The sequence below is a fragment of the Sinohyriopsis cumingii genome, unplaced genomic scaffold (assembly GCF_028554795.1).
Source record: "Sinohyriopsis cumingii isolate HCF-2022 unplaced genomic scaffold, ASM2855479v2 utg000837l, whole genome shotgun sequence".
Taxonomy (NCBI): domain Eukaryota; kingdom Metazoa; phylum Mollusca; class Bivalvia; order Unionida; family Unionidae; genus Sinohyriopsis; species Sinohyriopsis cumingii.
This window is the reverse complement of record NW_028315936.1, coordinates 1,981,207-2,053,295: the sequence shown is the minus strand read 5'-3', so window position 1 is coordinate 2,053,295 and position 72,089 is coordinate 1,981,207. Positions and strand designations below refer to the sequence as shown.

General features: G+C 37.0%; 1 protein-coding gene across 3 annotated transcripts; it reads right to left on the bottom strand.

Moving 5' to 3' along the window:
• Positions 1-12,254: 12,254 nt before the first annotated feature.
• On the bottom strand, positions 12,255-62,691 carry LOC149773188 (baculoviral IAP repeat-containing protein 8-like). 3 transcript variants are annotated; one of them, XM_089946693.1, is made up of 5 exons: positions 62,432-62,691; positions 37,977-38,151; positions 27,877-27,990; positions 22,372-22,660; positions 12,255-20,078 (listed from the first exon to the last, which is right to left on the bottom strand). In XM_089946693.1, the coding sequence occupies exons 1-4, from the start codon at positions 62,480-62,482 to the stop codon at positions 22,398-22,400; spliced, it is 603 nt and encodes a 200-aa protein (XP_089802819.1). In that variant the 5' UTR covers positions 62,483-62,691; the 3' UTR covers positions 12,255-20,078; positions 22,372-22,397. The 3 variants fall into 3 exon arrangements, with proteins under 3 accessions (XP_089802819.1, XP_089802820.1, XP_089802821.1); XM_089946694.1 differs by having other exon boundaries at positions 22,391-22,660; XM_089946695.1 differs by having other exon boundaries at positions 27,877-27,987.
• Between the last annotated feature and the right edge of the window lie 9,398 nt (positions 62,692-72,089).

Below are 72,089 nucleotides of genomic sequence, written 5' to 3'. Positions count from 1 at the left end.
ACTCAGAAATCATAAGCCTGCTCAAATTGACCTACAGGCAGTGATTTATCATATTCCTTGTGTGATTGCGGTAAAATATAAAAGTAAGAAGTGCTTATTATATCTGGGAAAATGTAAAATTGTATCGTACTTTATTTAATTACAAAAACTAATAGCTGATTCTGTCCGACAAATGATGTATGCGGATAATTCATCATATATGACCTCTTATGTCACGTGTTTAGGCTCGAATAAACATTAACACAAGAAAGAGTGAAAACAACAAGCTTTGAAAAAAATACAATAATTTATGTCCCTGGAAAAATTTGGTACAAATGAAAAAAAATATGAACTTCCGGTTTTAAGAATCAAATCCAAAACTAATTCAAGAATAATCCAATAATAACATTTTAGTAGTCCTAATAACAAAATGTTCTACTGATTTCAAGTTCGAATCTCGAAGAATCCAAGATGGAAGACGATGACTTATGGTGCAGTCTGTAGTGTTAAAGTCTACAGTTCCTTGTAGAAACAAGAATTATCACTCCGGTTTTGGGAATTAAAAAAAAATGTCTTATAAGAACTGTCTTTCGTTAAGAATCTGACATGAACACATGTATTTTCCAGAAAAATAACAATTAATCCTTTTGAATCCAAGTAATTTGAAATAATTCCAAACAGCACAACATACAACTTCCAGTTTAACAACCCAGATTCTACTGGGAATAACTCTCCAAAGCAGATGTTATATCGTCTGCTAAACGTTAACAAGGGGTCACGTGATCATGTTCTGGAAGCTTATAGAAATTAGTACTTGTTAAAGGTCTCGTATACCCAGTGTGACCCTGACGAAAACCAATCATTTTGCTCTAAGAAATAACAAATAAAATAAATTGTTTGCATCTTAAACACGAAGTCCCATCATGACCTCGACAACAACAAATCATTTAAAATAAAGATATAGCTTGTTTACGTGGTTGCAACAAATTTTGAAACATGGTCAGGATTTAGATCAACACCTGGTGTTTATTAAACAAACAGTCACGGTCAAACAATTTTCAAAAGTATCATCTCTAGAGAATAAATTTAGATTACAATAATATGTAATAAAATAAATAAAAACTGACAAAAATTTAAATTGAAATAAATATATATTAAAAAAAGATACAATTTAATCAAATAGACATAACAAACATTTTGCTCTGATTTCCTGCAAATTATTGTCAGAATATCTTCTAAATTATGCTTCACCATTCAGTTCTACCTTATTAATATAGGGCGATAATATAAGTAAAGAACCAAGTTCTTGTCTCAAAATGTTAGTAATGTGTTTTAGTGGGACTGTTATTAAAAAATGTATTGCGTAATAGAATCCGTTTAAAATCATGGTAATTGTCAATCAGCTTAATAATTTGATTTTAATTTTGTTTCAGATAAAAAAGATGGAGTTCAATTCCAGTAGCTCGGGTAATCTAACATATCCACCGCTTGATGGAAAAAAGGATTCCCTGCTGTCCATGTACCGAGCTGTCTCGGGTCTGCTAATTGTTGCCGTGTTAGTTGGTTTCATTGGAAATCTTTTTGTTGCAATCACCATAGTCATGAACAAGCGGTTCCACGCGCCAATATATGTGTTTCTATCACAGGTGTCCATAGTTAATGCCATTTTCATGGTCGTTGTAGTCCCAGTCAACATTTATTCCTTGCTCTATACTCAATGGTCACCAAACTCAGTACTCTGCTACATTATGGTTTATGTGACCTACATTTTACAGTGTACCTCTGGCCTTTTCCTTTCACTTGTTTCTGCATATCGATGTGTACTTATCTGTTATAACAACATCTACAAACGATTCAAAGACAAATGGATCGTCATTGGATTTTGTGTGCTTATTTGGGTGGAAAGCATAGCGCTAATATTTGGATTTGGTACAAATGTTACATTTTCCCGAGATTTTATGAGTTGTATTCTTGTAGGAGAACTTGCTCAGACCATTTTTACCGTTTTCTTCTATTTTCCAATCATTCTGGTACCACTTGGTATGTATTTGAAGATCTTAGTATACGTTTGGAAAGCCAAACGCCAAATACAGCCTCATGGAGAGACCGCGTCTAGCCATTACTCAGCATCCAACAAATTAACCAGAATGACGCTTTTGGTCACGCTTAACCATTTCCTAACAGGAACTTTACCAGGGATCTTCTATATGATCGTACTGGATGATCATATAATTAGGAAGCAACTCCTTTTAATAGCTCTTCTCTGTACACGTCTGATGGCAGTATTTGATTTCTTCATCTGCTTCCTCAGTAATAGATCCATCCGGTCCTCACTCGTACATATGATTGCCAACATGAGGCTGAAAAAAACTAAACAAAACGCCAACATACAGCCCGTTGCAGCCAACTGATAAATATCATATTGTACACGCAAGACAATATTTGTACATGAAATTAAGTATCTATCCGCATAATGAAGTATATTATTGGTACCTAATCAGTCAATGACCAACTTCAGCATGCAGCTTAACTAAGTAGTAGATGATTTTAGGTCATGCAGTACACATCTGGAGGTTCCATTAACTCCCGTTATAGCATAAGACTTTAGGTTTTTTCAAAGCAAAATGTTTTGTTTTACTGTTTTATAATCAAAATAGAAACGCATCACTTCAATAAACTTGTATCGCAAGTAGTAAGAGAACGGAACAGCTAAAAATGTCATTATCTGAAAACCTTAGAGCATTATCAGTGTCTGGCAATGGACAGAAACATATGTGAATGATAAAGACGTGTTTGGCAACGCGTACTTACATGCAGTAACGCTTTGTAGTCATTTACACACACATGCAAATATATATATAGAGTTAATGTTTTGTTAGTATGTGCCTAGCTTTACGGTGATCTTCTATTGGATAATTTCCATCTCATTCCAAAATACAGAGTAACTCGTTAGATTCAAAGATGAATTTTGTTTATATTATATAATGGTATTTGAATGTTTCAAAGTTGTATTTAAGTTCATTTATTGCTCTAGGCAATGTTTTGATCAAATATTACTACTATATTGTTATATTTTTATAAGTGTGTTAATTTGCATGATTAAAGATTTTAGGGTCATTTACTAAATATCATATTGAATAGTTAATTGTGTTTATGTTTGTGGGTTTGTACTTTAAGATAAGGTATTTTGTTTGTTAAAAATGTTAATGCTACTTTTTACCTTGCAAGATGTAGAAGTACTATTGTTGACTAGTTGATGGTATTTGAATTTAGGTCATTGGATTCCCTGGGAAAACCAGGTCATCTAATTTCTGCTTGGTTAGCTGCGAAAAGGTGTGACCTTGTTGACACGTTGGAAATAATTAGAAATGAATATTTGATTCTTACATTGGTTCTAAAATTGTGTCATTGTTTTTATATCTTTACCGGATAAATAAGTATTTCTGTCTTAAACATCAGTCTTGGTAGAATCAAAATTCGTTGTGTTCAGTTATTTGAGAGGATTTCTTTATTTCAATTATTCACTGAAACTACACAGTGTTCGTAAACTTTAAGATTAACCATTTATTTTGCAATTGCCTAGAATTCATTTAAAGACACTTTGGATTATGTCATTGAGAGACATTAAAGATCTTATCACATCAAACTATCCCAGACTATTTGCGTATTAGCACAATAGATTCAACTTCATTCAGAACACTACTGGAACTCATTTGGAACACTACTGGTACTCATTTGGAACACTCGATACTCTTGGACTTGTGATAGAACGTTTAGTACTATTTGCAATTTCATTCGCCATACTGCAATTTTATTTTAGTTTTTCATTTTGTATTATTGGAACCCAAATCATGTGTTGAATTTTACAAAACCTGTTGTTTTCGCTCTTTTCTGTTATTTAGTTTAAGACAATAGCATCTTAACACTGTGTATTTATTTCAACTTATGGTGTGTTTGATAACTTACAGATTGTTGTGTTTATTCCTTTTTCTCATATATCGACATTCTTGTCAGGTAAATAAATGTTATATATTTGATGTTATTTTTTTCTTTTCTTCTCCTAATAGGTAATCGTTAGCAAAATCATACAGATAATTTAATATTTGTAAATCTGCTTCTAAATTACCACTTGTTGTATCACATCATTCCACTTCAATAAGTGTCATCGATTTTTAATTTTTTGTGTGCTGCTTGTTGAACGATCTGTAGTTTATCACAGGTACCAACTGGCACATTTACCATCGTTTAAGAATGATTAGTGCCCAGGTATATAACAACTGACCTCGAACTGGACCTAGTCTATTTTCCACCATTCATTATATTATTGTATAGGTTCTGACGACTAGATATACTTTATATATTCGATAAAAGACTATTTCCCTCATTAATACCAAACCCGATTATTAATACCAATTCTAATCTATTGTTAGTTAAAGAAGAATCATGAGGTAATTCTGGCGTGCCAATATGGTGAAAATTGCTAAAAAAAGAATAACATATTTTTTTAAAACTAAAGTCTTGAAGATCACCATGAGATTTGAATTTAAAATGTTCACTGGCATCTTTAACATATTAGTAAGTCTACTTCTAGTATTCCTTCACCTTTGACATGGAGATAACAAAATTGTATTGATGGTAATTTTGATTTGCTTTAGCTATTAAATACATCATTATACTGATACGAGTTAATGTGCTTTCTTAAAAACGGTCTTTCCGTTTCTTAATGTGTTTTTATGTCAAAAATGTATCATAACTTAAATCTTTTCAAGTCCATCTAACGAATCACCCATAAACATATAAATATGTACGAATCTAATTTTTCTTTTCACAAGAGTATCATTTTTCACATTTTCTAAAATCTATCAAATATAAAATCTTACATAAATGATATCCATTTCGCATCATGTTTGGTAGTTTGCTTGTACTTCTTTCCCAGGGGAATTTGTTGTTAATCCGTTGATAATTTTCAGATGGGCATCATAACTTGATAAATAGTGCATACAAGTAGTATGCAATGATGGTAAGTTAAATTGTTATGCAGGGGTTCAAAGTGCCCGTGTGCTGAAGACTCTGAATACCCTACTACAAAACAGCTTTAATATAGTTGTGGCTATTTTACCACACACACACACAAAAAATGAATTATCTTATCTATAAACACACACACACACACACACACACACACAGATGTGTAGCCATTTTTACCACAAAAAAAAAACAAAACAAACTTGAATCATCTTATTTATAAACACACACACACACACACACACACACACACACACACACACACAGATGTCTTTCTTCATGTCACGGTTGCCAAATTTAAATTTTATGATTCCGGCCTTTTGGTATTTTTATCATGAAACTTTCGTTAAAACTCGTTCATCAAAATTTTGTTTATAAGTTTCATATTCCTGTCCAAGGACAGTCAAATAATCTAGTCTAAAAAATGGGTCAGCTGATTGTGTAAGTGACAATAGTGAAGATGTGTGTGTGTGTGTGATTTGGATTTTTAACGTTGCAATAACGATTTCAGTCATTTTGCTACGATATCTGCGGTGTGGCAGTTTATAGTGATGTCTAGCACAGGGGCATCATGCCGCAGACATGTAGCATGATGTCCCACCCAGTCACATCATCCTGACACCAGGCCGACCAGTCCTAATACTAACCTCTTAATGTTGAGCGCAAAGCGAGGCAGCTGTTAGTGCCATTTTTATAAGTCTGCTGCTATTGGCTAATTCTGACGCTTTAACTTTACTGATTGACGAAGGGAATATGTAAATTTCAAAACTTCCCTTTATCTTTCCGCACATAATAGCTAATTGGCACTCTATGTATTTCTTTTTTTTTTTTGAAGCTTGTATCTCTCTTCATTGCCAACACTAATGTATTATAACGACAACAGTGTTTGTGCCTTTTAAACCAAAGTCACGTAATATCAAATAAAAATATTCATTTCATAAAAAGATTCTGGATACAGTAAAAGCGCTTGTTTATTTGCATGATTAGTACGTTTATCCGATATCCGACGTATGGCACTGTTATGAGGAATTCTTTAAGCAGTGGTGGAAATATTTACTCACAAGGATCATTGAGAAGGCATATATATATATATATACATATATATATATATATATATATATATATATATATATATATATATATATATATATATATATATATATATATATATATATATATATATATGTGTGTGTGTGTGTGTGTGTGTGTGTGTGTGTGTGTGTTAATTTTAGTTTCATCAAGAAGTAATGATCATTCCCTCTAGGAACAACGAGTCCTTTTAGTAATTTCACCCTTTTCCGATCCCTAGCAAGAGAAGCAAACCATACATGTCGCCCTATACACAACAAGATGCTGCATTTTTCTCCTCCCCAAAGACTAATGCAGTAATAGATATTACTACACTACAATGCACTAATAGGTATTACTACACTACAATGCACTAATAGGTATTACTACACTATAATGCACTAATAGGTATTACTACACTATAATGCACTAATAGGTATTACTACACTACAATGCACTAATAGGTATTACTACACTACAATGCACTAATAGGTATTACTACACTACAATGCACTAATAGGTATTACTACACTACAATGCACTAATAGGTATTACTACACTACAATGCACTAATAGGTATTACTACACTATAATGCACTAATAGGTATTACTACACTACAATGCACTAATAGGTATTACTACACTATAATGCACTAATAGGTATTACTACACTACAATGCACTAATAGGTATTACTACACTACAATGCACTAATAGGTATTACTACACTACAATGCACTAATAGGTATTACTACACTACAATGCACTAATAGGTATTACTACACTATAATGCACTAATAGGTATTACTACACTACAATGCACTAATAGGTATTACTACACTACAATGCACTAATAGGTATTACTACACTATAATGCACTAATAGGTATTACTACACTACAATGCACTAATAGGTATTACTACACTACAATGCACTAATAGGTATTACTACACTATAATGCACTAATAGGTATTACTACACTACAATGCACTAATAGGTATTACTACACTACAATGCACTAATAGGTATTACTACACTATAATGCACTAATAGGTATTACTACACTATAATGCACTAATAGGTATTACTACACTATAATGCACTAATAGGTATTACTACACTACAATGCACTAATAGGCATTACTACACTAACTAAGCTCAGATCAATTATACTTATGATCTTGTCAGTAATTCGGATGCAACAGTAGATTGTAGAAATGTCTCAGTTCATAATTTACCTATTAACGTAGTTATACCTAGAGGGGACTTAAAATTCAAGAAATGTCTGAGTTCAGAATTAATGTCACGTCAGACTAAGCAGTATTATAGTTATTGTGACAGTGCTTAAATAATTTTTTTTAAAAACACCCACAAAAAACCGAAAGCAAACTATTATCATCTTTCCAAGCATTCAAAGTCAAGCAATCAAATTTTGTTTGTATCCAAATACATTTTCAAAATAGTTTAGGAAGATCAACTGTTAGAAAGAAATTTAAATTTGACGTTTGCTGCCTTTTAAAGGGAAAAAGCATTCCATTCATATTCTTGAAAGCTGCGCCTAAAATTTGATTTATACCGGTTTTTTTTTCCACTAACATGCACAAAAAAAATGAATTATGAATGTAACTCGGATGCGTGATTATTGAAACGATGTATTGACCATGGATTTTGCCCATTCTAGTATTCAAGGTATTCGAACAGTAACTAAGTTCCTTATATATTTCACCTCCATAACGGTATACTGGCCGCCATGAATAGCCTGTTGCGTGCCGAAAATGGAGTAAAACCCACATATGAATAGCCTATTACGAGCCGAAAATGGAGTAAAACCCACATATGAATAGCCTATTGCGTGCCGAAAATGGAGTAAAATCCACACATGAATAGCCTATTGCGCGCCGAAAATGGAGTAAAACCCACACATGACAAGCCTATTGCGCGCCGAAAATGGAGTAAAACCCACACATGAATAGCCTATTGCGCGCCGAAAATGGAGTAAAACCCACATATGAATAGCCTATTGCGCGCCGAAAATGGAGTAAAACCCACACATGAATAGCCTATTGCGCGCCGAAAATGGAGTAAAACCCACACATGACAAGCCTATTGCGCGCCGAAAATGAAGTAAAACCCACACATGAATAGCCTATTGCGCGCCGAAAATGGAGCAAAACCCACATATGAAAGGCCTATTGCGCGCCGAAAATGGAGCAAAACCCACATATGAATAGCCTATTGCGCGCCGAAAATGGAGTAAAACCCACACATGAATAGCCTATTGCGCGCCGAAAATGGAGTAAAACCCACACATGAATAGCCTATTGCGCGCCGAAAATGGAGTAAAACCCACACATGAATAGCCTATTGCGTGCCGAAAATAGAGTAAAACCCACAAATGAATAGCCTATTGTGTGCCGAAAATATAGTAAAACCCACATATGAATAGCCTATTGCGTGCCGAAAATGGAGTAAAACTCACATATGAATAGCCTGTTACGTGCCGAAAATGAAGTAAAACCCACATATTTGTCTTATCAGTTTAATGTCATCCATTATTTAGATGCACCAAGATCACTGATACGCACAGCTTGGACACAGCATATCCAAAACGTCAGCCTAGCTTATGCAGTATTATTTGGAAACATTTGCATTCGAAAGAAATAGATGGAAAATATTTTGCAAATGACGGTAACTATCATTGCAACTCAAACGTTTGTTGACGAAATGGTAATAACTGTACCGCTGAAACAAATTTAATGCTCTTTGTAATGGTATATAAACAACTTCGTAGAGGATTCATAAACTGTTGCATCTGTATCATTGGCTGGTGCATGATATTCATATACTGTTGCATCTGTATCATTGGCTGGTGCATGATATTCATATACTGTTGCATCTGTATCATTGGCTGGTGCATGATATTCATATACTGTTGCATCTGTATCATTGGCTGGTGCATGATATTCATATACTGTTGCAGCTGTATCATTGGCTGGTGCATGATATTCATAAACTCTTGCAGCTGTATCATTGGCTGGTGCATGATATTCATAAACTCTTGCATCTGTATCATTGGCTGGTGCATGATATTCATAAACTCTTGCATCTGTATCATTGGCTGGTGCATGATATTCATATACTGTTGCATCTGTATCATTGGCTGGTGCATGATATTCATATACTGTTGCATCTGTATCATTGGCTGGTGCATGATATTCATAAACTGGTTCATCTGTATCATTGGCTGGTGCATGATATTCATAAACTGGTTCATCTGTATCATTGGCTGGTGCATGATATTCATAAACTGGTTCATCTGTATCATTGGCTGGTGCATGATATTCATAAACTGGTTCATCTGTATCATTGGCTGGTGCATGATATTCATAAACTGGTTCATCTGTATCATTGGCTGGTGCATGATATTCATAAACTGGTTCATCTGTATCATTGGCTGGTGCATGATATTCATAAACTGGTTCATCTGTATCATTGGCTGGTGCATGTTATTCATATACTGGTTCACAAGCATTTTTGGGATACTGTTGCAGCAAATATAAATACAATTGAAACGACATCAACGTTAAACATTTGCAACATTTAAAACTACCGTTACATACAAATATTGTTGTAGGGTATATGGAAAACGATGCAATGGTAAAACGTTTCAACAGGAAAATTTAATTACAATGGTACCTGCATATCATTGCAAATGTCGTTGCACTTTTCATCCCGTTTGTACATGATAACCATTATTTATAGAAGAAATTTCAACGGAAACAAAAGGTTTGTTTAGACCTTAATTCTGCTTTCTGTTTAATACAAGTATCTTTACTAATGTCAATAGCCCAAGAAAAATCCGGGGAAAAAAATCATTATTGTATTAGAAACTTAAACAGGCTACCATAACAGCTGATTAATCTAATAATTGTACTGATACCTTTGTAACGCCATTATTTAGTTATAAAAGATGTCCACTGTAAGTTGTAATTTTTGCAAACAAAATTATATGTAATTTAGGATGCTTCATCTAGAACGAAAAAGCAGAAGTGCGATGATGATGACGAAGACGGTGATGACATGCACAGCTAGGATGGCATCGAAAGAAACAGAACGACACCCAGAAGGAGGATTAAAAAAGGAATTTTTATTTCACTTTCAAAAACAGGAAAAGAAAGAACATGCCGTGTATCACTCCAGCGATCCTGATGTAAAGGTTATTTTCACATGTCCATGTCACCATGATCTAGGGCCGTAGCTGTGTACTTCACAAGAAGAAAGAGTGTAATGCATCTATTGAGAGTCCTTACATTGATGCCTAAACACCATCAGATGTATATGGAAAAGTACTAATATAATCTACTGCATGTATGGGATAGATATGTCCCACTCCAGTCATCATCATTGATTGGCAGGAAAGGCTTTAGCAAGTTTTCTGGACATGCCAATCATAAAACCTGAGCTTCAAAGAAAATGGGACAGTTAAAATATTAAACGTATAAAGTATCAGCTTGAAACTTTTGGATGTGACAAAAGCAACAAAAATTAAAAAGATTTTGCAATGTGACAAATTTAAGAACCGATTATTAAACTAACAGAAAGACTAAATGTCACAATCTTGGATTACTTCCCTTAGACCATAATCAACATGAAGCAATGGTATTAGTGAGCAGGAAAACTTTTACCTTTTTCAATTTTCTCCTTCTGCATCTAATCTTTTAAGCAACTGTTATACTTATTTATTTTTTGTTGTTTCTGTCTCATACACATACTTGCCTTTTTTTTTGTTCTTCTCTTTCTTTCTTACATGAATTCCTGGGGTTGGGGTAAGTGCATGTGTATGCATATGAACGGTACCATGAGCATCGAGTTTCTATACATGAAACTGTTAACATATCTGCCCATAACTTAAACCTTAAATGATCTTTTTATCTAAGCAATACATTTATTATTTTCGGAAACTTGTTTCCATGTAATTTATTTACCTACTTCTAATTACATTCTATACAGTTGTCCCTGTTACTTGACTTTATAATAACGGTCTCTCAGCAATCATCATGAAACTCATGTATGAGTTGATCACCTTCATGAAGAGATAACCTTAAAGAATGCGATGTTATTAATTTCTTTTAGGCAACCCCATCCCCATTCCATATATGTTTTACAGGATACACAGTATTTTAGAGTGGAGGGTATGTGATTGGGTGTGTTGCAGCACCTTTACCAGCCAGTCTAAGGGTGCTGCAATTCTATTTCACAATAAATTCTGAATATCAAATAGACAATTTGAAAAATGATAAAAATGGAAATATATTAATGTTTCATGTAATGATTAAACCACAACAGCAATGAATAATATATATCATTCCTACACCAATTTACTGGAATTTTTTTCCGAGATATGTACATTACAAAACATAAAATTGACATCAAGATGAAAAGTACTTTTGGCAGCAGATTTAATACTAGCTATATACTTTGACAAAGATGCGGGAAATTATGTTCATGTAAACATGCCTAAAGCTATTTATGTGGTGAAAGGTATGACACATAAATTAAATTTATTCATTATTTGGAAAGAGCTAAATATCATAAAAAAGATGAACATGGAGATGCAAAATCTCTTATGTAGGCAAAACTAGAGTCTCGATTTCAGGTAAACTGGTATGCGATCTTATTCAGGTAAACAGGTATGTGATCTTTATATAGGTAAACGTATGTGATCTTTATACAGGTAAACTGGTATGTGATCTTTATACAGGTAAACTGGTATGTGATCTTTAAACAGATCCTTTCCTTCTTTAATGCAGTAACATTTAAAACCAAGAACTGCTGAGCGAAATAAAATTGAAGACTTACTGGAAATGTAATACATTTTTATTAAGAAACTAAGAATGTTGTTTTGTCAAGGCAAGCAAATAGAAACTACCTACAATGCTCTTTTCCACAAAAAGAGAATTAGTACAAGTTATGTCCTTTTTGCTAAGAAACAAATTAATTTTTAATTTACTGTATGCCTGCACTGTTGTAAAAGTTACTCTGTATTCAGTTGTTCCAGTGGTTCAACAATCAGTGCATGCATCTTGTGCATTTCCGGTGGTTAACAATCAGTGCCTGCATCTTGTGCATTTTAACTTTACAGAGGTAGATCTAATATAAGGAATAAAACACAAAACAAAGCAATCAGAATTATAAATTTAATTTTGCTCTTTGTAGATAACAACATATATATCTTCATAAGAAAGTGTCAAACTTGGAATCATTTAAGAAAAAACAAATTAGAAAGATATACAGCCAATTAGAAGGTGATTGGGTAAAATTCAGTCATATACAGGAAGTATATAAATGTTTTTTATGCGTATATATATATATATATATATATATATATATATATATATATATATATATATTTTTATATATACACACACATGCAAAAAAACACACACACACACGCACATATATATATATATATATATATATATATATGCTTCAGTTAATTGCAGTGTTATCAAGATTCTCTTCTGATTAGAGAATTTTAATAAACATAAATTTGGCGCTTCTTTATCACAATATATTCTTCTAAATGCTATAAAGGAATATTCTATTCATGTTTAAAGTCAAGATAGATATTCAGTTATGGTGTGGAACAGAAAACCTCAAGAAACCAGAGTAAGGTTTTTAGAAAGAAACTATACATCAGTTTTGATGGATAAAAAAGGACTAGTCCAACTAACAGTTTCAAGAAGCAGACACTAAAACTTCATGTTTAAATATATCAATCCACAAAAAGAATTATTTTCGGCATTAGAAAACCACACCTAGATATTTTTTTTATTGGATCTTCTTTAAATTGTCATCCAATATTAAATCCTGTGATGGTCAGTTAGTACTACACAAAGTCAGCCATTTGTTTAAATTCTCTAGGATATATATCTGAATCTGAAACACTGTAAAGCATTTTTTCTGGCGTCAACAAATATTTCATTGGACATTCACCAATGATATTTCTTAATGGTAAAATTGTAATAAAATAATGACCTGTACACATACAACTATGCATAATACTATTTACTAATTACATACTCATGTAAGAGTGTGGTATTTACTAATTACATACTCATGTAGGAGTGTGGTATTTACTAATTACATACTCATGTAGGAGTGTGGTATTTACTAATTACATACTCATGTAGGAGTGTGGTATTTACTAATTACATACTCATGTAGGAGTGTGGTATTTACTAATTACATACTTATGTAGGAGTGTGGTATTTACTAATAACATACTCATGTAGGAGTGTGGTACAGAATGATATGAGTTTTGTGACTAATTACATACTCATGTAGGAGTGTGGTACAGAATGATACGAGTTTTGTGACAAATTTTCACACAAAACCAACAGCATTACAAAACAGATAGTTTAAGAAATTAGATGCACTAAACTGATGACCGTTACTAAACATAGCCTACTAATAATTAAGGTTAGTGTGGCATATACAACTAAACATAGCCTACTAATAATTAGGTCAGTGGGGCATATATAACTCAACATAGCCTACTAATAATTAAGGTTAGTGTGGCATATACAACTCAACATAGCCTTCTAATAATTAAGGCTAGTACAGCATATACAACTCAACATAGCCTTCTAATAATTATGGTCAGTGTGGCATATACAACTAAAAATAGCCTACTAATAATTAGGTCAGTGGGGCATATACAACTCAACATAGCCTACTAATATTTAACTTTGAGGGCAGGCAAAACTAACTGTTCCTGACATGGAAGGATACAAATCTGCAAATAGTCTGTCATGATAGGCTACTTGGTGTTCTGGTAGATAATAACCTATCATGGACTGAACATATCAAACATACCAGTAAAAAAGTCAATTCAAGTTTATGGCTTCTCAGTAGGATAAGACATTTTCTCCCTGAAAGGCACAGGAAACTATTTTATAACAGTTACATACAACCCTATTTGGACTACTGTAGTACAGTATGGGGTAATTCAAATGATAAAAACATAGCAAAGCTGGCACATCTTCAAAAAAGAGCATTTGGGCTAATATCAATCCAGAAAGAAAGCAAGGAAAGTTTAGCTGGTAGGTTAAAAATATTACCTATTAAAGACCGAATCTGTTTGAGAAAAGCCAAATTAATGTACAGGATATCTCAGAATAGTGCTCCTGAATATTTACAATCACTATTCCAGTATAGGCTACCTGGTAATACTCCCCACCTGCGATCCATGTCAACCAAACAGTATAAAATTCCCAAACCAAATAAGGAGTTATTTAAAAAAAGTTTCCAATACTCTGGAACTCTGCTCTGGAATAGTATTCCAGCTGAGATTAGAAATGCCCACTCTATTTCCTTCTTCCAAACCCAATATATCCAGTGGCTTCAGAAATGCAGCTTAAATAAATGAATTCCTTTGTATGAGGGCCTCAAGGTAGATTAGTTTTTAGCTAATTGTGTTACCCTCTTTAAATAAGGTCATTATTATTATTATTATTATAATATCACTGTCCAATAATCATTATCAATGTGTTCCTGACCTAAGCTCTGTTCTGACTCAGAAAGTATAACAGATGCAATGAAAACTAGAACAATTAGAACAATTATTTCAACACAGTGCCTTTGTACATTGTGGAGAAAGGTATTCTCCTCTGTCAACATTTTGACATCACTGAGCATTAATCAATTTCATTTTTTAATCTGCAACACACTGATTTCTCAAATAATAATTCAGCCAAACAAATGATGGAGGCAGATCTTGGAGGTATGGCAACTGAATTATCATACATTTTGACATCACTGAGCATTAATCAATTTCATTTTTTAATCTGCAACACATTGATTTCTTAAATAATAATTCAGCCAAACAAATGAGGGAGGCAGATCTTGGAGGTATGGCAACTGAATTATCATAAGTGTTACACCTCTAATTATGTAACAGCCAAAGAGCCAGCATGCTGGTTGGAAGAATACAAAATGTAGCAGAAACTATTTTAGCAGTAACCACTGACTAGTAAAAGAACTTTTTCCCCATTATTAATTTCATAATCTTCAAACTATGTAACTATGACAACAAAATATTTATTTGACCTTCATATCCTATATTTAATTTCCTACTGGCAATATAGCATTATGACTCTTGGTGCAAGGCTGTGTTATTATGTGTTATTGTGTTATTATGTACAGAACTTGGAATCCCCAATTTAGCAGCATGAGGCATAAGAAAATGCTGCAAAATAGGCTGAAAAAATTCTCTAATCAATGGTCCTTATGTCAAACTGATGCAGACATTATTTTTCTTTATTTTTTAAAATTAACAATAAGTTCAATAGGAAATGAATCAGTGGTCCTATCCCATAAGGGTTATGAGACAATGGTTTGATATCCCATCCACTGAAGATTTTGTTTAAAAGTACAGCAATAATAATAATGTGTGTGCCTGTTTATTGTACATAGATTAATTTTAAAGAAGAAAGCTATGTTTTAGCTACAAGTTTGAGGACCTAGAAAACACATTGTCTCCTGCCATATTACATCTGCACATACATAAAATATAACAGTACATTTTAATTGTCTCCAGCCATGCTACACCTGCACATACATAAAATATAACAGTACATTTTAATTGTCTCCAGCCATGCTACACCTGCACATACATAAAATATAACAGTACATTTTAATTGTCTCCAGCCATGCTACACCTGCACATACATAAAATATAACAGTACATTTTAATTGTCTCCAGCCATGCTACACCTGCACATATATAAAATATAACAGTACATTTTAATTGTCTCCAGCCATGCTACACCTGCACAAACAAAACTATAACAGTACCAGTTTAGGACAAATATGTTAAACATTAAAAATGTTACCAAACCATTCAAAAGAAAAGAAACTCTGGAATACGTAACAATAGCATTAATAGAATGCAGTGGACAATTGTGTGATTTCAGTGCAATAAATATTATTCGGTTTGAATGACCATGGCTTTTAATAGCATTTCAAATATTAGGAAGTAATTCATTATTAGAAATAAACCAAACTCTAAGGTGACAGGGACTCTTTTGAGGAAAATGTCCATCACACTGTTATTGCTATCATTATTGTTCTGATTTAGAAAAATCAACCTAAAGTAAAACTTTTATTAGAAATAAAACCTTTTTTAAACAAACAAATAAATGTAAAACTCAATATAAATTTATCGACACAAGCTGAGGGCTGTTCCATTTAAACATCAGCAAAGATGTTTACTCAGTATGAAAATGTTTCTGCTATGAAAACCCTAACCCTAACCCAAATCTGTTGATGAATATGAACTGGAAAGTTTCATAAGACAGTTATAATTGGGATAGCTTCTGCTGCCTTGCAACACAGACCAGACAAGCGAAGGCAGGTTTTAAAAAATATATGTAAAACTCAATACAAATCTATCGACACAAGCTGAGGGCTGTTCCATTTAAACATACATGGTACCCAGGGAAGGCTGGTTTTAAAAAATATATGCCAGGGAACTTTGATTTCATGGAGTTCATATTAAAATGGTAAGAAAACTTTAAATTGCATCTAGGGGTGAATACCCCACTTTGAAAGTGCCTTCTCTCGGTCCCATGTATTTTTTAATGTAACAGCCCTGACATGAGTTTAGTTAATATTACTCACTGATTTGCTTGTCTTGTATAAAATCTTTAGTTCTAAGTATAATAGTCCTCGTCAAATCATCTTGCATTTACAATTTTTGTACCATTCTGAAGATCACAATACATATTAAAATAATGAAAATAATGACTATTATTAATGATGGGTATAATTACTTTTGACAGTTCATCTTATTCATTATAAGATGACAAACAAGTAAAAAGCCATGAGAAAGAGATGGAAAAAAAAGCTGCATAAAAATTATCATATGTACAACTGTGTAATTGAAGCAAAAGTCGATACATTTAATTTCTAAGCATCACAGTATTTGTAGTTGTAGGAAAGGCCAGGCCTTTTAGTATCAATATACATATGAACAAGCAAAATAAACTATTAACCAAATGTTTTCAAATGTATATGCCCAGAAATTATCCACTGGTATAAATCTTTGTAGAAAAACAAAATAAAAATTATTTGACAAGCCATGTAATATTTACTAATTTGAAATTTAATCAAACTAATTATAAAAGGCATGAAAAATGTGCCATTTATCAGCAAAAATGTTTATTCAGTATGAAAATGTTTCTGCTACTAAAAGTGTTTCAAAATCTGTTGAGGAATATGAATTGGAAAGTTTCATAGACAGTTATCATTGGGATAGCTTCTGCTGCCTTGCTACACAAACCAGACAAGCTTGATGTAGTCACATATCCTGTCATCAGATTGGTAGAACAGTAAAAACTTTACATGGCCTTTTCATACTTAGGGTGACAACAGCTAATACAGTTTCTCAAATTTTGCATATAATTTTTTGGAACAAAAACCTCTATTTATATGAAGAAAAAAAGACTTTGAAAGTGTTTGATGGTTCTAATCACGATGTTATTGTTATCATGATTTGACCTGTTTAGAAAATACTATCAAGAGTAAACATTTGATCACAAATTAACAAAATAGAACTATCACAAATCATGAAAATTCCCAAATATTCTACTGAGACAAGTTTTCATTGGTTTATCATTGCCTTCTCATCTCATCTGACATATATGTTACCTTATGTCATCTTCTACAGAAAACTTTAGCAACTCATATGCATCTTATATGCTTAAGAAAAAAATCACTAATGCGTACATGCCAACCCCTGGCGAGGAAAAAGTGTAATCCAACTGGACAAAAAGAATAATCTAAGCAGAAAAAGAATAATCCACATATAACATGATACAAATTCAATAAGCATATGTACAAAATGATTTATTTATCACTCCGGACATTTAACATCAATTGCTACTTCAAGCGTTCATATATAACATTGAGCTTTAAAAAGCAACAGACTCATATTGCATTTCAAAACACTTTGCACCAGCTGAGACTATAAATGTTTTGCACACTAGTAGAGAACCAAGTGCTGGGTTACAGAGCCTGGATCTGAATTCAGTTTTACTTATGTTAGCAATACTGAACAATCCCTCAGTCAGTATTAGAATGGTAAAGAACTAATATTCCTTTCATAAGCTGACAAAGAAGAGGAAATTTATACAGTTATTGGGTCTTTTAGCTGGGAAATAAGATGAACAAAATCAGCTCTGTCTACATGATGTACCTTGGCAGGTACAGTGCCAATTTGATACTTCAGGAGTTCTCCTAATTTATCAGCAGCCTTTCCAGCAGCATGGTACATCATATGACAGAGACAACCTGATATGTACAATGATGGAGACATTTTTCAAAATATAGAAAGCAACTTCTTTATGAATTCCAATCACTGATGCAGTATCAGCTGAAAACCCCACACAGTTCTGCCAACTTATGTTTCTTCAAAGTATTATCAAGCAAAAAAAAAAGTTTTTCCAGTGGAATCTATTGTCAATTCTGGTAATGAAAGAAGAGCACTCTGACTTTGCCTTTTCCTTGTCAAAGTCTCTTACACAGACTGGGTACAACTTTTTATCATAATCACTACTCCTGTCTGTTCCAATACTAAACAGCCCAATTTTCAGGGCTTCTGCAATTTTAAGTGAAGAATCTTCTGCTAAACACCTAACAATATTAGATTATTTTGTTCTTACACATGCATATTTTCTGCAATTTTGGAATCAGGAAACATTGGTTTTTAACAAAGGACCAATGTAGTCTTCTACTGTTAGGGGTAATCTGTGTTCTATTAAGAACTCGGTAAACAACACCTGTACATTTATAAAATACTTGTCCACAATTTCGTTCTGCTGTCAAAAAGAAGTTACCTTAGTAATGAAGTTAGTAAAACAAGCTAATTCAAGGTTTCTTTGTTTTACCACCATGACCAATATTAAAATCCTTTCCACACAGCATGCAAGGGGCATGAAGCTGCCATTGAATGGAATGCTGTATTGTGAAATTCATGTATTCATCTCTGAATCGGTTTTTTGTCTTTTCCTAATCCATCTGTGAAATTATATGAAAAATAGTTTTGCTCTAACACGCACAATGACTAGAATAAATCTGACTTGACTTTTAGTGCCAAATACCTACAGAATGGTTCTGTGTCAGATATGAATTAGAACAAAGAATCTGCAAGCAAAGATTAAAAGTTAGAAAACCCATCTGTTCTCTCCTAACTAAGCCATACAGCTGCTATAAATAGAAACCAAGGTCAAAAGTTGAAAGTAGAAACCAGCATGTTTCTTGGAAATAGGGCAACTGCTATAAATAGAACAAAATACTGTTAGGAAAGTCATGAAAATCTTCGGACAAGCGTACTCTTATGTCATAATTACATAGAAGCCATCTTTTCTAGAATACAGTCTGTGGGATTAATGAGATATTAATAAAAATGAGAAAACAAACTTTTAATTTTCTGGGAGGGGGATATACCGAAAACGCGTAATCTGAATACAGTTATGCATAAGGCTTAATTTAGTGAAATAAAACATAATGATCATGCCAAAAGCGTAATGGTTGGCATGTATGCTAATGGTTTACAGCATAAAACCAAGTGAGAACAAGAAAAATTAATCTTATTGATACAGTTTGTAAGTAGCTTTTGGCATCAAAAGGTTTCTCTGATAATGAACAAATAAGGACAATAGCCACACTGGAGTGGTAAATTGAAACAAAAATTATTATTGACAATATGAAAAAGTAGCATTTCAATTATTCTGATTTCCAAATTTCTTTGATTTTTGACATCTACTCTTTTCCAATTTGTAGACATATAAACTCTGGTGTTCAATGCGGTGATGAAAGAATCTACACAGATGAGTTCAACAGATTGAAAGCTGCACTCCAATGTTATGAACTAGCTTGCTGTGTTCATTCAGTCTTTCTCCAGAGCAGGGCAATGTATTTACAGATTATGTACACACGTATACACTGTTTTGAAAGAAAAAGAAATAAAACAGAATAAATAAAGTTTCACAACCCTGTATTTAAGACAAAATCAAAATTGTAAAATGAAAGTCTACCCTTGGCATTGTTTAAAGCCCTAATTTCAATATGTTATTATGACTGTATCGAACTGGATGAAGCAGTTTAATGTAAAAGTTTAATTTAAAATAGCATCTGCTGAATGTAATATACTGTATTCCATCCATAACAAAAAGCTCCTATGTCTGTTCATTTGTTGGATTGAGAATTTCACAATTTTAATCAGAAAATGACAGAAACACTATATATACAGATAAAATATATTATGTCACTCAAACAACAATAAAACTGCAATATAATTTTATTATTTGCATGCTTAACTCTCTAATCAAATAAAAATAACATATACACGAAAAGTATAATCTTTTTAATTTTGTCATTTAATAATTGCTCACACAGAGAAGTACAAAAAGCATAGCATTTTTCTTAGACTGTATAAAATGTCTGTTTATAAAAAACTGAACATTAGGAATTGTGTCTGATTATACAGACATTACTTCGTTATTAATGCATAACCCATATAATTGCTCGAGGTTAATGATGGAAATTTGAAGGCAGTCAAAAGTTCATAATAGCAACTAAGAGATTTGTAAGTCAGTCTTTATATCTTCACACTTATCAGACATATCTAGGGAATATATACCACCTTAGGTGATGTTTAAAGTCCCCACCTCTCCAACAACGGCAACATTCAATGTTTTATCCTTCAGTATGTAGCTATAGGAAATTATTATCAACGTTGTTTGAATACTGTTCATATTACTGCACCATAAATTTACAATTTTCTCTTAATATCTCAATATCTTCCAACAATTTTTTGTGATTCTCTGAAGATTTCATTCATTACTCATATCAGTAAGTAAATAAAATTCTTAACAAGGAGCTATAAATAAACTCCTTGCTCCATCTTCTGTGTATCTTGCTTTAAATAAACTCCTTGCTCCATCTTCTGTGTATCTTGCTTTAAATAAACTCCTTGCTCCATCTTCTGTGTATCTTGCTTTAAATACACTCCTTGCTCCATCTTCTGTGTATCTTGCTTTAAATTTAATGTACTTTTATGGTCACATAATTACTATTTAAACCAAATGTATATGGTCCACTTCTCTGATTCCTATACTTATCTGCAATACAATACATAATTTACTTGCTGTGGATAACTTATCATAATGTACTGTGTACATTCAACAAGATGGAAAGTTAGCACTGAATTTATTTATTTATTCCTATTTTGAACAGCACTGGTCATAAAGTGCCTTCTATGTGGGATAAAATGTACACATGATGGAAAATTCCATGCAGTAATGAGATAAATACAAATATTTACATCATGTTGGTAAATCATAAAGTGTAAACCACTGTGACCTATTTTTGTAATACTAACAGAGATGCATCCAATCATCAAATATCATGGTTCTAATATAAGCAGTACAAATAAATTTCCTTTATAAACAACATTAGTCAATGAACCATGAAATATATGTCAAGAAACCTCTTATGCAATATGCACCCTTCACGATTCAAGGTAGGACTGAATATATATAACATGCCAAAAGTGTGTAGACATGAACCAAATGCAAGCTGATTCTAACAATCAAATGCCAGCTGTATTTAACAATCAAATCTCATTAAATCTGTTCGAGATATTCCTATAAAATTAGATGTTTGTATGCTCAACTATGACAGTGATAAGGCATTTGATTTCAATTGTCTATCTGTTGCCCTTGGATTTCATTTTGCAATCTGGTCAACGTGAGGCACTGTAATGGCAAATCAGTGTTTCATGGAAAATTAATAGCAGTTTTAGTTTCATTATTGGCAACAGTGGACAATTTTAAAACGGATCTGTGTCACTGAATGCAATTGCTTCAAGTATCATCCATTTCAGAATTGGTCTATATCATCGTTCATGGTACAGTTTGTGTTTTATTTTATGATGACAGCTTTAGCAGAATTCACGTTTGTGTAACTTGTTTTAAAAAAGTACTCTGATGCAATCTTGAACAAATATGAACAACATATACTGCAAGAAACTGACAACAACAATTATACTGAATGACATCAACGGATGATGGATTGCACAATGCAAATAAACAACAAAAGGCACAACACAATCATGGATAGCAATGCATGTCAATTGAAAAGAGAAAATGTTTAATTGGAGAGATATGATGGTGTCAAAATAGAAACATCAAAAATCGTATTAGGAACTTACAAATCCCAAATGACATTTACTAACCTTATGCAAAAATAATTACTTGCAACTCAATTAAAATATGCCTTTGCCGTAGCCTTCACAGCAGATCTGCAGATAGGGCATGTTTTTACTTTGGGGGCACAACTGCTACATGTCACCAAATGACCACAGGGTAGAAACACGACACAGATTATCTTGTCAAGGCAGATTTTACAAAGGGTGGCATCACGCAGCTCTTGGTACTCTCTCATTATCCTTTCCTTTTCACGTTCTTGATCACCACTGGGTTCAATGGCATTGGCACCACCTTCTGTCTCATGTCCATCAATTTCTATGTAGCAAATACAGCCAAATCAAAATGTGAAAAAATCAATTTTTTTATACACTAGACATATTTAATACTGACATAATGTGGTTGACAATCAGATGCAAATAGTTCGGCAGGTGAAGACGATGCTATGATGTGTCTAGGTGCAGATGATGTTATGATGTTTCTAGGTGTAGATGATGCTATGATGTGTCTAGGTGTAGATGATGCTATGATGTGTCTAGGTGTAGATGATGCCATGATGTGTCTAGGTGTAGATGATGCTATGATGTGTCTAGGTGTAGATGATGCCATGATGTGTCTAGGTGCAGATGATGCTATGATGTGTCTAGGTGTAGATGATGCTACGATGTGTCCAGGTGCAGATGATGCTATGATGTGTCCAGGTGCAGATGATGCTATGATGTGTCCAGGTGTAGATGATGCTATGATGTGTCTAGGTACAGATGATGCTATGATGTGTCTAGGTGCAGATGATGCTATGATGTGTCTAGGTGCAGATGATGATATGATGTGTCTAGGTGCAGATGATGCTATGATGTGTCTAGGTGTAGATGATGCCATGATGTGTCTAGGTGCAGATGATGCTATGATGTGTCTAGGTGCAGATGATGCTGTGTCTAGGTGCAGATGATGATATGATGTGTCTAGGTGCAGATGATGCTATGATGTGTCTAGGTGTAGATGATGCTATGATGTGTCTAGGTGCAGATGATGCTATGATGTGTCTAGGTGCAGATGATGCTATGATGTGTCCAGGTGCAGATGATGCTATGATGTGTCCAGGTGCAGATGATGCTATGATGTGCCTAGGTGCAGATGATGCTATGATGTGTCTAGGTGCAGATGATGATATGATGTGTCTAGGTGCAGATGATGCTATGATGTATCTAGGTGCAGATGATGCTATGATGTGTCTAGGTGTAGATGATGCTATGATGTGTCTAGGTGCAGATGATGCTATGATGTGTCTAGGTGCAGATGATGCTATGATGTGTCCAGGTGCAGATGATGCTATGATGTGTCCAGGTGCAGATGATGCTATGATGTGCCTAGGTGCAGATGATGCTATGATGTGTCTAGGTGCAGATGATGCTATGATGTGTCCAGGTGCAGATGATGCTATGTGCCTAGGTGCAGATGATGCTATGATGTGTCTAGGTGTAGATGATGCTATGATGTGTCTAGGTGCAGATGATGCTATGATGTGTCTAGGTCACAAGTATCTTGTTTTAGAAAATCATCACATTCAGATAACATTGCAGACAAACATTTTGGAAAAGGTCACAAGACAAAGTCACTAAATTATTATGTGTGATATCTCCTATAATTTTGATGATGTACTAACAAAAACATCAGAATAAAGTAATAGTGAAACTAGATGATGATGATGTCCAAAAATGCAGATATTCCTACAAGCTGAAAATAGAAAAATCAAGACCATTGGCAAAATGTATTAGCGATCTTATTTTTGTCTTCATTTGAAAAAGTTCTTTATATACACTATTGATTTTGAAAATACTTGTTCCACACCTGAAACATCTCTGACAGTAAATAATAAGTGTGGGGTAATCTTAGCTAGCTGATAGATGCAGAACTTTAGCTTTGAAAATGAAATTTCAAAATGTATATACACACACATACACATACATCCAGGTTATGGCACCCATTGCTTTGCCCATATGCACCAACCCCCAAATCCCCTTGACCTAGCACATATCCCTCAAAAACAATGCTATAAAAACATTGCCAAAGATACATCCGCTTATCAACCCTGCAATCAATTTTCATATAAGTACACAGTCACTCTTGATTGCCATAAGGTTATTACAGAGAGTTACAAATATACCATACAGAGCACAAAGTGCTACCGCTGGATCCTACAGGAGAATGCATTATAATATCAAGTGATTTTTTCATATGGAGAAAGAATACAAGCCAGATAATTTCAATCTGTACAAAACTGAGATTGGAACCCAGGTCCGCAGGATACAGCACCGACTGCCATACCTGCAATTACCATAATCCTTTGGACCAGCACACATACCCCCTCCCCACAAAGTCACAGATCATCAGAGACACTTATTTCCATAGGTAAAGTTAGGTATTTTGATATCCAGCAAATAAAATATTATATAAAAAATTGTCAGTGCAAGATTCTAGGCACCTCAGCTACAAGTTCTAATTACTAATCTACAGCAAAGATAAAATTCATGGGACAGTGCAACTTTTTTTTACATTTTATATATTTGATAATTCTTTCATTGCACTTTCAGAAGCTTGTATTGTCTAGTCAGGCAAAATTCATTTTCCCTATTTTAATAGCTGCTATGGATAGTGTACTTCAGACTAATTCAGGCTGACTTTTTAGCACAAGGAAGGAGACATTTTAGTTAGTAGTGTGCTTAGATCATGTACAATTTCCAGAAGTACAATATCCAAAGAAATATCATCCACGTTACATTAATACAGCATAGCGGTATGCACACATTCTCTCCATTGTGCATGTTTTAAATGCAAACAACTTACCTTACATACATCACTCTCTCAAAAGTACATAATAACTGGTGAGTGCCCCTTTAAAGAGAACATAGGTATTATTATTGTATGATTTAATTTTGATTGTATGGCTGAAACATTTAAGTCTCAAGCATTAAAACAGTCCTTTTTAATAATTATCCTGCCTTTCCCCCCACAGAACAGTATTTATGAGTGTCAGAGTCTCTAACAAGTCCAGCCCCTCCCCCTTATGATAAAAAGTGAGCTATTTTAAAAATGCACATTACACTTTGTAAACATAGCAACCAATGTTATGCTGAATGACAGGAACATGAAAGTAGCCAGAATTATTTCTTAGATATCAACAATAAATTTTACAGTTTGAAAAGGGATGGAACAGATCAGGTTCATAAAGGTCAAAGGTCTAAGTGTAAAATATTTGCCTATTGTTTAATATGGAGGAAGCAAATTTGCTTTCTCATCATTTATTTTTTTTATTTCATTGCTGCAAATAAATGAAAAGAAACATTTTCACTATATATTTCTTTCACTTATTGCAACAGTTTCAAAGTTAAGTTGACTTTATTCCTACATTCTAAGACTTCTAATTTCCCCATAATTAAGGTCACTACTCACACAAACATGCATCATGGCAAATTATGTAAGCAAGAGCAAAATGATCATAATTAGCTTATTTTCATGCTTAACATCAATATGAATGTACCCTTTTACACAGAACATAATACATAATTATATTAAAATTTAAAAAAATAATTGCATACATTTTTATATTTGTTTTAAGGTGGAACTCTACAGTTTTGAATTTTGCATAGGGTTAGAATTTTAAAGAAAAAGAATTTCCCTGGCTTTCCTAACTGGTTATACTGCCTATTTAAAAAAAGACCTTGTATATCTTAGGTATAATTCAAAGAACCTTTAATTCCCTTTATTTTGGTGTATGATTGATGGGTGTAATATGGGTTATAGAGTATACAGCTTGGCCTTACTCCAGATGTGCACCTTTCAAAAAAGTGCTAGCTTCACTTGGTCATTTTCACTTCCTGAACTTCAGAGGTAATTTGTATAAAAAAGAGCCGATAGCTTTTTTTTACATTTTATATATTTGATAATTCATTCATTGCACTTTCAGAAGCTTGTATTGTCTAGTCTGGCAAGCTTGTATTGTCTAGTCTGGCAAAATTCATTTTCCCTATTTTAATAGCTTCTATGGATAGTGTACTTTAGACTAATTCACGCTGATTTTTTAGCACAAGGGAGCAGTCATTTTAGTTAGCAGTGTGCTTCGATCATGTACAATTTCCAAAGAAATATCATCCACATTACATTAATGTAGCATAGAGGTATGCCAACATTCTCTCCACTGTGCATGTTTTAAATGCAACTTCACCTTACATACATCACTCTCTCAAAAGTACATAATAACTGGTGAGTGCCCCCTAATCGACAACAAAGATAAAATTCATGGGACAGTACAAGATTCTAGGCATCTCAGCTACAAGTTATAATTACTAATCGACAACAAAGATAAAATTCATGGGAATTATCAGATATTCATTAATGGCTGTAGTTATAATAAATGTGTTACTTTTTTTTACATGTATACGACTTCATTACTGCAAATTTATCTCCCCTGAGCTATATGAACAGTGGCTAGAATTTGAGTCTTACAATGTTTAATTTATGCAAACAATTCATACAGAAACCAGCTGTAAATATTAGGGTCAATTTCATTCAATATTTAGTACCCTTAATTGCATTTAAATATCTGCCATAAAACTGCTACCTTTTCTGGCAAAATATTGTGCTTAAAGAAGATACAGAATGAACAATATTTAAGACTGGATATCTAGTGACCTATGTAAGTAGGTAGGTAGGTATCATACAATCATCTTTCTCACTATCTACCCATCTATTAATCCACCAATCTTTTGGGATCATTTGCCTCCATAGAATATCAACATATATACACGTATATAATCAGTGACAAAAGTACATTTCCGTAATTTATAAAGACTGCCCGTAATGTCGGTAAAGAGCTTACTTTAAATTGTTTGGAATCATGCTGATGTTAAATAAATGTTATCTTAAAAACTTACAATTCACATGAACATGTTTCACTACATATTCAGCATTGCTTCATTAATATGCTTCCTGGCAATTCAAAAGAAAAAAACAAAACAAAACATTGGTATTTGTTAACTGTGTTATGGCCTAACAAATACACTAAGTTGAGAGGATATAATCGATAATACTTAATTTAAGCCTGTCTCATTTTCAAATGGGGAAGAAAGAAAAAAATTCCACTGATGGCCAATGTGAACAAAATCAGATGTTCATATTGCAAGGATCAAAATAAGGAAATAGGTGAATGTGATGACCAACAAAGAGAGATCATTAAAAAATACACTATTTAATGAAGGACCATAAAAAGTGGGAAATGTTTTGCATAGTTATGGATACCAATTATAACTTTGACTTCAGTAACTATTTTTGGGAATCAGTCAGTAGACCTCCATAAATGTTTTGAAGAAATAAATCAACAAACAAAAATGGGTCAACTTTTAGATCAGATGGAGATTACCACAAAACTGTTTCTGCTTTGAGAAGTGAATATGAATAACCATTGCGACAAATAGACCAGGATTACTCTGAAATAAATTATGCATTCACATAAGATTTCTACTATAATCAACCTTTACCGTTTGCAGTGATTTCTTCGCCTATTCTGGCATTGGGTGATTCCATCCCTTCTTCTTCTTCAATGCTAAATATGGCCATCATTATGTTTTCTCCTGTCAATTTTTCAATCCCTTTAAAAAGAAATAAATCCTTGATGTAGACATGTCATGCTAAATTAACACATGCCTTTCCTTAGCACACGCTTAACGTAATTAGTGCCAACTTCAATCTAAAAATGATTTAACAAAACAGATTACGTATAATTGAAATTAACCAATACTTGTACCAGGTTATTTTAGAAAATGATGAATTTTCCATTTTTAAAACTGTCTAACCTTAGAAGCTTTTTTTGTCTGACACAGATACATTCACTTTTACAAATGACTTTGACCTAGCCTGAGGATCAGATGATGGGCAGTGATGTGTGAAATGAAAGGGTAGTGCTTAATAGTGCTACAGTCCAAGGATGATAATAGTTATACTTCACAGTGTTACCAACTTACGACTACCTATAATAAACTTCAAATAAAACAACATACCAAAGTCATAATGAATTAACAGTTTTACATAATCTTCTGCAAAAGACCACATACTGGCTTCAGTCATTGGTGAGATGCTGTAGGCACCTTACCACAACTACACAATGATAATTCAATTAAATGGTTGACAAATAATTTTTCTGCATAATACAGTTGTTAGGTAAGGAGGACACTAATTTCCAGTATCAAAATGCTCTTTTATCAAGGGTAGAACGCTAATTTATAATTAACACTTTATACATCATTAATAATTTGTATTTACTGTCTCTAGAAGAACTGTTTTATTTTTAAGAAAACTAACATAATATATGAACATAATAATTTAACTTCCATTAAAAACTATATGTCTACCACACTTAAATAAAATCTGCAATGCCATATATATATATATATATATATATATATATATATATATATATATATATATATATATATAGTCAGACAGACAGAGGGGTTGTGCTTCATGTACCAAAAGTTTGATATACCTATTTGCTGCACTTGGCAAATCCATTATTTCACTTACGTTCATTCCTATTTCAGTTTTAACATGGAATAAAAGATATCAGATAGAATAAGGCAAACCTTAGGGCATCAAAATGCAAGATAAAACACATGTACCATGATTATGAAAGAAAATTTAAATTGAAAATGAATACATTTTTTATTTTCTTCAGGATATCCACAAGATATATTGAGTCATTTCTGCTGAAAATGTTGAAAAACCGATACAGTCTGATTAGATACATGTATATTCAGTCTGACTAGATACAGGTATATTCAGTCTGACTAGATACAGATATATTCAGTCTGACTAGATACATGTATATTCAGTCTGACTAGATACAGGTATATTCAGTCTGACTAGATACATGTATATCCAGTATGACTAGATACATGTATATCCAGTATGACTAGATACAGGTATATTCAGTCTGACTAGATACAAGTATATCCAGTATGACTAGATATTCAAATACAACAAACTAACATGCCATAACCCTGTATTTGCAATTGAAAGGCACATGCTCATGGGCACAAATCTAAAAAATCCTGATATATAAAGTACATCTTATCTCCAACCATAATACACACAGACATATATTTAGACAGTAAAGATGCATTACACAGACATATAATTGGACAGTAGATGTAAAGATGCATTACACAGACATATAATTAGACAGTAAATGTCAAGATGCATTACACAGACATAATTAGGAAATGTAAAGATGCGTTACACGGACATATAATTAGACAGTAAATGTAAAGATGCATTACACAGACATATAATTAGACAGTAAATGTAAATATGCATTACAAAGACATATAACTAGACAGTAAATGTAAAGATGCATTACACAGACATATAATTAGAAAGTAAATGTAAAGATGCATTACACAGACATATAATTAGAAAATGTAAAGATTTATTACAAAGACATATAATTAGACAGTAAATGTAAAGATGCATTATGCAGACATGATTAGACAGTAATTGTAAAGATGCATTACACAGACATATAATTAGACAGTAAATGTAAAGATGTATTACACAGACTTATAATAGACAGTAAATGTAAAGATGCATTACACAGACATATGATTAGGCAGTAACTGTAAAGATGCATTACACAGACTTATAATAGACAGTAAACGTAAAGATGCATTACACAGACATATAATTAGACAGTAAATGTAAGTATTTATTACATAGACATATAATTAGACAGCAAATGTAAAGATGCATTACACAGACATATAATTAGACAGTAAATGTAAAGATGCATTACACAAACTTATAATAGACAGTAAATGTAAAAATGCATTACACAGACATATGATCAGACAGTAAATGTAAATATGCATTACACAGACATATAACACTGGACAACAAATTTTTACAAAAGTCATGTTACTGAAATAAAATTAGTCAATTCTTATCAATTTTTATGTGCTGAACACGAATATGACAGTCAAATTGCAAAATTGGCTCTAGTTTTTTTGTAATCTGCAAGAAATTAATGTTTACATAACGAAATGCATTCCAATAGTAAAAGGTCAACTGTAATAGCCTACCTATAAAAAATCAAGTCATTGACTACATCTTAGATTTCTTCGCCTGTCTCTTGTACAGCTGTTCGGGAGCATCTCTGAGGAGTGTCCAGCAGTAGTCAGCCAGCATTGTAGTGGACCATTTTCCCTGGTATCTTTGTTCCATTGTTGCGATATCTTGATGAAAACGTTCGCCGTGTTCATCACTAACAATACCACAGTTGCTAGGAAAGAAATCCAAATGGGAATGAAGGAAGTGAATCTTTAGAGACATATTGCAGCCAAGTTTCTTATACTTCATCAACATGTCTTCTACTAGTTCCTTATAGTTTTCTGCCCTAACATTTCCGAGGAAGTTTGTAGAAACTAGGCGAAAAGCATTCCATGCTTGTTTCGCGTCACCTTCCAGCAAGTTGTTGAACCGGTCATCTTTGAAAAGCTCTCGAATCTGAGGACCCACAAAAACTCCCTCTTTAATCTTTGCTTCGCTGAGTCGAGGGAATTTTTCATGCAGGTATCGGAATGCTGGCAAAGTCCGGTCAATGGCTTTCACGAAGTTCTTCATCAAACCTAGTTTGATGTGAAGGGGTGGTAGCAAGATTTTCTGAGCCTCAACCAGAGCTGGGTGTTGGATATTCTTCTCTCCAATGGCTACATTCTGCCTGTGAGTCCATTCCTTCCTCATGTAGTGCATTTCCCTTGCTCGGCTATCCCACTCGCATAAGAAACACATGTATTTTGTATATCCTTGCTGCAGTCCCATTAAAAGGGCAACTACCTTCAAATCACCACAGAGGTGCCAGCTGTACTTGTTATACTCAATGGAATTCAGTAGCTGCCTTAAGTTATCGTATGTCTCTTTCATGTGGACAGCATACGCTACTGGAATAGATGGAAGAATGTTTCCATTGTGCAAAAGCACAGCCTTGAGACTCAGTTTCGAAGAGTCCACAAATAGTCTCCATTCTTGTGGGTCATGAGTGATTTTTAAAGCATTCATGAGGCCCTCAATATCGGAACAGAATATCAGATTACTTTCCTTTCTGAAGAAAGGCTCCAATTGCTGGTGGCGCTTTCGAAATGCAGTAATTGTGACATCTTCTTCTAGAAGATTCCATTGTTGGAGTCTTGATCCTAGCAATTCTGCCTTGTTCTTTGATAAGTCCAAATCACGAATCAGGTCATTTAGTTCTTCCTGTGTTATTCTGTGTGGGGTTGATGATGCACCACAGTGAAAATCTGGATCACTGCATGCTGATGGACCAGGAGAAGAACAGGTCGACTCATCTTTGTCTTCGTCAGATGAATCAAGAGAATATTCTGCTGGAGGTTCTGGAATAGGAAGTCCCTCACCATGTGGAACTGGTCTCAATGCAGACGGAATGTTTGGGTAGACTATTCTCGACTTCTTTCGCTTCGTTATTCCGCCGGAAAGAGGAGGAACCAAGCAGAAGTAACAGTCATTTAGGTGGTTGCTTGGCTCTCTCCACACCATTGGGACTGCAAACGGCATTGATGACCTTTTGCAATTCAACCACTGTGAAAGCTGTGTTGTACATGTAGCACAGCATATATGCGAAGCCCAAGGCTTGTCTTGGTCACCAACCTTGCATCCGAAGTAAAGATGATATGCCTTCTTCACTTGAGAATTGATACTTTTCTTCTGGTTGGCAAATGTCACTTCCCCACAAATATAGCAAAAATTGTCCGCGGTATTAACACACTTTCGAGGCATTACTGTTCTTTATTGTACGTAAATGGATAAAATAATAAGTTTTATGTAACAGTAGCTTGAACTGTCTCGCACAACGTCTAAAATATTTTAAATGCTGAACCTATCTGATTGGGCTTTATATAGTACACTGCTTACGTCAGCTTCAGCAGCCGCCTGGCATTAGTATAATAGGCCTACACATGTATAGTACACTGCTGACGTCAACTTACTTCAGCAGCCGCATGGCATTAGTATTGCATTGCATCAGAAAATGATGCAATCAACTGTGGATGATGTGAGCATGATGGTATTATGCAATGTTACATCATTATTCCGGATGTTGCTGCAGTCCTACTGGAGAAATTTACACAGTGAAACATAGAAAATGAGGTATATGAATATCTTCAAAACGAGAGCCAATACAAATTTTTCACGGTTATATTCGTGTTCGGCACACCAAAATACTACAGATTAGGGCCTTTTCAAGTCAGTAATGATTTCACTGTTGACCAGTGTAATTAGACAGTTAATGTAAAGATTTATTACACATACATATAATTAGACAGTAAATGTAACGATGCATTACACAGACATATAATAGCAAATGTAAAGATGCATTGCACAGACAAATAATTAGACAGTAAATGTAAATATACATTACAGACATATAATTAGACAGTAACAGTAAAGATGCATTACACAGACATATAATTAGACAGTAAATGTAAAGATGCATTGCACAGACATATAATTAGTAGCAAAAGTAAATATGCATTACACAGACATATAATTAGACAGTAAATGTAAAGATTTATTACACAGACATATAATTAGACAGTAAATGTAAAGATGCATTACACAGACATAATTAGACAGTAAATGTAAAGATGCATTACACAGACATATAATTAGACAGTAAATGTAAAGATTTATTACAAAGACATAAGATTAGACAGTAAATGTAAAGATGCATTACACATACATATAATTAGACAGTAAATGTAAAGATGCATTACACAGACTTATAATAGTAAATGTAAAGATGCATTACACAGACATATGATTAGACAGTAACTGTAAAGATGCATTACACAGACTTATAATAGACAGCAAATGTAAAGATGCATTACGCAGTCATGATTAGACAGTAATTGTAAAGATGCATTACACAGACATATAACACTGGACAACAAATTTTTACAAAAGTCATGTTACTGAAATAAAATTAGTCAATTCTTATCAATTTTTATGTGCTGAACACGAATATGACAGTCAAATTGCAAAATTGGCTCTAGTTTTTTTGTAATCTGCAAGAAATTAATGTTTACATAACGAAATGCATTCCAATAGTAAAAGGTCAACTGTAATAGCCTACCTATAAAAAATCAAGTCATTGACTACATCTTAGATTTCTTCGCCTGTCTCTTGTACAGCTGTTCGGGAGCATCTCTGAGGAGTGTCCAGCAGTAGTCAGCCAGCATTGTAGTGGACCATTTTCCCTGGTATCTTTGTTCCATTGTTGCGATATCTTGATGAAAACGTTCGCCGTGTTCATCACTAACAATACCACAGTTGCTAGGAAAGAAATCCAAATGGGAATGAAGGAAGTGAATCTTTAGAGACATATTGCAGCCAAGTTTCTTATACTTCATCAACATGTCTTCTACTAGTTCCTTATAGTTTTCTGCCCTAACATTTCCGAGGAAGTTTGTAGAAACTAGGCGAAAAGCATTCCATGCTTGTTTCGCGTCACCTTCCAGCAAGTTGTTGAACCGGTCATCTTTGAAAAGCTCTCGAATCTGAGGACCCACAAAAACTCCCTCTTTAATCTTTGCTTCGCTGAGTCGAGGGAATTTTTCATGCAGGTATCGGAATGCTGGCAAAGTCCGGTCAATGGCTTTCACGAAGTTCTTCATCAAACCTAGTTTGATGTGAAGGGGTGGTAGCAAGATTTTCTGAGCCTCAACCAGAGCTGGGTGTTGGATATTCTTCTCTCCAATGGCTACATTCTGCCTGTGAGTCCATTCCTTCCTCATGTAGTGCATTTCCCTTGCTCGGCTATCCCACTCGCATAAGAAACACATGTATTTTGTATATCCTTGCTGCAGTCCCATTAAAAGGGCAACTACCTTCAAATCACCACAGAGGTGCCAGCTGTACTTGTTATACTCAATGGAATTCAGTAGCTGCCTTAAGTTATCGTATGTCTCTTTCATGTGGACAGCATACGCTACTGGAATAGATGGAAGAATGTTTCCATTGTGCAAAAGCACAGCCTTGAGACTCAGTTTCGAAGAGTCCACAAATAGTCTCCATTCTTGTGGGTCATGAGTGATTTTTAAAGCATTCATGAGGCCCTCAATATCGGAACAGAATATCAGATTACTTTCCTTTCTGAAGAAAGGCTCCAATTGCTGGTGGCGCTTTCGATATGCAGTAATTGTGACATCTTCTTCTAGAAGATTCCATTGTTGGAGTCTTGATCCTAGCAATTCTGCCTTGTTCTTTGATAAGTCCAAATCACGAATCAGGTCATTTAGTTCTTCCTGTGTTATTCTGTGTGGGGTTGATGATGCACCACAGTGAAAATCTGGATCACTGCATGCTGATGGACCAGGAGAAGAACAGGTCGACTCACCTTTGTCTTCGTCAGATGAATCAAGAGAATATTCTGCTGGAGGTTCTGGAATAGGAAGTCCCTCACCATGTGGAACTGGTCTCAATGCAGACGGAATGTTTGGGTAGACTATTCTCGACTTCTTTCGCTTCGTTATTCCGCCGGAAAGAGGAGGAACCAAGCAGAAGTAACAGTCATTTAGGTGGTTGCTTGGCTCTCTCCACACCATTGGGACTGCAAATGGCATTGATGACCTTTTGCAATTCAACCACTGTGAAAGCTGTGTTGTACATGTAGCACAGCATATATGCGGAGCCCAAGGCTTGTCTTGGTCACCAACCTTGCATCCGAAGTAAAGATGATATGCCTTCTTCACTTGAGAATTGATACTTTTAATCTGGTTGGCAAATGTCACTTCCCCACAAATATAGCAAAAATTGTCCGCGGTATTAACACACTTTCGAGGCATTACTGTTCTTTATTGTACGTAAATGGATAAAATAATAAGTTTTATGTAACAGTAGCTTGAACTGTCTCGCACAACGTCTAAAATATTTTAAATGCTGAACCTATCTGATTGGGCTTTATATAGTACACTGCTTACGTCAGCTTCAGCAGCCGCCTGGCATTAGTATAATAGGCCTACACATGTATAGTACACTGCTGACGTCAACTTACTTCAGCAGCCGCATGGCATTAGTATTGCATTGCATCAGAAAATGATGCAATCAACTGTGGATGATGTGAGCATGATGGTATTATGCAATGTTACATCATTATTCCGGATGTTGCTGCAGTCCTACTGGAGAAATTTACACAGTGAAACATAGAAAATGAGGTATATGAATATCTTCAAAACGAGAGCCAATACAAATTTTTCACGGTTATATTCGTGTTCGGCACACCAAAATACTACAGATTAGGGCCTTTTCAAGTCAGTAATGATTTCACTGTTGACCAGTGTAATTAGACAGTAAATGTAAAGATGCATTACACAGACTTATAATAGACAGTAAATGTAAAGATGCATTACACAGACATATGATTAGGCAGTAACTGTAAAGATGCATTACACAGACTTATAATAGACAGTAAATGTAAAGATGCATTACACAGACATATGATTGGACAGTAAATGTAAATATGCATTACACAGACATATAATTAGACAGTTAATGTAAAGATTTATTACACATACATATAATTAGACAGTAAATGTAACGATGCATTACACAGACAAATAATTAGACAGTAAATGTAAATATACATTACAGACATATAATTAGACAGTAACAGTAAAGATGCATTACACAGACATATAATTAGACAGTAAATGTAAAGATGCATTACACAGACATATAATTGTTGTTGTTGTTGTTCTAGGGTTTAACGCCATTTTTCAGCACAAGATAGGCTATACATGGCAGCCAGTATTAATGGTGGAGGAAGAACCCTGGAAAACCCAGGGAAGAACCACCGACCAACGAGAAGCTACTGGCAGGCTTTCCCACATACCCACGCTAGCCGAGCCTTGGACTCGAACCCACGCAGACAGAGGTGAGATGGCAGTGATCTGTAACGGTGAGCGCTTTAGACCACTCGGCCACTCGGGGCCCCCAGACATATAATTAGCAGTAAATGTAAATATGCATTACACAGACATATAATTAGACAGTAAATATAAAGATTTATTACACAGACATATAATTAGACAGTAAATGTAAAGATGCATTACACAGACATAATTAGACAGTAAATGGAAAGATGCATTACACAGACATATAATTAGACATTAAATGTAAAGATTTATTACAAAGACATATGATTAGACAGTAAATGTAAAGATGCATTACACATACATATAATTAGACAGTAAATGTAAAGATTTATTACACAGACATATAATTAGACAGTAAATGTAAAGATGCATTACACAGACTTATAATAGTAAATGTAAAGATGCATTACACAGACATATGATTAGACAGTAACTGTAAAGATGCATTACACAGACTTATAATAGACAGTAAATCTAAAGATGTATTACGCAGACATGATTAGACAGTAACTGTAAAGATGCATTACACAGACATATAATTAGACAGTAAATGTAAAGATGCATTACACAGACTTATAATAGACAGTAAATGTAAAGATGCATTACACAGACATATGATTAGGCAGTAACTGTAAAGATGCATTACACAGACTTATAATAGACAGTAAATGTGAAGATGCATTACACAGACATATAATTAGACAGTAAATGTAAAGATTTATTACACAGACATATAATTAGACAGTAAATGTAAAGATGCATTACACAGACATATAATTAGGCAGTAAATGTAAAGATGCATTACAGACTTATAATAGACAGTAAATGTGAAGATGCATTACACAGACATATAATTAGACAGTTAATGTAAAGATTTATTACACAGACATATAATTAGACAGTAAATGTAAAGATGCATTACACAGACTTATAATAGTAAATGTAAAGATGCATTACACAGACAAATAATTAGACAGTAAATGTAAATATGCATTACAGACATATAATTAGACAGTAACTGTAAAGATGCATTACACAGACATATAATTAGACAGTAAATGTAAATAAAGATGCATTACACAGACATATAATTAGTAGTAAATGTAAAGATGCATTACACAGACATATAATTAGACAGTAAATGTAAATATGTATTACACTGACATATAATTAGACAGTAAATGTAAAGTTTTTATTACACAGACTTATAATAGACAGCAAATGTAAAGATGCATTACACAGACATATGATTAGACAGTAAATGTAAATATGCATTACACATTCATATAATTAGACAGTAAATGTAAAGATTTATTACACAGACATATAATTAGACAGTAAATGTAAAGATGCATTACACACACTTATAATAGACAGTAAATGTAAAGATGCATTACACAGACTTAATAATAGACAGTAAATGTAAATATGCATTACACAGACATAATTAGACAGTAACTGTAAAGATGCATTACACAGACATAATTAGACAGTAAATGTAAAGATGCATTACACAGACATATAATTAGACAGTAAATGTAAAGATGCATTATACAGACATATAATTAGACAGTAAATGTAAAGATGCATTACACAGACATATAATTAGACAGTAAAGATGCATTTCTGTATTTACTAACCTTTCATCAGCAACCTCTCAATTGCCCGTTGAACCATCTTGTGTTCGTATCCCGTTTCTATTACACTCTGAGCTGCAACTGTCAGCATACATTCCTGTATCTCTGTGTTGATGGGAGACTGCATGGATGCTGCGGTCTCCCCAACCCTGTCCTCCAGTGGTTGCCGAGCTTTCCACTGTGTCCAATAAAAAATTATTCCAGTAAGATGATTTAAAAAGAAATGCAATGAAATCTGCACCCTCAAGCATATCTCTTTATAATCAAGTTTTATATATCTACATCTTCCGATACACATGCAGGGGCAATATTTTCATGATGAATACAAGCTGAAACAATTCTTTCAATTGCGTTTGGGTCTCAATGGTACATGGTAATATGCTGATTAATTTCGTGCATTGAGACACTACACTATTTCAAACATTTTCATACAAGACTCCAGTTGAAAGCAAAATCAGTATATATATAAATAAATAAATAAATAAATAAATAAATAAATAAATATATATATATATATATATATATATATATATATATATATATATATATATATATATATATATATATTCTAACTACAAGAAATATGAGATGAAATGCTGCCTCATTTGGCACATTGCATTAAGAGGTTAGTTATGCCTGCTTTATAATGCTTCATTTTCTTCTTCAGAAATATGTGCATTATCCTTAGTTGTTTCTTTTAGCTATCAGCTCCAGTATTTAATTGTATTACACCATATCACTCTATGATTTATCAAAAAGAAGATTGGTAAAGTGTATGTTTAATCGTGGTGTCTATAGAAATGTTTAATGTTATCTTAACCTTCAAGGTGTAGTTGAAACCAATGCAGTGTTGTTTATCTGAAACACCTATTAAATATATTTGAAGTACTTCATGCATGCCTGTGCATTCTGTTTCTAACTTCAATTTAATAGCCAATTTGGGTCACTGTTATTTCTTAAAATCATTCCAAGTATAAATAAATCTTCTATGGTTTACTCTTAGTTGTTCTAATAACAATAAAATTGTAATAGATACAAACTTGATACAATGGAACTTCATTATGCATGAATACCTCCAAACAAATGTGTAATCAACTGAATGTTTAACTTAACCACAAAGTTGTCTGAGTGGAAATAAATGTGTAAACCACCTTGACATCTATTGAAAATTACAATCACCACATGGTATAACAGGTCTATGGTATGCTCATGGTGTCATTCTTTGTTACATACACACACATATACACACATATGCATATCTCACTTCCTGTTCTAACCAGTGTGAAGTTCTTAGTCAGTTGTCATCAATTTCACCAACCACATTTTTACCAATATGGAGGCTGGTACCTTAGTTTGGTGTGCTGTATGAATTAATCTGATAGCTTTGTTGCAACTCTGTGGACTGTGGTTATTGAATTATACCTGCTATTTGGAAAATAAGTGGATTTATTAAATTCATCTATGGCCACCAAAATGTATCTTGTGAACATAAAAATATTTTATGTTACCACTCGTGACACTGTGGTCAAGCATGGCAGGTGAGACTGGATAAATGCTCTTTTCAAGCTGTGGACAACATTTGTCATTTTTATATTAATACAGTTGTTAAATTACCCGCAGTGTACCATGCCTGTACCATTTCTTTCATGTTGGCATCAATGTCCCTGGAGCAGGTGAAAGGGGTCAATAAGTAAAAGAATGGGACATCACCAAGTCATGTCATCGTGGGTTTCAAATCAAAGGTCACTGATTACTAGTGTTTAAGTACGGAATTAATCTTAATCCTCTTCCTGAACCATGAAGTCAAAGGAATGGTAGGATACTTATAAACCCTTTTGATGTAGTGATTAAACTGACCCCTTCTGACACATATTTTGAGCTTTTTAACTTCAAAGTTTTTTTCTGATCGTGATAGGTATTTTAATTTCGCAGGGGACTTCCCAAGAGAACGTAGGCTGGTTGTCAAGTCTTTCAAATCGAAGTGCATCCCACCCCTCCAGAGCCTCTGAGTGTATAAAATACTCCATTTGGAAAGATGACAGTGACAGTTTTGGATAAATGTATCTAAAAAAATCAATCATCTCTTAACCAAATCCATCTAAGCATTTCTTAGTGTACTAAATAACAGCCATCTTCTTAGTGTATTAAATAACAAATTTACTAGCTTATAAGCTGAGCCAAACTGTAAACAACAAAGATTCTTACCTGCCATATCATAATGCACCTGCAGATCAGAATCTATGTTATTCTACTGATTACTTCTAACAAACTGCATAGACCCAGATCTGCTGGTGCATTATGGGATGGCAGATCAGAGCGTTCAGTTATAAGTGAGTATATATGGTTCATTCTTTTACATGCACCTTGGGCATAGGTCAAAGGACAAAATCACAAGAAATATTTTTGTGAAGAATCATCTTAATGGGGATTAAATATGGTTAAAATATTTTGTAAATGATTTAAAACTAACAAGGCTTAGAAAAAGATTGCCTGGTGATTCATAATGGAAATGTCAATTACAATTTTCAGTATCAAATATGAAAATATCTTCTTAATTAGAATACATTTTCTTGCCAGTGAAAAAAAAATCTAAATCTTTTTTGCACTGTGGCTTTTGAAGCATAATGTCATAGAACTAGCTAGCACATTCCAAAAAGTCACAGTTGAACATTTATTAGAAGGACATGTATGGTTAAATCCTTACATTACCAAGGATGGAAAAGTATTACAAAACATGGGTTTAAAAAAAGATATATTTGTGAATGATTCTGTTAATCCAGATGGTTCCTTGATAAATTTTGATATTAATAAAAATTATATTTTCCATTAACATTAATTTTGTACATTTTCAAAGCATATTGGCAGCTAAAAAGTTGTGCAAAAATAAATTCATTATCAATCATAACTGTCTACAACAACCTTGTATATATAGTGTTGTGTATACCATTAAAGGAAATTAAAAAGAATGTAGATGTATTTATGAAAAAAGTATTAAAAGCAATGAAATATCAACTTCTTTAATAAAATGGAATTTGGATTTTGTCAATTTTGAATATAATGACTGGCATAAATTATTCTTGTTACAATCTGAAACTATTTGAATCATAGACGACTGCAGCTGAATCAATTACATGTATATAGAATCTTGGCTACAAACATATTTTTCAAAATACTGATTTCAAACAAACTCTGTTCTTTCTTGCAAGTCACATACACAGACAATATCTTATTTTTGTGGTATGAATTAACCAAAATGTATTTAAAAATAATATTTTACCATCAATAAAAAGTAAATGTAGCCACAAAGATAATTTGGGATTCATAAAATGACATTTTTCTTTGGAATTAATGACAAAACTCAGGATGATGATGCAGTTAATTGAATAATTCTGTATACAACATAGATATTTATCAACACAGATTTAACAGAGATTCCAATTTATCTCCAATGCAAAAGATTTATGGTTTTTAATTTTAACAAAAGTCCTCACAAAGTTTCATTATGCATAGTATTTATTTTTACCTAAGTTATAAACGCTTCAAAATTAAGATTTTAACCTATCCGAAAATTGATGTTTGTGGTTACTGATCCAAGTGTCGACTCAAAAACAAATGTTGTCTTTGACTGGAGTCCCTGAATCATTTCGGAGGAGAGGGTCAAGGATGGGTGGGAGTACTATTGATGTTCACATCCTACAGTTACATATAATCAAACTTGATAGCCATTAATACATTTACTCAGAATCATCATCATGATGAATTTCTTAACCCAAGAGGCCATTGGGGTTCCACAGATGACTTTACAATTAACCAATACTCTCCATCTTCCCTGTTTTCTACTGTCCTTTGGGAATCTCCAGATCTCATATCTGCCCACTCATTAATATTGTCTTCCCCACCTCTTTTTCTGTCTGCCTCTTCTACCGTGCCCTTGCACTGTGTCTTGCAAGATTGTTTTCGCCAATCCAGATCATCTTGAGACATGACCGTACCACTTTGCTCTTTTTTACAGTGGTCAAGAGGTCTTCAAAGGATCCGATAGTAGTGAAAGGGGTGAGATTAGCGTCAATGGAAATTTAACATTAACCACCCTGGGCGAGATTAGCGTCAATGGAAATTTAACATGGGCAAAAAACCCTGGGTAAGATTAGAGTCAATGGAATTTAACATTGGAGAAAGGAAAAAAAAGGAAATATTGAGATTAGCGTCAAAGGCTTTCGAACAATGGAAAAAAAAAAATATCGATTCTAGGGACAAAGGCAATTGAACATGGGGAATAGAGTTTGGGTCTGTCTAGGGACAAGGGGAATTGAACATGGGAACAAAGTGTGGGTTTGTCTAGGGACAAAGGGGAATTGAACATGTTAGAAAAAAAAAAACTACTTTAGGGACAAGGGGAATTGAACATGGGATTTTTTTTTTTTTTTAAATTTTTTTATAAAGGGGTAGGCAATTGAAAAGTCTATCTCTTTTCGAGAAATATGGCTGGCCCTGAAAAGGGCCTTTGGGTTTATGTTAATATTAATATTAACATAGACGGCATCTGTCACATCTTCTTCTTCTTAAACTCCTTCTAACTGCAGGTCCATACACAAGTACCCTCTTGAGGCATCCTTGTCTTTCTATGTAAACTCTTCTCATCCATAGACTAGTATCTGTCCTATCAACAACAGTCCATTTGGACCGGACATACATGAGCATGTCCATCCTAAACATCATGGAAGACACAAGGGTGGATGATTCAACTGTGGTCCACATCGTGAGGTGACGAGAACAGGTGAATCAATGCAGTGAACTGCGCTTATTTATAGGTAGAGGAAGGATTGAAACGGATTGAGTTCATTCACCAATCCGAACACACGTTACAAAATTCAATCAGTCCGCATCCAATCCGAAGAGAGCAGTCTGTGACGTCATGTGGTCTATATAGATTCGCCAGCGCCTGTGTGCTGTGAATCTATGCGACAGTGATTCAACATGACGGAAACTCAGAAAACGATCCATTGGGGTGCACCAGCAGTGGAGACCACCCAAGGGAACCCGGACTTACTTTCAGAAGAGGTACATTGGGATTTTGTGGATTTTCTTACCTCGCAAGAATTTGTTCCGGAACCTTCGTCTCATTCTTCATTACCGCAAGTGGAGAATTTTAGACAGAGACAGAAAGAAGAATTGGAGAAATTTATGCAACAACAAAAGGAAGCAGAACAAGCTTTTCTCCTACAGCAACAGCAACAGCAACAAGAAGAGGTAAGAAAAAAACAAGAAGAAGAAGTAGCAGCAAAGAAACAAGAGGGTGAAAATCAAACGGCTACGGTACTGTTGGACATTTTAGCGGAGTTAAGAAGTCTGAAACAAATGTATCAGACTTCTTTATCACGACCGAAGAGAATACGACCTTCCCGAGCTAAACACGCCAACCCTGTGACTAAGCCTATCGTACCACCCTTAGTGATTTCAACCCAATCATCATCATCAGAAGTAGGCCTCGGCCGTGGCAAAGGCTTAAGGCAGTTAAAGTTGATTGCTTAAACTCACCCCTACACCAAAAAAAGGCCCTTTTCAGGGCCACCCACTTCTCTCGAAAAGAGACAGCCTTTCAATTTGCCAATAACTCAAAAATCAACAAAAAAAAAAAACCATTTTACCATTATAGTACATGTCTGTGTATGAGTGCGTGAGTGTAGCTTCTTATTTTAAAATCAAAACTCAAAGACACTTACCTTATATAATTAACTGATTCTTTTCTCCATAGTTACAATCCAATTCACAATTCACAACAGAACACTTTATAAATTACATTCACTTCTTCTGTTTCTTTTTTTACTCTCTCTTTTTTTTCAATTTCTTCACCGTCACAGTCTTTTCCTCCTCTTCCTCCTCACTTTCTTCCCTTCTTCTTTTCTTCTCCCGTTTCTTTTTCTTCACCTGGCTGCTTTCTTCCTCTGAAGAATCTCTCTCTTCTTCTGAAGAATCCCTCTTTTCTTCTGACTCTTCTTGTTTCTTTTTTGGGCAATCTGGAGACCAATGTCCTTTTTCTTGACAATAATAACAGGTATCTTGACTTTTGTCTTTTCTAGCCCCGGTTTTTGTTCTTTTTTGACGGTCTGGACACTCTGAAGACCAATGCCCTTTCTTCTGACAGATATAGCAAGTATCTTGACTTTTATCTCGAAAGGAAGGAGAGTAGTCCGTGGGCTGGTCTGAAGAGAATTTTCTAATGACCCCTCGCAAAGCTCTGATGAAACGTTCCATCTGGGTAGTCTCTTCCATCGTTGTGCTCAGTTTGAGAGTGAAATGAATAGTGAAAGGACAAGACACACACTCTTTTTATATACGCTGGTTTGTCATGACTATAAATTAGTCTATGGTGTTTAAACTTGAGTCATTTGACGTTTTGCACTCAAGATGAAACGATCCTATTCATTCGAGAAGAAAGAAGAAGAAGAAAGTAAGAGGCAGAAACGTGATCTATCGCCTCGTACCAGAGCTGAAGTCTTGGCACAAATTCATGCCAGTGATTTTGAAGAGGACATGAGTGAACCAGAATCCGAACCCTCTAAACCAAGTTCACCACCCTTAGTTAACCCTGAAAAGTACTATTCCATTCGAGAGACGGAAAAGCGCTCCTCTAGAAAATTTAGAACCACGGCTTACACCTACACAGTGAAGTTTAAAGATTTCAAGTCCGACGTACCATTGGAGAAAGCAGAAGGGTTTATCACCGAGATGTGGGATTCTTTGCTCACTGCACTCAAGCGACAATGTCAACCCAAAGAAGACGATCGCTTGACACTATCCATAGATCACGACAGCTTGAAATCCCCTGTTTGGATCGAGTTTAGCAGACCCGCAGAACTAACCCCTTCCAAAGTCATGGACAAGATTCAACACGTACAACAATCTAATGACCAGTTTGACATCACCGATGGTAAAGCCACACTGAAAATGGCCCACGTCTCTCCTCCTCAAGGGACCGGACAACGCAATAAGGTGTTATTGGTGAACGACCTTCGCAGCACCAAAAAGAGTCTCGTCCAAATTAACAACCCTCAAGACCAGATGTGCTTAGCCCGAGCCATCGTGGTGGGACGAACCTATGCCAACAAGAACGACACGGCAGAATGGAAAAGAGCCTTGAAAACTATTCAACAATCGGACCGAGCCAAACAACGAAACGAAGCAGAACTCCTGTTGAAACAAGCCGGCCTGTCCAAAGACACACCCTGTGGCATTCCTGAAATGCAAAAATTGCAAGATGTCCTAGCTCCACGCTACACCTTGAAAGTGCACCCTCAAGAAGTGCGTGGGCCTCTGTTGTTTCGAGGGAAAGACTTTAAGGACGGAAAATACATTCATGTCTATTCTCACGATGACCATTTCGATACCATTACCACTATCACTGGATTCCTGGGATACAGTTATTACTGTGAGAAATGTGACTATGGCTATAACAATCGAGAGCAACACAAACACTGCGGATGGAAATGCTCAGGATGTTTGGCCTCTCCACCCTGTCTGAGTGAAGGACAAGAAAGAGTACATTGTCCTGCTTGTCTGCGCACGTTTGTCAGCCCTGCCTGTTACCAACAACATCTAAAGACGCAAGGGTCACAGCAGAAATGTGCTTGTCAACTGCTGAGACTGTGCCCTACGTGTCGACAAGGCCTACGTACCAATAATGCCAAGGCACACGTATGTTCAGGAAAGAAAAAATGTCACATTTGTCACCACATCGTGGACTTGAAACACGAATGTTATGTGCAAAAATACCAACCCCCACCAGAGAAAGAGGACGGTCACAAGAAGAAAGGCAATTTCATCTTTTTCGATTTCGAATGCATGCAAGAGACTGGCATTCACATTCCTAATTTCTGCGTGGCTCATCGAGCGTGCGAGAAGTGCATTCAAGAACCTATCTTCAGTCATAGCCCTCACTGCAGCAAGATTCCTGGAGGGCGTGAAAAAATCTTTCGAGGACCGAACACGTTAGCCGATTTTGCCCAATGGGTCTTAGATCCCATCGACAAGACGTGGAGCCAAGAGGACATCGAACGTTTAGGAGATTGTCATCGTCATGCCACAGTGATGGCTCACAATTTCTCCAGATACGATGGACAGTTTCTTCTCAGATACTATACGGAACAAGGCACCGAACATCCTAAAGTCACTTTGAACGGAGCCAAAATCATTTTCATGCAAGTGGGACAATTGCAGTTTAAAGATTCAATGAGCTATTTGGCCATGCCTTTGAGTCGAATGCCTAAAACGTTTGGAATGACAGAAATGGCTAAAGAATACTTTCCACACTTTTTCAATACTGAAGCCAATCAACATGCCGTTCTACCCCATTTGCCTGAGGCTCACTATTACGACCCCGACAACATGCGTACCGAACAACGAGAAGCTTTCTACGCTTGGTACCAGACTCACGCCTCCAACCCTTTCGACTTTCAGGAAGAAATGCTAAAGTATTGTCGTTCCGACGTGGACATTTTACAGCGTTGCTGTGGAAAATTTCGAGAACTGTTCATGGAACACGGAGGGGTCGATCCTTTGAAAGAAGCTTGCACCATTGCCAAAGCGTGTTCCTTAGTGTATCGACAATGATTCATGCCTGAAAACAACGTGGCTGTCATCAGTCCTCAAACGACCCACTATGTCAAACGTCAATACTCGGTCAAAGTCCTACGTTGGTTACATTACTTGTGCGACAAGGAAGACAAATGGATTCAGCATGCCCGCAACGGAGGAGGCGAAAAGACCATCGGAACGTATTCGGTCGATGGCTGGGACTTAGAAAACCCCAAGATCGTGTACGAGTTTAACGGTTGCTTATTTCACGGATGTCCCGTCTGTTACCCTGATCGTAGCACTAAAAATCAGTTTTTACAACGAACCATGGAAGACTTGTACCAGGACACTTGTCAGCGACGCCTAAGGTTAGAACAGCAAGGATACCAAGTGGTGGAAATGTGGGAACACGAATACGATCACCGTATGAAAACCGATCCCGAGTTTAAACGTGCCATGGAAAGTTACAAGCTGATGGACCCCCTAAACCGGAGGGATAGTTTGTACAGAGGAAGGACCAATGCCACCTGTTTGCTGTACCAAGCCGACGAAGAGAAGGAGAAGAAATCAAATACTTGGACGTGCGTTCGTTGTATCCTGACGTGTGCAAATATTGTCCCTTTCCTGCAGGGCACCCACAATTGTTCACGGAACACATCGACCTGAAAAACATTCGACAATACGAAGGCTTGATCAAGTGTAAAGTTTTGCCTCCCACGAACCTATACCATCCTGTCTTACCTCACCATTGTCAAGGCAAACTGATGTTTCCATTGTGTCGTACTTGTGCCGAAACGTGCAACCAAGACCAACCTTGTCAGCACACCCAGGAAGAACGGGCCTTGACAGGAACCTGGATCAGCGTAGAATTGTTCAAAGCTCTGGACATGGGATACCAACTGTTAGAAGTGTACAAAATTTGCCACTTTCCCAAGACACAACAATACCACAAGGGTGACCCCAGTCAGAAAGGCATTTTCGCCGACTACGTGGATGCCTTTTTGAAACTGAAGCAAGAAGCCAGCGGCTATCCTTCCTGGTGTCACACTTCCGAAGACGAAAAGACATTCAAAGAGAAATACTATGAACAAGAAGGCATCTCTTTAGACCACATCGAGAAAAACGAAGGCAGGCGGTCGTTTGCCAAAGTGATGTTAAATTGCTTGTGGGGTAAAATGGCAAAACGACCGTGTTTACCCAAGACGGAATATTTGACAGAACCTTCCCGCTACTTTCAGATGATTCACGACAAAACCAAATACATGAAACACGTGGACGTCGTTCGCGAGGATTTGATCTTGGTCAATTACGAAGAAGATCTGGACTTTGTACAAGACGACCCCTTTGGAAATGTCATCATTGCGGCTTATGTGACAGCTCATGCTCGCTTAAAATTGTATGAAGCTTTAGAACTGTTAGGGGAACGTGTCCTGTACTTTGACACGGACAGTTGCATTTACATCCATCACCCGAGTCAACAACACCCTGACATCGAAGGAGACCGTTTAGGAGCCTGGACAGACGAACATCCCGACGACAAGATTCTAAGTTTCGTCAGTGGTGGTCCCAAAAATTACGGCTACAAATACCGGGACCCACAAGGAGAATTGCACACGACGTGTAAAGTGAAAGGATTGACTCTGAATTATCGTACCAGTCGTGTGGTGAACTTTGGGGTATTGAAAGAAGCCTTGCAATCGGGAGAGGATGCAAACTTTAAAGTGACCACCTATCAACCGAACAAAATTGTACGTTTACCCACTCACCACATCGTCAGTCAACCCTTGGAAAAAGTCTATCAAATCGTGTACCAGAAGCGAGTGGGACTTTCCAATCATTTCACCTTACCGTATGGACACGTGGGTATTGGTCTGTATATAAAAAGGAACCCTAGGCAAGATCGATAGTTCATTGTGACTACCAAGACCGAGCAAACAAGATGAATACTTTCAGAGAGACACAAAACAAGTTTAGACAGGCACAATTCAAGTGTGGGGCTTCTGAAGTGGAATGCGATTGTGAGCCTTGCGACTTTTCAACCTGTGTTAGTGACGGTGCCAGAAGAACCCGTCACCCAGGACGGGACTGTTGTGGACAGGCCTCAAAGACCCTTTCGGGAGGACACTTGTGTGACCTTACCCCCTACTACAGAACTGGTTAGAACATTACCCAAAACATGTTGTACAGACACTTGTGTTTATTCCACGTTAATGGTTTTCATGTGCCTTTTATCCTTATACTTAAGCCTTTGGCTTTTATGTATTTTTGTCTTTCGTATTCATGTTTGAAACATTCAATAAACGTGTTCTGAAAAAAAGTATATAAACTCTTGTCTTGTTTGTTTTCGTGTCACAAGTGACATTTCTCACACTATGGCTACCTCTGCTGTCTCTGCTCCCTCTTCCTCCACTGTCAAAGTCATCGACGAACACTTAGATCGTGCCAGTTGGGAGGCTTTGTATCTTCACCATCCCTTTAACATGCTCACTGCTGGACCTAGCGGTTCAGGCAAAACCGAATTTGTCAAACGTTTGATCGAACATAAACATCATTTGATCGATCGACCACCTCAGCGGATTGTGTGGTGTTACAAAGAGTGGCAATCGGCGTACAGCCTCTTGCGAGAAAGTCAAGGCGATTCCATCGTGTTTGTGGAAGGCATTCCTAAAGAAGACGACGGCATCGTCTCTGACTTCCGTCAAACCCATTTGGTCATTTTCGACGACATGTTAGGAGAAGATGAAGAAATTAAACTGTGGTTTACGTGCAAAGGGCATCACCGTAATGCCAGTGTCGTTTACATCACCCAAAATTTGTTTCAACAAAGTAAAGCCCATCGCACCATCAGTCTCAATGCGCATTACGTGGTCTTGTTTAAAAGCCCTCAAGATAAATTGCAAGTGCAAGTCTTAGGAAAACAGTTAGGAACGCCTTGGCTGACTCAGGCGTACGACGATGCCACTCAAACTCCACACGCCTATTTACTCATCGATTTGAAACCTACGACCCCCGAGGATTTGCGATTTCGTACCCACTTGTTTCACCACTGGTGTCAAGATGGAGGGCCTGTCCTGTACACGTCTCCGTCCTCGACTTCATTTCACTCCACATAAAAAAATCTATAAAAACCTCAGACCCTTTTTCGCCTGTCTCACTCACAGTGCGAACATGACGTCCCTTTAGTCGCATCTTCCCATCAAATTGATTCGTGCCTTGTATGGCATCAGCCGAGAAAAAAATCCACAAATACGAGCTCGTGTCTTAGAAGCTAGTCTCAAAGAAGTCTTACGATGGTTCACGGTGACGGCACGTCAAATACTCCAAGGAATCATTCAGATTCCTCATCAAACCAAACGTTTTTTCGATCGAAACAAAGTCGCTTTGGTCCAACTGGCCGATCCCCGCATCGACACTCAAACCTAAAAACAAATCATTTTGAAACCTGGAGGGAGTGGTACTCTAGGAGGGGTCATCATTCGCTCACTCTTAAGATGGGATCCTAATGCCCCCAAAGTTATCCCCAAGAAAAAAGTCCAACGAAGCCCCAAGAAGAAAAAGAAAAAGACCAGGTCCCCAAGAAGAACTTCTCCAGTGGCGGGACCCTCCTCTTACCAGACACCACCCCGGGAAAAGAAAAGAAGCCCCCGGAAAAAGAAAAGTCCACAGAAGAAAACTAGTCGCAAGAGAGGCACTTCGGCCAGGACGCAACCTTACACCCGCAAACCATGACCTGCCACGGCGGTGACAGCATCTCCGGCAACCTCAAGTTCATCCACTTCTCCGTTGATCACACCAAGAACTGAAGAGTACTTGGAGACGTTGATCACACCAAGAACTTCTCCGTTGATGACCCCAAAAAGAACTTCCCCAGTGGCAGGACCCTCCAATTTAGTGGCAGTGGCTGCTGCTCACAAAGTACCTTCTCCCAAAATCAAAGTCCATGAAAGATCGGGTATGTTACAAAGTTTACTGGATTTGTCCAAGCAAGAACTGGCTCGATTTAGTCCGTTACGTACCCCTCCACGACGTGTCATGCCTGTCCTCAAACTGATACGCCGTAAAGACAATCAGTGGCGACGCGTTCCAGTATAAAAAAGACCTGTGACCAAGTCGGGGGTATCAGTGTTTTTTTGTGCTCCTGAAGACTCAAAGATGTCACCCTCCAGAAAACCCCAAGGAAAGAAAAGAAAAGGACTACCACCACGTTTAGTCAAACATGGGGACATGTTATCTGTCCTGTCCAAAGCTTCTTCATCTCTACGAAAAAAACTCATTCAATCGGCCTCCAAAGAGGTCATCGATACCGTGTGCGAATATTGTTTGAATGTTTTGAAAGGCACGATCCCTTTGTCCAAACGCCAGAAACAATGCTTAAGCAAACATCGTCACGTTCTTCGCCAAATGGTTCGAAAGAAAATTCCCATTCGTCAAAAGAAGAAGATGTTGGTCCAACGTGGAGGCATTTTGCCTCTCTTGTTAGGCCCCATACTGAAAGGAGTCTTGGGAACCATGTTGGGAGGACTGGTGGGAGCAAGATAAAAAGGCCCTCGGAAGTCCCAAGATCTCAGAATTGACCCCTGACAACCCTATGGAAGGACGAAAACTAGCTTTAGTGCCTTACAAACGATGGATGGAATACCATCGGTGGCAAGAACAACGCACCCCACATTTACCTCCCAATCCCCATTTGAGCGAGATGTCCCAGTTACAACATGAATTGCAGTCCTTAATGGATCGCCAAGATTTGTCCGAAACAGAAAAATCGCAAAAGTACGGTCAACTCTTGCAACGACTGCAACTCTTTCACCAGAAAGCTTTAGACGAAACAGCTCTACCCACTCTGAAAGATTTTAAGACCTTGATGAAAAGTCCAGCACCATCACCAGTACCAGTACCAGTACCACCACTACCAGTGACCAAGACAGAAAAAGGAGAAGAAGAAGAAGAAGGGTTTCAAACTCCACCAGAAAAAGTACGCAAGTTAACAACACCACCTACCTCCAGAATTGGATGGATTAAAAAGATGATGGCCACCCCTTCTTCATCACAAGAGAAAAAGAAAGTGAAGACAGAAGTGAAACAAGAACCAATATCCCCCGCTCAGATATCCTCCTCTTCAACCCCTATTGCTGGTCGCACACGCAAAGCATTGCAATCCAAGAAAGTACCCCAAGAGAAAAAGAGTAGCATCTTCCAAGAGTGGGTGCCTTATTAACACACCAACCAACACAAAAAATGGAAAAAGTCTTAGCCAGCATTTACTACGATCCCTCGCATCCTGCAGGTTACACAGGAGTTCAAAAATTGTATCGTGCTGCCAAAACGCGACTGAAAAGTCTCCGTTTACCTCAAGTGCAACGATGGTTACAAGAACAAGCTACCTACACTTTACACAAACCCATTCGACGCAAGTTTGCCAGAAGTCACACCCGAGTGGAAGGCATCGATCATCAATGGCAAGCCGATTTAGCCGATGTCTCTCATTTGGCCAGCTACAATCGTGGCTACAAATATTTGTTTTGTGTCATCGACGTCTTTTCCAAATTTGCCTGGGTCGTGCCCTTGACTTCCAAATCGAGCAGCGAGTTAGTGCGAGCCCTGCAACGAGTGTTGAAACAAAGCGGTCGTCACCCTCTTCGATGGCAAACGGACAAAGGCACCGAATTTCTGAACCAAGCTTTCCAAAAAGAATTAAAGAAACGTGACATTCATTTTTTTACCACCGAGAATCCTGAAACCAAAGCCAGCATCGTGGAACGTTTTCAACGCACTTTGAAAAAACGCATGTGGAAATATTTTACGCATCACCACACTCTGAAGTACATCGACATCTTACCGCACCTGGTGCAAGCGTACAACCAATCTTACCATCGAAGCATCGGACGTGCCCCGCAAGACATGACTCCGGACAACGAAGTGTTGGTGTTTGAGCGTCTGTTCGGTACGTCCCCGACGAGGGCTGTCCCCAAGAAAAGTGGAGAGTTGGCCGTAGGAGATTGGGTGCGCATTGGCAAAACCAAATGCACTTTCGACAAAGGTTACTTACCTAACTGGACGACCGAATTGTTTCGCGTCACTGGACGAGTGCATGGCCGTCATCCTGCCATCTATAAATTGGAAGACATGAACGGAGAAGTGGTCAAAGGAACGTTTTATTTGCCCGAGTTACAATGTGTGACCAAAAAAGAAGACGACGTGTACGACATCGAAAGCATTCTCGATTGCAGAACCCGTAAAGTGGGTAAACGACGTGTCAAAGAAGTCAAAGTACGTTGGAAAGGATATCCGCCCAGTTTTGATTCTTGGATCGACGCTTCGCAAGTCATCGACTATAAAAAGAAGTGACCATCATGCCCTTTCACACAGACGCAGCTATGTCGACCACTCCTCCTTCACCTAGTTCTTCTGTGCAAGATTTACAAAAACAACCCTTGTGGGTGTGGTGTGGAGAACGTGTGCCTAAAACGCAAATCATCTTTTTCTGCCAAATCTTCGTGGTGTATTGTGTCATCGGTGCAGCCATTGCCAATTTGAGTTTGCAACACGGAGACAAACAATTGTGGACCATTTTATTGAGCAGTTGCATCGGTTACCTGCTTCCCAATCCCTCCCTGAAATTCTCCTCGAACGGGAACCACGGGAACCTTGTGTCCAGTGCCAGTGCCAGTCACCATTCCAACAACAACCACAACCAGAACCCCATTTTGGGTGGAGACACGCCTCTGACATCCACTAACCCCTCGGACAGCCACAGAACTCTGGAATTATGAGTCACGAAAACCAATTTTACTTAACCTTACCCAGTGACAGTTCCATGGAGGTGTTTCCCCACAACACGTTGTGCTGTTACACAGCTAAATTACCTCAAGCCATCCAGTTAGATCACGAAGCCCATTGGGAAGTGGCTTTAGTAGAAATGATTCACCCTACACAAATCCAAAACATCACCGAAAAGCAAAACACTTATGAGGTCGAAATCATGAACCAACAATTACAAGAAGCCATGAATGACATCAGGTTTTCAGGGGACACAAGACCATCCAACAATTCACCCTTCAATATCTACACCTTGAAAATTCTGGCAGGGTTTTATTTTAGTGGCCAACATTTGGTGGACACCATTACTTCCAGGTTTGAGTTCGCCTTTGGCAAAGCCCTGAACAGAGTCAAAAAAAGTGTCACCCTGGAGTACCAAAAAGTGGCTCGTCGCTTACTGATGAAATTTCAGGATACCCAAACGTTGTCCATCAGTTTTAATCATGACTTGTTTGATATTTTAGGTGGAGACACAAAAATGGCTCCAAATTTTAAACCGAAGATCAACAGCAATACGGAATTTTACAAGTTTTTTCGATTCCCTGTAGAACTGAACCAAGGACTGAATTTGATGTTCGTGTACTCCGATGTGGTGGAGTATAACGTGGTGGGACACACCTCTGTACCGTTACTGCGTGTCATTCCTTTCAAAGTGGATAGTACCACGACCAGTGACCAGGAAGGTGGAAACACCTATCACGTCCACCGGGAATTTGTGCATCCTCTTTATTTGCCTGTCAGCAAGTCGTATTTGGACACGGTCAACATTGCTATAAAAGGAGACTTGGGACAAAATATTCCATTCACCAAAGGAAAAGTCACGGTGAAACTCCATTTTCGAAAACGGTTCTCTCACGACTCGTAAGTCATGTATCCAGTGTATCGAGGGGTTGCACGACAGCGAGGACACGGTTTAGGAGATATGTTAAAATCGGCCTTTTGTTCGGTGGCCCCGGTGTTGAAACCGATGGTGACACGTGGATTGCACGCCTTGAAAGATGCGGCACTGACACAAGGCAAAGAATTTCTCCAAAATGTCATCATCGACAAACAAAACCCTAAAGAAGCCTTCATGAGGGCAGGCAAAAATGTCTTGCTGCAAACGGGTAAAGACCTTTTGGGCCGACAAGACACACCTATAAATGCCCTGCACGCTACGGAGTCAAGCATTCAGCAAGGACAAGGCAGAAAGAGACGACGAAGAAAACACCCTTTCTCCAGACTTCAAGCAAGAAAGGCCAAGAAAAGAAGAACCGTTCGAGACTTAGACGTTTTCAATTATTGAGACACTGCAACAAAAAAATGATGCACCGAGAGTCTTGCGCCTGTTCCAAGACGGAACTGGATCTGTTTGCCATGCCACCCACCATGATGACCATGCAAGAATCCCAATGGGTGGAATTTCATCCCATCTCCTCATTGACTGATTCCGCTCCCATCGAGTTTGAAATCAAGGGACAGCCCGAAGATTACATCGATCTGAATAGCAGTTACTTGTACATGAAAGTCAAAGTTCTAGATAAGGATGGAAATGCTATAGACACCGAGCCAGTAGCTTCCGTCAACAATTTCATGCATTCCTTGTTCAGCTCAGTGGACTTGTACTTGAACAACAAACTGGTTAGCAGCAGCATGGATACTTACCCTTACCGTGCCTACCTGGAAAATCTCTTGACGTACGGAATAGACGCCAAGAACACTCATCTCAATGCCTGCGTGCTATGGGAACCTGACGAAGCAGGCGAATTTGATAAAACAGGTCTTGAAGCTGACCCCAAATCAAAAACAACCACCAATGAGGGATTTGTAGAATGAAGAAAGAGAATCATAGGACCCAACCAAAGTTTAGAACTGATGGATCGTTTGCATTTGGACATGTGGTTGCAAGAAAAATATTTGCTGAACGGGGTGGATGTCCGCCTGAGACTGAATCGGAGCAGTACCGCTTTCCATTTATTGGCTGATGCTGGCGAGTACAAAACCAAAATCCAAGAAGCCAGACTCTACGTACGTCGTGTGGAAGTGTTACCTAAAGTAGGTAACGACATCAGTCAGACGTTGAGCAGAACGACCGCCAAGTATCCGATCCGACGCGTAGAAGTGAAAACTTTCACCATTTCTAGGGGACAGCGATCCATGATTGAAGATCATCTGTTCCAAGGACAGCTACCCAAACGTTTGATCCTTGGTATGGTCTCGAATGAAGCCTTCAACGGAGCTATCACTAAAAATCCTTTCAACTTTCATCACTTCAATGTGTCCAAGATTGAAGTCAGTCGCGATGGCAAGACCTTGTGTACCCGACCTTTCGAACCTGACTTTGAGAAGAAGAATTACTTGAGATCGTACTTGTCCTTTACAAAGCCACGGGACAGTTAGGAACCAACACCAGTCACGGCATTATGTACGACGATTATGACGGAGGCTATGCTTTGTGGGCTTTTGATTTCACTCCAGACCAAGGCAGCGACGAGGGACATTTCCACCCTATAAAATCCGGCCAGATTCGTGTGGAAATTCAGTTCGGAAACAGAATCGGTGATGATGATGTAACGTTGAACGTCATCCTGTATGCAGAATTCAATAATACCATAGAAATCAACAGTTTGAGAGAAGTCATTCTAGATTACTAGAAGCCATGGAAGACTGTTATCCCTCTTTACCTAGTGGAGAACCTTTGAAGATGGAATGTGAGGAGACCGTGGAAGGAGAATCCCAACACAAAGATGAAAAGGACATCGTGATCAAGTCGAGATGGCCAGAACAAGAACAGCAATTGGTCTCCTACTGTGCTACATAACTGGCAGACACAATTACGACATGGATGAAGCATGATTACTATGGATGTCAAAACATCAGTCAAGAAGAAAAATTCAACGAATATCTGGACGAAGCTTGGAGTCTGTTTAAAAAAGACGTGTTACGTTTGTGGTATAAAGACTTGCGTGAACATTTCTGTCCTCCATTAACGACTCGAGACATCCATTACATCAAAACCCTCTTTGACAAATTCAAAGAGAAAGTCGAGATCGAAATTGATCACTTATTATCAGCAAAAGAACATTTAGTGACTTATTTTGATCGTGATTTTTCTAGAAACGATGAGAAAGTAAATCGTTGATTTTGTGACTAGTATGCTTATTTTGTTGTCTTAAGCTAGGAAACGTAGTGTCCATCCATGACTCAATGACTTGCAACAGTGGAAATCACAATTTCATTCACAACTTTGCCAACAAAGTTTAAAGTAGAGTGTAAATTGAAAAAATGTTTGATGTTATATTGTTGGATTATTGTTAAAAAATGTTAGAGTTGTTGGTTAGTGTTAAGTGATTTTTGAATAAAAAATGATGTGTTTTGAAAAAAATGCCTTTGTGATTTGTTTGGCTATAAGAATGTTTGATTCATGCTCTTTGACTTATTACTATCCCTCTCATGACACTCATTGAACATTGCGGCTCGAAAACCGTGGAGGGATGTTTTCCTTCACGTCCGCGCTTTGACTTTAAGAACCGGGTTGTCTCCAGTCCAACCATCCATTGTCGACTCATCCTCCTACGAAGATGTGCTCCAAACTAGCTAAGCTAAACGAAGCCTACGTGAATTTGCATAGGGTCAGACACAGTCTGATACCAAAGCCAGAAGAGATAGAGAATATGAGAATGCTAAAAGTCACTGAAGACTTGATAGAAGAACTCTTCAGAGAAGAAGTGAACAGGGAGAAAGAAGAATGGACAGAGAAGTACAGACTTCAGAGACAGCAGCAACAACAACAACAGCAGCAGCAACAGCAGCAGGAACCGGAACCTGAGAGAGGCTTTGTCGATTGTCGTATCAACACCAAAGAGTTCTTCTTCTCTTTCCGAAGAAGCAGACCCATCGCCAGAAAGTCTATCCTCAGAGGACATCGCATTCTTAGAAACTAAAAGATTGCCATAGCAAACAAAAAAAAAACAGCCCTTTTCAGGGCTACCCCAATACTCTAGAAAAGAAATAACAATCAATTTGCCAATGTGTGTAGGTAGAGTAGTGTGAATATAAACACTAACTCTTTTTTATAGTGTGAGGGTATGTGTTTGTGTGTTTGTGTTTGTAACATCTCACGTACGTTGGTGTGGATAGTAGATTAAGATCATGGTTTTTTTGGCTGTTTGAGGTGTGGGGAGAATAGATTTGGGGGGTTTGATTGAATTGCTTTGCGTATGTGAATAGTATATTGGAGTGATTAATGACAAAAAATTTTAGAATAGGAATGGGTAGTATAAAAAAGTGAGTGAGTGTTTCTTTTAGGTCCGCGCGTTGTTTTTTGGTCATGATCTAGGTAAGATCAATTTTATGTTTTTTAGGGGGATGTTTTCCTTCATGTCCGCAGTTTTAGTATAAATTGAAACTCGTTCGGCAGTCCAGCTACCCTTGTTGATTGATCAACACCAGAATGAACACGAGACTGGCGAAACTGTTGGAACTCCATGTTCATCTGGAATATGCCAGGCGCCTGTTGACCGAACTGGCCGCGGAGGCCATTGTGGAAGAAGGAAGGATGAGAGAGGAGGAGGAAAGAAGAAATAAAGAAGAGGAGGAGAGAAGATACAAAGAAGAGGAGGAAAGAAGATACAAAGAAGAGGAGAGAAGATACAAAGAAGAGGAGGAGAGAAGATACAAAGAAGAGGAGGAGGAATAGGAGAAAAGAAGAAGAAATTTCAGAATCCCAGAAACCGAAAATTGGGATTCTGAAGCCACATATCCTGCCTCTGCTCTCTCCCCCAAAAAAGTAAAAAGCAACTGGGGAACAAGATGTGTATGTGGCGCCAGGCCTGGAAGGTGCCACCATTAACCAGGTGTCCATGAAGTTCAAAAAAAAACAGCCCTTTTCAGGGCTACCCAATACTCTAGAAAAGAAATAACCATCAATTTGTCAATGTGTGTGTGTGTGTGTGTGTGTGTGTGTGTGTGTGTGTGTAGGTAGAGTAGTGTGAATATAAACGCTAACTCTTTTTTCATAGTGCGAGTGTATGTGTTTGTGTGTTTGTGTTTGTAACTGCTCACGTAAGTTTGTGTGAATGGTAGATTATGGGTTTCTTTATTGTTTCTTAGCGTATGTGAAGAGTATAGTTTGGGTTTTGTAACCGCTCACGTACGATTGTGTGGATAGTAGATTATGGATTTTGTTTATTGTTTCTTAGCGTATGTGGAGAGTATAGTTTGGGTTTTGTAACCGCTCATGTACGATTGTGTGGATAGTAGATTATGGATTTTGTTTATTGTTTCTTAGCGTATGTGGAGAGTATAGTTTGGGTTTTGTAACCGCTCACGTACGATTGTGTGGATAGTTGATTATGGATTTTGTTTATTGTTTCTTAGCGTATGTGGAGAGTATAGTTTGGGTTTTGTAACCGCTCACGTACGATTGTGTGGATAGTAGATTATGGATTTTGTTTTAATGATTTGCGTGTGTAAATAGTAGATTTGGGGTTTGTTTATTGTTGCTTCACTTATGTGGATAGTATATTATATGAAATGAGAAAAGTAGGGGATGTTTTCTTTCACGTCCGCACGATGTTAGGTCATGATCTAGGTAATATCAATTTTATGTTTTAAGGGGATGTTTTCCTTCACGTCCACGCTTTTCATATAAGAACCCACAGTATTCGTCGTTCAAACCATTCTACAGAGAAGATGGCTTCGAACCACCTCGATAAATTTCAAACATTGCAAGACATCCTTGACAATTTGGGCATGATAGAACAAATGCTAGTATGACTCAATGAAGACCACTATTCTTATAGTCCGCATAGAGTAAAAATGGAGATTAACAACTTAAGAAAAGCAAAGGACATGATAAGTGGTGTGATGAAGGAAATAAAGGAGGAGAAGGAGGATGAAGAGGAAAGGATAAGAATAAGAAAATGGAATGAAAAAATTGAAAAAGAAGAAGAAAATGAGAAGAGGAAGAAAGAAGAGGAGGAGGAAGAGAAGAAAGAAGAGGAGAAAAAAAAGAAGAAAAAGAGTGTAGGTGAGAAAATAATAAGTTGGTGGAGAAAAAGAAGAAATTAGAAGCAGAAGAAGAAGAAGAAACCAAAGGCCCTTTTCAGGGCCAGCCATATTTCTCGAAAAGAGAATGACTTTTCAATTGCCTACCCCTTTATAAATTTTTTTTTTTTAAAAAAAATTCCATGTTCAATTCCCCTTGTCCCCAAAGTAGTTTTTTTTTTTCTAACATGTTCAATTCCCCTTTGTCCCTAGACAAACCCACACTTTATTCCCATGTTCAATTCCCCTTGTCCCTAGACAGATCCAAACTCTATTCCCCATGTTCATTTGCCTTTGTCCCTAGAATCGATATTTTTTTTTTCCATTGTTCGAATGCCTTTGACGCTAATCTCAGTATTTCCTTTTTTTTCCTTTCTCCAATGTTAAATTCCATTGACGCTAATCTTACCCAGGGTTTTTTGCCCATGTTAAATTTCCATTGACGCTAATCTCGCCCAGGGTGGTTAATGTTAAATTTCCATTGACGCTAATCTCGCCCAGGGGGTGTTTGTAATGCTAATTCCCATTGACGCTAATCTCACCCCTTTCACTACTTCCGATGCCTCTTTGTAGGTTAGATGCCCAAGATCTTGTGGCAGCATCTCATTTCAAAGGTCTGAATCCTTCTAGATCTGATGTGAGCATCCATGTTTCACTAGCATACAAAAAGATGGATATGACAATCAAGCACATCAGCCATACATGTCTTTTGGAACCACAGACTCCGGTGTTTGGAACCATAAACACTGTTGGGATCTTTCCATATTGATCTCAACCTTGTTATTGCTGCTGTTGTCTGGGCAATCCTACAAAGTAGTTCTAGTTTGTAGACCTCATCTGTGATAATTGATCCCAAGTACTTGAAGCTTGTGACTCTTTCCAGCTTCTGTCCACTGACCTTTATTTCTGCACTGATGCCAATGGTGTTGATTGGAATCAGTTTGGATTTTTCTGCGATAATCTCCATAAAGTATCCTGTGGAGGTTGTGTTAAGGTGTTCAATATGCGTGAAATTTGCAAAACGACTTGCCATTTCTCCCTGTGACGTGCCCTATTTTCATATTCTGGTCAGCTGTGGTCAAACTGTACAATAGCTAAAGATTGGTCTTAAATAAACAATCAAGAAAGCCAGCGCAACTAATTAAAAGTTAATCCTTATCAATGCAACGAATTTTGTGGAAATGACTGGCCCTCTGCCGAAATTAAAATAAATGACATTTACACCATTGTGTGTTATTCAAGCACCAGCAATTTATTGGCAAATAAAGGATTCCCAATTTTGTTGAACAAAAGGTACCAAACAGCCACCCTCATGTTACCATACATGTGGCAACTATTTTCCCCTCTTTGTATATCCAACCTTATTCCCTTACTGTCAACTCGTAAAGCATTTAGTATTGTTTATTATAAAACTTAGATTCTAAATTAGTTTTTTGAGGACACATTTGCTGTGCGGTATGTATTTTCTTTCCTTCTTCTAATTTAACAATGCTAATTATCATTGGTATATATGGTATAAAAATGGCAGGTGTTACTCATGTTAAGTTTCTTTCGTGGGAATGGCCTTATAGCAGATGGAGTTACAGCATTTGTAGTGATCTTTCTTGGGATTGAAATTAATTGTGGATGATTTTATTGTTGTGGTTTACTTCTCTGTTCTGGTTTATTTTTTTATTTTTGTATTGTAGAGGTAAAAAATTCATTAATTTATGAGAAAAACGTTTAAACTTAACATTCTATTTAGTGAAGAAGCAAATTATTTATAGTAAAGTAATTATTTCGTCACAACAATAATTCACAGGTGATACAACAGAACATGTAGTACTTTTCTTGTTTAGAAGAAATGAAAATCGAAGACAATGTAATAATTGGGAGTTCTTTGCAAAAATCAGAATATATTATGAAATCAGGAGGTAGGCGTGGAGCAACCCCCAAAAATCCTCTCGGCGTTAAAGTTGACAGTTATGATGTAAGGTCGCTTACATCAAAAAAGTAAACTACAACTCTGCTTTTACAGTATTAGCATCGAACAGTATTGTTTGTTCGTTGTGTTGTCATACTGATTTTAATGAGTTAGGCAGTTACAATTTCAAAGCAAAGTAAAAATGTAATTACCGGTGCACTGATATAAAATGTCCAATTTAATAATGCATAAACAATCAATAATGAAGTCAAAAAGGGAGAGGTAGTGTTACAGCGACTCATGAATGCTAAATTCTTGTCATCGTTCAATCAAATTATACACAAATCTAAATTAGGCAGAAACAATAACTTATAAGAAAGCAGAAAATTAAATAAATTAATTTTCAAACAAGTTTGCACCATTTCTTTTTAATAATCATGCACACCAACCTTGAGATAAGTATACATGTAAATACCTGTTCAGTTTGAGGGTCGGCTTATACATGAGTATATACGGTAAGCAATTATATCGCAAACAATTGAAGGATAAAGCTTCCTGATTTGATTATTAGCAAGATTTCGACAGCTTATTAAAACAGATGGAACCTAATAAAACATGATAAACAATAAAGCCAATTAAGGGATCATGTGAACAATAGGTACTATTTCTTTATATATCAAATATGATTTGAAACCGGATATCAATCTCACCCTAAATATGCACTGCCTTGTTCAAGACCACTATATAAATTAATCTACCCCAACCCCACCCGTCTGTTAGTATAAACAATGTCCCTTGAGATAACTATTTTACCAATTATTTGGTACATTACATTACAACGGTCTAATCGTAAGAATAGCTAGACATAACTTCTACCGATCATTAAAGCATTATCCTTTGCTTGATTTAACTGTGTATCTTTCATGACAGGGAACAATTATACAGGAAAGAAGTAGTACATACGTTATCATCTGATGACAACTTTTTGTGCCAGTGCCCGTACTCAGACAAAACATATGACCCTACTACTTAGACCAAACTAAATTGGTCACAGTACATGACTTTCCATTTATGAAGTGACGAAAGACAAGCATCGAAACAGGAAAATTTACCAACAGCAATAACGAACATCACTTACCTCATCTGGGGCCTCCCATGTAACTCTTGAATTTACTTCCCAGTTAGCCATTTTGATTACGCTAAATTGTAAACGCTAACATTTGAACTTGCGACTGAAAGGGTGCTGGTTCGAATCCAATCATGAATCAGCCTCGGTAGAATATCTTGGTGTGTCCTTGTGTGCAATTCTTTACTCCAATTGTTTCAAGACTAAATACCCGACTTGGGCTGATATGACGGAAAACACAAATACCTCAAGTTTTAGCTGTTGTTATTTGGCGCGCTCGATTGGTTAATTCTGAGTTGAATTCTAATCTCTGCTACTCAAACCTAAAATCATATGTAATACAAACCACAGACACATACTAACGCTGGCATAGGTTTAAGCGTCACGTCATTTTCGTGCTAACTGGCAATTTGTCAGATATTAAAGCGTAATGTCCACGCGCAGTAAATCTTGTCAGACACTGTGGGCAAAAAAAAAAAAATGGACAGTTTTTGTCCACAAATTGTATGTATTACGAAACTCATATAAACATTTTTTTTTTAAAAATAGCAACAGAAATTTTTGCACCCCAGGCCCAAGATTTATACATTCATTATCATATCCAAAGGTCATTTTCCATACCAAATGATATTCACAGGACAGGTGCAAACCCTGTTCCTTTGTCAAGAAAAAAAATATTGTGTATTCTAAACAGACTGATATAATTCAAAGGAGTTGCCATCATTGTGGTTTCTTTTTTTTTTTTTGGTTTTTTTTTTTGTTGGTTTTTTGTTTCCTTCAAATATTATACTTGCGATTAACTTACATGTCACTGCTATGGGAGGCTAGTTCTGCTTCCAAGCGTACTCACAGTAAATCATTCTCTATATGCGATGAAGTTTCATTCCGACTTGTACATGCCTAACACTAATTTTAACAACACGATCCTCAAACAAATGCGCCATAAATATATACATGTATTTGTTAAACAATAATAGCTGAAAATGTCACATGATACCTTGTTGATAAATTTGACAGTGACCTATTTATAAAACTATCCTCTGCTGCCTGTGCACTGAATGCTTGCACCAACCCTAATAGCGAGAGTCTCCTCAACCAGTGTGGGAGCAGAGAAGTTTTGGGGCGGACCCGAACTTCTCACTTCTGCTCAGGCACGGCCGTAGGGTATGGCGAACGAGGCCACCGCATTGGGCCCCGCGCTTTCAGGCAATGCTTTTTTTTTCTGTTGTTGTTGGGGTTTTTTTTTGCTTGGGGCCCCGCGCTCATCGCTTGCTGCTTTGGGCCCCGCATGCTGCCTAGGGCCCCGCACATCCTAGGGCCGAGTCTGACTTTGCTAGCATCAATTGATGACGCGTTTTCATGCAGCCTGTCGTAAATCACAAGTGTTAGGTTCAATTACATTTATTTTTTGTTTCATGGTAACATGGGTTACATGTGTCTCTCTCTGTCTCTCTCTCTCTCTCTCTCTCTCTCTCTCTCTCTCGTGACATGTATTGAACGTTTTCGTTACCCAGCCCCTAAGAAAGACTGGCCATCGCCTCCCACCCTGTGTTGTCTTGTACCAACCGCCACCACCTTGGGGGCTGATGACCTTTAAAAACATGGAGGAAAGTCTAAGACGACTTTGCATTTGTATACATTTTACCACCATATTATTAATTTAAATAAATACATATGTATCTTTGAAATTATATTTATTTATAAAAGTAGGCACGCATGGATAACGCTTGGAAATAGAGGGGCGTGTGTGTAAAATTGTTTTCGTACGTGCTACCTTTGTCATGTTGCGAAGGTTAGAAGAGGATGTATATTTCTCCCATGTTGGAAATGCTGGGCTGGTACCAGAGCCGATCAGTGCATTCATTTATTTATTTATTTCGAGGTGGCGTGCTGGGGGTAACAACATGTCAGAACAGCTAAAGAGAGAGAAAGCAAGAAAGCTGTTTACTACTGTGCTTTGTGAACTGATGACATACAATACAAATTTTATTTAGAAATCATGTATGTTAAAGGATACTCATAAGCTAATGTCATATAACACATCTTCTTCTATTTAGAGATTATGTGAGGTAAAGTATATATGTTGAGTTAAATTTGACTTTATTTTGAGTGAGCAGATACCACAAAGCGAATGCAATGCGTTGGTTGGAGTATATTCCAACATATCTCTTAAAGATGGTGAGCGCAAGTTCCAACAACACGTGAAAAGCGAATTTCACAACCAGAGCCATAATTTTTCAAGATACTGATTTGCCCAGCTTCAGAGGCGTATTCTAGCACCTCGCTTAATCAGAAGGCGATCGGCAAGGTAGAGTTAATGCGGTTGTGAAAGACATCGTGCCTCTGTACATGAAACACCAATCTGATTTAATTAAGATCTCCACTGTCCTACAGAATGACAGTGGAGGTCTGATTTTAACCAGATTTCCTGAAACGCATGAGCTTGAGGCAGACGCCTTGGCATTTCTCAATGTTTTGGTTTCAAGGGTACACGATATCCGCTTGAGGGAACCCATGAGGTTTGAATTATAGCATCGTCATAAAGACGCAGCAGGAGAAATTCGTGACAGGCCAGCAAACAATCTATGATAAATAAGCAGAATTTAATACCATTAACATTGCGGCCTATTTTTGAAGTGAACAATCTATCGCGCTGAGTAGCGATGAGATCGAGCAGATGATTGTCCAAGCTAATACCATCATAACCAGGCTTATCGAAAATAAGTGCGCCATGGGTATGGACTGGTATTTGCCCGCTGAAAAACGCTTGACATCCGTATGTCGCGGTTCCGCTAGTTTCAAGAACAGAACAAAATTTAGCGCAAAATATATACCACAGCAGTTTGTTATTAATGTTGAATTAATCGCTGTTTTCGATGGGCTATGCTATGAGCTCTTTACCCAGCTAGTGATGACGTTGACCGGCCAGAGATTATTCCAAGCATCTGGCTAAGCTTAATTTTACATTAATTTACCTTCGTGTCAAGGTTAGCGATATTTCCTCTACCCGCTACATAGCAGCGAGGATGTCCGACCATATGCTATCGAAAATTTAAATGCCGTATTAAGACTGCTGCTGAAGAATCAAAACTTCGCAGCGAGTTTTCGTTAGGTGTCTAGAACCACCGTTGCTAGATACATTCTCCATATATAATCTATAAATACTTTGATGCACACAACATTCTGTTTTAAGGTCCCGTCAACAATCCAGATTTTTAAAAAAATGAGTGCAGAAAATTGTTTACCAGGAATCATGTGGCTTTTGCTATATTGTCGTACACTGTTTTGGATTATTTGATACGCCAGTTAATGAGACTGTCGCCACTTTTATCCAAAGCCTCGAACGAGAGCTAGAAGAGATCATGGAGGTACTCCGAAATCCCGCGGTGATATCGTAAAGTGAAGATGATGATAAGGTTTTTAAGAACGCCAATAACTGCCACGTCTGAGGTAAGAGACTTGACCACGACCACGTGGCAGACCACTGCCAGACTACTAGGAAAAAACGTGGAGCCGACCATCAAGTATGCACTCTTAATCTAAGCATATACCCGGAAAAATAATGGTTCCTGTTGAGATTCATAATCTGTGTGGCTATGGTGGTCACCTCATCATGTAGACCACCTGACCAGCATCGACGAATAGGTAAGCTTCTTTCCACGCAAAATAGAAAAATACATGACGTTTTCACCAGGACAGTTCCAATTTGTTGACTTTTTATGAACAGGAGCGTACAGAAGCGATTCGTGACAAGGCGGGGTACACCGCTGTAACATGCTACGACTCTGTGATCATAAACTAAGTAACAGGAATGAGTGAAAACTATAAAGTGTTTTAAAATTCAAAAAAGAATTTATTTCCATAGGATACAAAGTGAACATTTAAAAGAACTTACAGTATTGTGGATTAAATTACAAATAGTCGTACAGTTCTATCACAAAGTCTAAATGAATAGAGTTCGAAGTGAATTCCAATGGTATTCCAAATAAATTCCGATATAGAATGCGTTGATGTGTCTGTAGTCCAAAATGTGATTTTGTGCCAATGGCTTGGAATGTGATGACGTGTTAACAGTCTTTTAATGTGTCTCAATAATATAATCCAAAATGTCTTTGTCTCTTTTCACTATAGTTCCAAATTAATGTTTTTGTCCAAGAATATTAATGAGCACTTTGTATTCAAGGTAATAATAATTTGAATAAATACATAGACCCAAATTAGGAACTGAGCATAACAATAAGATGACTCTGCTTCAGATGTTAAGGCAAGAATGAATAATCTTAATATGGACAAGTTTATATTCTCCTCTCCTTGACCGAGGTCGCAATTACCATTTTCTGGAAATACTATGCCAGCTTAATGCGAAGTTTACTATCTGGAAGCTTTTACGGTCAGAATCAAGACTATATCTTTAACTCAAACTGAAATAAACATGTTTACGGTTAATAATGATTTAAATATTTAATCCACAATCTTGGAACAAATATTAGGTATGTAATATGTGATTACAAAAAAAATGTCACTGGTAAGGTACACCATTAACTTGATTTTGAGCAAAGGTCAAGTACAAAAAAAACCGATATACATAACATAATAATCATAGAGAAGTGTCAAAAAACAATACAAAATTAATTATACATAGCAAACAGCAGAGCACATCCATTAACGTCTACTTCGCAAGAGCGTCTACCTATACGAACATGACCATCTGAAAGCGATTTGAAGACGACTTCTACTGATAAGAGTTCTTCTACAGCCATCTCAGTAATACATGCATAACGCAAGAAAACTAATTATTGAGCATGTCTAGAGCGTGTGGAAGACGTGTGACTGCAAAACACGGGCGACTATCACAGCCTCTAAATAAAGACTGACGTGCTTCTGCTAGTGAACGTATGTGACACATCACTCCAACACAGTGCCTTTGACACAGCTTACCATTATATTTCGCTAGGTGGCACCTTGGGTGCCCATCTGAAGAATACTGGCGTTAAGCTTGAGTTTCAGACAGACAGTGACATACTTTATTGAGAAAGGAATTTGAGGTGGCACTTGTATGGTGAACCGACGTCATGCAAAAGCTTTCAATTTCATGTGTTCATCTTGTAAATGACAGTGATAATAAAAAGTGAAACAGACACAATCCATATTATTTGGTCTTGATGCAAAATGTGCCAACTGGTGGCTTTATGTGGACGGGTCTACCAGAGCTTGTGAAGATCACTGCTGTCTCGCTTGATTCACCAACGTGCTTTTTTGTTAAAGCAGACAAAGTACAGAACAAAAGTTACATCGTCCGATCTATACTGGGTTGGCGATTCTTGAACCGATGACGCTGTTGTTGTACAGCATTTAGGCCAGATAGGAAGACAAAGTGGTCCTGCTATACACAGAAAACGACACTCGGCTCCTGTATATTGAGACCGTCGACGATTTTTGCGACATGGGTAAAGAGGCTAACTTCTAGAATATGAGGGAATACTAACATGATCATCCAGTACACAGAATGGCCAACAACAAGGTCAAAAACAAGTTTAAAGATCAATGCGCCGGCCAGCCAATTACAGAGCTCGTCGAACTACACCCCAAGATATACGCTATTTGTTTTACGATGCAACCAGAGATTTTAAGGCATTGCGCAGACGGTAATAAACCTCGACATCTGGCACTTCGTCTACACGGAGTGCCTCCAATAGAAAACATTCTCCACATACAGTGGCCGTCATAAACAAGTGGAGCACCCCAGACATCACAAGAACGAGAATAAAATGTTTACATATGGTCACTACCTCACAACAAACTCTTTTACATCGTGGAACAATACAGTGGGTAAGAGTACCAGTAGGTGGTGACTCAGTATCATCAGACACAATCTCTAACTCATTGCTAAGTTTCTGCGCGAAGAACCCATGTTAATAAGATGGTATTTAGATGTCTGCAATATAATATTAAACCAACCAGCTGGGGTGAACACACTGAGCACCAATACAGGGACGATAGCACGGCATTTTTCATCATCCAGCTTTCCTGGCGCATATAAGTTATCTGGATGTTTCAGTCCAGAAGTTTGTATTAAACTGTCATTAATAGCTTCTTACCTGTGAGCCGTGGTACCCCGCCATTTAGTGCCATAAAACAGCGACAGCCGTCGCATCTACTAGGTGCTGAGCTTTGGCGGTGCTGTGGTTGCTGCAAGTATGCTTGACGTTTCTCTTCACCGTATGATGCACAAACAGCCGCTCGGCGTGAATACTGCTGAACTGCTCATAATGCTTTGTACACGGTGGATTCTTCACTCCGCCTTAACTGTATATTGTGCTTTGCTAGCATTTCTACACAAGGCCCCTAAACATCCGGCCTGCCGGGGTCAATCGTCATCAGTTTGGGACACATTTGAGACTCTGGTTAGTAGATATTTCCTAAATGTTGGCAGCATTGTAGGTCTCGTTTGTAGTGAGGGAATAAGCATTCTTGTAACGACTGCGAACATCAACCACTGCCAAGGTACATGTATTGTGCCTGCCGCATCCAACGGTTTGGGTTTTCGTACGGTAAAATAAGAGGTCTGCCTGGTAAACTTTGTTTCGAGATGAAAATCAAATTTAGACTGTTGGATTTAGCACGATGCTGCCAGGTAAATCATAAACCTGACCTGCTTCTTGAACCACTCGATGTTGTCCGTTTTTGCGGCTCGTACCAATATTTGAATAGCAGCCACGCCCATCCAGTAAAAGTGAAGGCTGCATTATATTGACGCGATTCCAGTATATGTCGCGTTTTATCGTTCCCACTGTTTGTCGTTTCCGCAGTTAAAGCTGGGTATAAATATATAAATAATCTTCTTCAAGTTGTGTGCTTGACAGCTATAAATATTTTTTTATGTAACATAGCCGACGCCGGCGTGACCCTTGACAGGATATATCATATCGTATTTTTACTATTTGGTCTAGGACGTGTAAAATGTCAGAATTTTTTGGACTCATCGCAAATCCTGATTGCGCTGCCGTCGTCCGTGTCCCCCCTCGTTGCCACGGTTCCATCTGTAACTTCGTATTAATCGAGCGGAGGGACACAGCCATGTTGATGATCAATCCGGGCACCCTGTTCTGCAGACAGCCGTCGTTGAGATAATTTTGATTTAAGGCTTCTGTTGATTTTGGGCCTTACAGCTTTATACCTTGAAAAGTAATCTCGTGGCATTTGCGTTACTCGTCGGCCACATCTACTTTTAATGCATTGTAAAGAGTGCTTTCTCCGGTAAATGCGGCGGCGCTAAAATTACTCGCCCAACATCGGCTACTTTGATTCTTAACAACGGTTTGGCAATCACCGTGTATCCAGCCTCAAGACTGTTGAGTACTGTTCCATAGTAAATTAGATTTCCGATCACGTTGGTTCACGTTGGTGAATTGTGGTGTAGCATAACTATTTGAGCTGTTTAGCACACATGAGTAGCGAATGGGGCCAACCTAGGGTCTATGGGAATTAGCATTAAAAACACCCCTGGGCCACTCTAGGGTCTATGTAAATTTAACATGGACAAAACCTCTGGGCCACTCTAGGGTCTATGGGAATTAACATGGACAAAAATCTTGGGCTGGCCTAGGGTCTATGTAAATTTAACATTAATCACTCTAGGCCACTCTAGGGTCTATTGGAATTAACATGGACAAAAATCTTGGGCTGGTCCAGGGTCTATGTAAATTTAACATTAATCACCCTGGGCCTGTCTAGGGACTAGGGGAAATGGAACAGGGTCGGGACCCTATTTTAATATGGTTCCCGACCTGATGGGTCTCTATTTTTTTTTTTTTTTTGGAACAAAAAAAATAATAAAAAAATGGGCTAGGCAATTGAAAGTCTATCTCTTTTCGAGAGATGTGGGTGGCCCTGAAAAGGGCCTTTGGCTTTATATATGCCTTTAACATAAAGGGCATCTGTGACTTCTTCTTGTCCTTAGGCTTCGTCTCACTCTAGGACCGTAAATCAGGACTCTTTTGAGGCATCCTTGCCTCTCCACGTAAATCCTACGTATCCATAGGTTGCTGGCGGTCCTATGGACAACTGTCCATTCGGATCGGACATACATCAGTATGTCCGTCCTGAACATCATTGCTGACACAAGGGTGGAAGATTCAACGTCAGTCCACATGCTGAGGCAACGAGAACAGGTAAATCAATGCAGTGAACTGCGCTTATTTATAGGTAGAGGAAGGATTGAAACGGATTGAGTTCATTGACCAATCCAAACACGCGTTACAAAATTCAGTCAGCTCGCATCCAATCCGAAGAGAACAGTCTGTGACGTCACGTGGTCTATATAGATTAGCTAGCGCCTGTGCGCAGTCAATTCATGCAACAGTTATTCAACATGACGGAAACTCAGAAAACGATTCATTGGGGTGTACCAGCAGTGGAGACCACCCAAGGGAACCCGGACTTACTTTCAGAAGAGGTAAATTGGGATTTTGTGGATTTTCTTACCTCGCAAGAATTTGTTCCGGAACCTTCGTCTCCTTCATTACCGCACATGGAGAATTTAAGACAGAGACAGGAAGAAGAATTGGAAAAATTTATACAACAGCAAAAGGAAGCGGAACAAGCTTTTCTCCTACAGCAGCAACAGCAAGAAGAAGAGGTAAGAAAAAAAACAACAACAACAAGAATCAGCAGCAGCAAAGAAACAAGGGTGTGAAAATCAAACGGTCACGGTATTGTTAGACATTTTAGCGGAGTTAAGAAGTCTGAAACAAATGTATCAGACTTCTTTATTACGACCGAAGAGAATACGACCTTCCCGAGCTAAACTCTCCAACCCTGTGACTAAGCCTACCGTGCCACCCTTAGTGATTTCAACCAAATCAACATCATCATCAACAGTACGCAGTCCAGAAGTAGGCCTTGGCCGTGGCAAAGGCTTAAGGCATTTAAAGTTGATTGCTTAAACTCACCCCTACACCAAAAAGGCCCTTTTCAGGGATACCTACGTCTCTCGAAAAGAGATAGACTTTCAATTGCCAACGTCCATTCAAACTAAAAAAAACCCCCAAAAATCAACCCATTTTACCCTATAGTATGTGTATGAGTGTGTGAGTGTACGTTCTTATTTTAAAATCAAAACTCAAAGACACTTACCTTTTTATACCTAATTTATTCTTTTATAAATATTTACAATCCAATTCACAATTCACAATTCTCAACAGAACACTTTAAAAAGTTCGTACACTCCTTCTGTCTCATTGTTTAGTCTCTCTGTTTTTTAAATTTCTTCACCGTCATATTCTTTTCCTCCTCTTCCTCCTCACTTTCTTCCCTTCTTCGTTTCTTCTCCTGTTTCTTTTTCTTTACCTGGCTAATTTCTTCCTCTGAAGAATCCCTCTCTTCTTCTGAAGAATCCCTCTTTTCTTCTGACTCCTCTTGTTTCTTTCTTGGGCAATCTGGAGACCAATGTCCTTTTTCTTGACAATAATAACAGGTATCTTGACTTTTGTCTTTTCTAGCCTATTTTTTTTTTTTTGACGGTCTGGACAATCTGAAGACCAATGCCCTTTCTTCTAACAGATATAGCAAGTATCTTGACTTTTATCTCGAAAGGAAGGAGAGTAGTCCGTGGGCTGGTCTGAAGAGAATTTTCTAACGACCCCTCGCAAAGCTCTGATGAAATGTTCAA

Coding starts and splice junctions, on each gene's coding strand:
- LOC149773188 (XM_089946693.1), bottom strand. CDS start 62,482: ATGGCTAACTGGGAAGTAAATTCAAGAGTTACATGGGAGGCCCCAGAT. Junction 38,152..62,431: donor CATGGGAGGCCCCAGATGAG/GTAAGTGATGTT, acceptor TATTGGACACAG/TGGAAAGCTCGGCAACCACT. Junction 22,661..27,876: donor CGAAGAAATCACTGCAAACG/GTAAAGGTTGAT, acceptor TTTGCTACATAG/AAATTGATGGACATGAGACA.